The sequence below is a fragment of the Misgurnus anguillicaudatus genome, chromosome 23 (assembly GCF_027580225.2).
Source record: "Misgurnus anguillicaudatus chromosome 23, ASM2758022v2, whole genome shotgun sequence".
In the NCBI taxonomy this organism is placed as follows: Eukaryota; Metazoa; Chordata; class Actinopteri; order Cypriniformes; family Cobitidae; genus Misgurnus; species Misgurnus anguillicaudatus.
This window is the reverse complement of record NC_073359.2, coordinates 2,928,521-3,000,609: the sequence shown is the minus strand read 5'-3', so window position 1 is coordinate 3,000,609 and position 72,089 is coordinate 2,928,521. Positions and strand designations below refer to the sequence as shown.

At 37.5% G+C, this 72,089-nt stretch overlaps 2 protein-coding genes and 2 long non-coding RNA genes across 5 annotated transcripts; 2 read left to right on the top strand and 2 right to left on the bottom strand.

Annotated features, from left to right (window-relative positions):
* Positions 1–4,079: 4,079 nt before the first annotated feature.
* On the bottom strand, positions 4,080–9,290 carry LOC141359561 (uncharacterized). Its single transcript, XR_012366066.1, has 4 exons — positions 9,153–9,290; positions 8,752–8,966; positions 4,497–4,534; positions 4,080–4,406 (listed from the first exon to the last, which is right to left on the bottom strand). It is a non-coding gene; the product is annotated as an uncharacterized lncRNA (long non-coding RNA).
* Positions 9,291–28,741: 19,451 nt separating this feature from the next.
* Positions 28,742–29,481, bottom strand: LOC141359503 (polymeric immunoglobulin receptor-like). The gene is made up of 3 exons (XM_073862074.1): positions 29,451–29,481; positions 29,060–29,377; positions 28,742–28,921 (listed from the first exon to the last, which is right to left on the bottom strand). Exons 1-3 carry the CDS (start codon positions 29,461–29,463, stop codon positions 28,767–28,769), a joined length of 486 nt encoding a protein of 161 aa, XP_073718175.1. The 5' UTR covers positions 29,464–29,481; the 3' UTR covers positions 28,742–28,766.
* A 13,135-nt stretch (positions 29,482–42,616) lies between these two features.
* LOC129454184 (uncharacterized) lies at positions 42,617–44,685 on the top strand. 2 transcript variants are annotated; one of them, XR_012366110.1, is made up of 5 exons: positions 42,617–42,746; positions 42,827–43,153; positions 43,303–43,474; positions 43,562–43,658; positions 43,758–44,685. XR_012366110.1 is itself a non-coding variant. In XM_055218698.2 (5 exons), the coding sequence occupies exons 1-5, from the start codon at positions 42,692–42,694 to the stop codon at positions 43,794–43,796; spliced, it is 690 nt and encodes a 229-aa protein (XP_055074673.2). In that variant the 5' UTR covers positions 42,617–42,691; the 3' UTR covers positions 43,797–44,685. The 2 variants fall into 2 exon arrangements, 1 of the variants encoding a protein (XP_055074673.2); XM_055218698.2 differs by having other exon boundaries at positions 43,303–43,470; positions 43,558–43,658.
* Positions 44,686–60,350: 15,665 nt separating this feature from the next.
* LOC129454211 (uncharacterized) lies at positions 60,351–64,148 on the top strand. Its single transcript, XR_008647769.2, has 4 exons — positions 60,351–60,507; positions 62,386–62,438; positions 62,528–62,842; positions 63,011–64,148. It is a non-coding gene; the product is annotated as an uncharacterized lncRNA (long non-coding RNA).
* The last annotated feature ends 7,941 nt before the right edge of the window (positions 64,149–72,089 follow it).

Below are 72,089 nucleotides of genomic sequence, written 5' to 3'. Positions count from 1 at the left end.
AAAAACTTGTAAATTTGTTCACTTATTGTAAATTTGTTAAAAAGCTTGTAAATTTATTCACTCATTGTAAATTTGTTAAAAAACTTGTAAATGTGTTTTTAATCTTGTAAATAAGTAATTTACCATTGTAATTTATTTTTGCACTTCAAGGCCACCGTAATATACACTACTGCCCTGTTTTAAAACATGAGTCAGATTTGGTGAACTTTTACTTCAAAATTCTACACACAAATCCCTACATTTCTCAGTGCTTACACCATCTGGTCATATGGAAAGCACTAGCATTCAAAACTGTTCACTCAAGTCAGCACAACTTAAGCTCGATTTATAGTCGTGCGAAAGTTCTACGCCGTAGTCTGATGTGCACCTCGCAAAATTAATTTAACAGCACGTCAGTTCTACGCGGACAGCAAGCGCTGTGATTGGTCCACCAGAACCCCTCCCGTCAGGTAAAAAAAATGCATCATAGGTATTTCCGTTTGCGACGGTGAAAATAAAGACGCGGACAACGATGCAAAAGTATAAATGAAAACCAATGCAGAACCTACGCCGTCGCGGCTACGCCGTAGGACCTAAGCACAACTATAACGAGCCCTATAGGCTCAATAAGCAAACAATTACCAGGGTGGAAAAACTAAGAGTCAAAATTGAACACACATCAATCAGATCCTTCAATGGATAGATAAAAGGGCCTGAATCAGTTCACTGAGCTTTGGAACAATGGATCCACAGAGAAATGAAGGAATATGTTGAGGTGAAGGAGGTGGAAGAGGAGGCAGAGGAGGAGGGAAAGAAGGATGAGGTGGTGAAGGAGGAAGGAGAGGACATGGTGGAGGAGTAGGAAGAGGAGGAGGACGTGGTGAAAGAGGAGGAGGGAGACGAAGGGCAAGGTGACAAGCAGTCTCAGATGAAATTCAAGCCACTCTAGCTGAGCATGTCCTTGTCCATGGTATGACTATAAGGGAGGCTGAGCAACGAGTGCAGCCTAATTTGAGTCGCTTCACTGTTGCCTCCAATCTTCAGAGCCTTCAGGGAGGAGACAGATAGGTGTACTTACAGTAAGACTGCTCTGTACAGTAACTTTAGTGTGCATACACTGTTGGACTATGCTACTGGAATAAAGAAATGCATCAAATTGCCTTCCATACAGATAGACATTTCAGTAGATGAATGTCAGGGGTGAATCATGCAAGAGGATTTTACCCTTGATGTTTGGCTAGGACCAATATAGCCTGTGATGTGGATGAGATTCTCTGGCCTGATCCAGAACAAAGACGGGATGTTGAGGCGAAAAAAGTGAGTGGTTTTGTAGAGTTTCATTTTGACCTGAAAATATGATGTTTGGAGAATTGGTGAGATTATATGGATTTGTGTTAACTGTTTTGAGAATATAAGGCATCGTTTCAAGAAATGTGTTTAAGCAACCGAGAGAAACTGTAAAGATGGCATTTTTGGTATTGGAAGAGGATGAATATTTAATGAGAACATCTATACTGCCGGCAAAGTGAGAATCCATGAAGATGCTTCTATGGTATCTTGTGAAGTTAGATAAGCCAACCTCAGTCTCTGAAAAAACCTATATGGGGAGGCTGCAGACCTGGAGCCGGTAGATCTGCACCCCTGGCAGTTTTGCACCCCTGTTGTACCTCATGCGTCCAGTAGGGGGAGAGGGAAATACAACTAGGATACTAGCCTATTTAAACAACCGTTTATAAGCACTATTTATTAATATTACACATTTAAGCGAAAATTGTATAATCTTACAGTGCAGTCCGCATACGGAACCACAGACAGTAAAAAAATCCATATCTGGTCATCTTGGTTTTTATTATTGGAGCTAAAAATAAGGATCATGGGTTTAAATAGTTTTGCATTATGATACGAGTTTATATTTGCGTGTTTTCCTGTTATTACCTATGGCATTTGAAATCGATTGGACCCGAAAGCGAGGCATGATGACGTCACCCTTAACTATTTATATTTATTTATAATTTGTTTTTATATACAAGAGACTGACTGATATATGATGTTGTGAATTTATATTAAGTTACATTTATATATTAACCATATTTAGGCCATCAGACATACAGTACTGTGTAATCATATGGATCCTAAATGAAATATCTGCTGTACAATTCACAATTGGTCGTCATACAGCTACAAAACATGTCCTACAAAGCATTTTATGAAGACAAACACAATTTAACTTTTCTAAAAGTCATTTAAAAGAAAGAGAAAATATTGTGGTTGACAAAAATTTCTTTAATTGTTTTTTATCCTGCTGTCAAAGTGCTCCCGCTCACTGATAAAAATAAATAAAGCAAAGGTTGAATAGTGTTAGAAACAATGGTTACTTATAATTAATGGCAGGATGTTATGTTTCAACATTTTTTCCTTTATAAGACATCTGACTCAATCAAGTACAATACTTTGCTTCTCAAAATAAATGATTGACTCCTCTTTTGAATTGATATCGCATCAATCGTTTATAAATAATAAATGTTGCATTATTACAATCAACAACAATAACTTTAGCAGATTATTTAACATACCTCAATTCGTATCGCTACAAGATGGTCTGCTGCTATCATACGGTTCTGATATATTACTAGGCTCATATACTAATATACAGCCTCCCCCTACTGGACGCATGAGGAACAACAGGGGCGTAAAACTGCCAGGGGCGTAAAACTGCTTGGGGCGTAGATCTACTCGTTCCAGGTCTGCAGCGTCCCCCAACTCGAAAAAACGGCAAAAATTTTTTGGGGGAATTCAGATCAACAATTCAGATTATTCAGAGCTATTATTACCAATGAATTGTTTGTTGAAACTGCATTAATAAACCTTTTGTGTTTGTTTATTTATTATTGTTTCTTCTGTTGAATTGTTGAAATTATGTTGAATTATGCAGTTAGAGTTTTTTATATATATTTTTAAGATTTGAAAAATTCAAATGCAATAACCGTCAACTTCAAGCACTGACCACCATAACCTGATATAATATAGTGTGGCAATGCAGTTAAACTCAGATGATATGAGTATAAATTCATACATTTTCAAGCTGGTTATATTTATTTAAATAATTTATTACAATTAAAAGACATAATTTTATTTTGTAAATTTTGTTATTTTATTTAGAGGTGTAATTAATATTTTATGTATTAATATACAAATATAATGAATATACATGCCAAACAACATGAAAAAAAATAGCACTAGCAAATATAACAAAACCCCCCAAGAACACAGTCCGAATAATTTTCAAGACAGCCAAAGACTCGTTAGTCAAAGAGATCATTTTTGGATTAGCTGGTTCTCTTCCTCCTGGTCCCTCTGAAAAGTAAAAAAAAAAAACAAGACAGTTAAAACTAATAATTAAAATTCAATTCTACTATTATTACCATAAATATGTATATTCTTCGAATTCTTTTAAAAGGGGCCATTTTCAAGTTTTTTGTTGGGGTGCTTAAGTTTTTAATAAGGTTGCTATAAGCTTATAATTAAAAACTTAAAATGTTTGAATATACTGGTTGCATATTAATCTTATTGCAGTGAGGCAAATAGAAGACACTTAAGGGAAGTATACAGTAAGTTTATACAACTACACAAATTGTAATTCTTTTTTTTAACCAAAAAGCTCTGTTTACCCTCCCACCTGGATTGTGATCTTGCCCTTTCTCTTCTGTGCCTACTTCAGTCCCATCCATCTCCACTTCACCCACTTTTTGCAATGGCTTTTCTGATAAAAAAAAAATTACTTACAGCTCACATGACTGAAAGTCAAAAATTTCTTGCTTGAGGAAAAATAATGTCAGAATATTAATTTGCTTATCCTTTGACAAGACCACTGAGTTTTGTAAATTAAATGAAAATGTTACTGTATAATTATCATCATAGTATGAAAATCCCCTCATGGCTAATAAATGTACTGTATGAGTCATTATTTCTATTATTTTATACATCATTCACAGCAGTATACATTAATTAATGATTGATTTTTAAAGTACGCCTTCATGGGTGTGAAGTGCTACATTTAGGAAATACATTTAGTGACACCTCTGTATTTTTCTCACCTTTGATGGAAAGATTTGTAGTTTCACAATATTGTGGTATGCTGCTGGTGACAAAACACGTGTATATTTTTTCATCAGTCTTTTGAAGATGTTTCAGTTGAATGGAGAAGTTTCCGTTCTGATGTTCCTCAGGGAAACTTTTAACTCTGTCTTGGTACTTTGAACCAACTGTTTCGTTTCCCTTACTAAAGTCGTAAACCATCTTATCATTGCCGTCTCTCCAGTGAAAAGAAACATTTTGAATTGTGTCTTTCAGATCACTGAAATAACAAGTCAAGACCACAGATTCCTCAATGACTCCCTCAGCCGTGGAAGCCAGACAAGAGAAACATCCTGCAAAACATTGAAAATGAACTTGAATTGTGTCAATCTTGAATCGGTGTGTCGGTGCCATTAGTTATAAATTGTTTGTTTATTGCTCACCTTTAAAATTCAGTAGAAGCACATAAACGAGGCACAGCCTGTAAAAACAAAAGAAAGAATAAAGATATCAACAGGTCATTTTGGAGCTATAACAAGATGGTGGAGAGGAACAAATTGTCACAATTACCACAGAGCATCACTCTAAGGGCAGTCGTAGCCTAGTGCATGGGTCTTCAACATTATTCATGGAGGGCACCTGTCCTTCATATTTTAGTTTCAACTTTACATCAACACACCTGCCTCTAATTTTTAGGTAGCCATGAACAACTTGATTAGCAGGTTCAGTTGTAAATGGTGTTGAAACTGAAATTTGCATTTCTAGTGGTTAGAGCAGAGGTTCTCAATCTGGCCCTCGAGATTCATTTTCCTGCAGAGTTTAGCTCTAACCCTGATCAAACTCACCTGCCTGCAATATTTTGGCATTCCTGACGACCTTGACTAGCTTGCTCAGGTGTTTGATCAGGGCTGGAGATAAACTCTGAAGGAAAGCGTATCTCGAGGACCAGAGTTGAGAACCTCTGGGTTAGAGAGTTGGGCTTGTAATAGATGTCTTCTCGGGTCCAAAGAAATGTTCCAGACCTGAAATGACTGGAACCACTTTATACCCGAACACGTCGGGTGCATAAATAATTTTTTTTTAAAGAAAGACCCGACCCGAGACAAACGCGAGAAAAATAAACAAAAGTCCGACCCAAACTAATGCCAATTTTTTTAAACCCTAGTGGACCCGAATGTACTGTAAACGGCACTGACGTGTGTGCATTCTGCAGATAGAAAGAAACTTCTTTTACTTTGTTATCTGACGACAACACCAAGGTTATCGCTTAAATATACATTTAAAATTGACTGACATGTCTGTCTCAACGAAAATTAACCTACCGCCAGCCACACAATGTCACAAGCGCTCTTAGAAAACAGATGAGAGGTTTGAAAAGGACATTGACACACTCACGAGAGAGTTTGAGTCTTCTCGAGTCTGTTTGGCAAAAACACATTCATTTTAAATTACCAGAGACCCAATGCCGCTATTATTGTACCCGACTCATGTACAAGGCACATGTGAAACTTTTAGGTTGTTTTCACATATGTTGGTGCGCACCGTGGTGCGGCCTCGGAGTGCACCAAAATACATTGTATCATTTTTCAGTTAGTGCGGTCCGTGTTCACATATATATATATTTTTACTTTACTCGAAATGCCGCACCGTACACCATGTGACAACGGTCAGCGCTGTCATTGGTCTCTGACAGCTCTTACCGTCTCATGACCACCCCCACGTTTCCACGACAACCAGCCTGACAGGGAGAGCGCAGCTATCAAGATGTGGAGATAAACGATGCACGTCTTTGCGAAGTTTCTTTGCTTTAACGCGAAATTGCGTAGCTGTTCTATTAAAGCCTTTCTCACGGAGCCGTTTGCTAAAAAGCCCGTAAGGTCACTATTTGTGTGTGGAGGACAGCTATGCATTTATAAAATCATCAGCTCAAACGTAAAGGAGACCGCGAATCTCTATTCAACGGACCAGGATTGGCTTGTTTGTTGTTAACCCACAATATAACACCCGGATCACGTCACAACGAAAGCCCAGTGGCTCAAACATGTGGAGAACTTCCTGTATTTGGTTCGGCCCGAGGTCCAGCAGTGTTCACACCACAGGTGGGTCGCCTCAGAGTTCGGCAACAGCCGCTCCGAGACCACCTGTTTAGAGCGGTCTCGGAGCGGCCGTTTAGTGCGCACCCGAGTGCGGCTGTTGTGTTCACACTGACCCAAACGCACCGTACTCGGAGCGACACGTCATTTGGGCCGACCTATACAGTATATATGTGAAAACACCCTTAGTCCCAAATCCGATCGGGTCTCGGACCTAAGGTTTTTGGATCTAAGTGGACCCGTGAAGACCTCTAGCTTGTAACCAAAGAGTGGCCAGTTCGATTCTCATGGCTGACAGGATGCAATTGCAATGGCAGACCAAATCTAAACCCCACTAAATATCTTTTAAATGAATGTAACTGAATGTGAGCCACACCCCATCACCAAACATCAATGTCTGACATCACTTTATGGTATAATTTATTTTACAGGGACATAAAAAATCACTGTAAATGTTCCAAAATTAGACAAAAGACTGCACAGACAGAGGGCCCTATTTTAACGATCTGAAACGCAAGTGCGAAGCGCAACGCGCAAGTGAGTTTGTGGGCGGATCTTGGGCGCTGTTGCTATTTTCCCGGGGTGAGAAATAACTCTTGCGCCGGGCGCAAATCAATAAGAGGTTGGTCTGAAGTAGGTTCATTATTCATAGGTGTGGTTTGGGCGTAACTTCAAATAAACCAATCAGAACGCTATCCAACATTCCCTTTAAACGCAAGGGCGCAAGTTCCGTGGCGGGTTGCTATTATTATGACGGATTTACGTGGCGCACGCCAGGAGCGGTTCACAGCCGAGGAGACCGACGTCCTTGTACGGGGGAATCCCAAGCTTGCCAGCATAAATCGGGCACGCCGTGTAACGGGAGGTGGATCTGCCTCAGGACCTGACGCCAGCAGAGGACATCGCTGCGTCCACCCTCACCACTGAAAGGGTTTGGGGGCTTTGAAATCGGACCCAAGACACGCAAGGTCCAACCCCAAGGTAGACTAACAAATCAAGTTCATATACATTAAGGTTTCTTATGAAAACATTTAAATAATTATTTACATAAAATAAACGTAATACAGCCACACAACAAACTTATGAAAATATTTTAATCGTTATTTGCATGAGAATTTTTTAACGCAGCCACACAATAAATAAAAACTATCACCACAATGCTCCCCACAATGATTCCCCTTATCTCATGTATTAATATTTTTTAGTGTAACAATTTATGATTTGCAAAAATAACTGTTGCATCTGTGTAGATTAGATGCAAAGTGTATGCGCGTTGTGCACGCTATACATTATGGTCAAGCATGCGCCCTTAAAATAGCATAATGAACCACGCGCAACGCGCCACTGACTTTAAACTTTTTTTTTCTGGTCAGTGGCGCAATTGTTTTTTGAAACTGCAAAATACCATCAGGGATGGTTTGCGCCGGAACACGCCTCTTTTTTTGCGCTGAAACGCCCAGGGAGCGCAAGTTCATTCCTTAGTTTGTCGACGTGCGTCTGTGGAGGGAAAAACCCGCTGTGCGCCGTTGCAAAATACGAATGATACATGCGTCACTGACAAAGTCAATTGCACTGGGTGCAAGATAGGGCCCAGAATGTTAAAACTCAAAACAAAAATCTTCCTATAATGGAACATTTAAATAAAAACCCTCAAACAATTAAACTTAATTAAAACTAATAAAATAATTAAACTAGTTCAAAATAAAATATATCTTGTAAAACATAATAATAAAATATATCTAATCACTCAGAGGTTTATCATCAAAATTTGCAGCAGATGAAATTGGTGTATATCGTCAATGTCTTCACCAGCTAATGCTAAATATAAATAACCAACCAATATTCAGAGTTCTTGACCAGTTAATTTTCTAAACATTACATTCCACACTATTTCCAATAATATTATTCAGGTAAATTATAAGTTTGTTTACTTGCATTCACTTTTATGGTCACACAATTATATCTATTTAGCAAAAATAGACGACACTGTTTTCTAGCTAGCCAAAGTTTGCCACATGCCAATGTCCGATAACACTGTAACCACCTGCATTAAGTACCTTATACATACCTGTTGGCCATGTTGTTTTGTTTATAATAGAAAACAATACACCGCAAAAAACTTGGAAAAATTATTAATTTGTCAAATTGCTTATTTTTAAAAAACATGCAACGAATATGGTAGTCACGCTCTAAATAGCCACGTCATCTACATCACAGGGTGACACGATAACCCGGATGCACTGACAATATCGTGTCTATGATAAAAGTGTTAACTAAACTACATTTATTTAATACATTTAGATTTTTTCATTGACTATTGAAGTCTTTTAACCACTAAGGTAATTTTGGATAACCAATATTTTTTTCCACAACTTAATAGCATTGTTCAGGAAAACATTTTTTTATAAATAGATACCTAGATAATCATTTTGTGGAAAATTTCAACATGTCTGGATTACTACAGATTAATATATATTTTTTCATATAATGGAATGATATTTTGCAAGTTCACAGATTTAGGTTTACATTTAAATAAACTGGTGAAGTTACAGTACATTACTTCATGATTGATTGATGATGATTGATTGATTGATTGATTACTTACTTTCAAGCAGACAGCTCCTTGGAAATATTTTAGGTGGTTTCAAGTATAGTTGAATGTAGTCTATTACCCCCCCGGGAACTCAGATAAATGCTTTCGATTGTTGTTCTGCCTTTCACAAATAAGTGATAAACATGAATCCATAACTACCAAATAGTCCTTCAATAGTGACCTTGTCCATTATGAAGAGAAAAAAAGTCCTTCAACAGTGGTCTTGGCTGTAAAATAAGAGAATTAAGAACTTGAGAACACAGCTTTCAATTTATTAACCATATAAACACAAATGATGCAGTAATAACATAAGAAATAGTAAATAGTCATTGTTGTTCTATGCCACCATAATGGTAAATTATATTAAATAAGATCAAATCGATAAAGATAGGAATAATATTGAGGTAACTTACTGTTTGTTCTTTCACAAGGCAGATTTTTTGGGATTAATCTGTCTAGTAGTGTTGTAAGCAAGACCACCTGAAAGCCGAAAACCAGTAGACCATTCTTGAGTACTAGTCCGTCTTGAGTACTACACTACTGCTAGTTGCTTTTTGAAAAGCAATTTGAATGTTCAGGAACCCAAAAGCAAATTTAGCAAAGGATGCAAAGTAAAAGGAGGAGCCTGATGTTATTTTCCAGGTACTACAGTGTGTGTGTGTGTGTGTGTGTGTGTGTGTGTGTGTGTGTGTGTGTGTGTGTGTGTGTGTGTGTGTGTGTGTGCGTGCGTGCGTGCGTGCGTGCGTGCGTGCGTGCGTGCGTGCGTGCGTGCGTGCGTGTGTGGTATTCAAAATACAAAATCCAGCAGCATAAATGTCATCCCATACTAGTTTCACTTGAACATAACACTGCTTTTTAGTAATTGACCTTAACAATGGTTATGTGATTAACAAAAAATGTCCTACTAATGACCCTATGCTGCAAAATATAGATGATTATCTGTCAACATGCAGTGTGTTTTTGGCTTGGTTTAATTTCAGGTTTTAATGCATTTTTAGAATACAGGAAAAGATCTTCAAAACAATATGACAAACTAAGAGACCTTCATGTGTAAAACTCACAAGACCTACAGCTACCAACTTTGGCCTGAAACAGATAGCATGAGTCAAAGTTGAGAACCTGATTGCGTTTATTAATAAAATAATTGTCACAAAAGGTAAAACATCCACAAAAAGTGCATGATGCTTCTTAAAGAAGCATGGCATTCAAACAAGACTGAAGCAAATCAGGGTCAGGCAAATAGAAAAGACAAATAAGGGTTAGGCAAAACAGGATATGCTACAAACAATGCTTTATTTTGTCTCTTAATATACCTACAAGATTTAGTTTAATCAAACATATTAATTCTCATGGTGCACGCTAGTAATTGAGTAGGCCTAATAAAAACAAAAGCAAAGACCTTGAGATTTGGGTTTTGTATATGGTTCATGACTGCAGCATGGATCGGAGGTTGGCTGTTTTTTGTGTGGAAAGCATGGTATTGTAGGTTTCAGGTTTATTTGGTCAAAATGAGTGTTTTGTATTATATTTTGGACATTCATAATATAATTTTTCTTATTTTTATTTTTAGTATAAAATAGCATTTTGTCTTAAATCATTTATGTTTGTTTCACAAGTTCGCATTAACATGTAATCAATAGGATAATGATAAAAAGCATATTTGCCATTGTCACAGTCATCATGGCTCCCTCTTCTGGCCGTCAAAGGCTTGACATTTATATGTGCCTCTGGACTGCAATACCCATAATCCCTTGCATTAACCGGTTTAAAACTGCATTTGAATCGATCCCGCTTCTCACGTATTTGACAGGCGTGCTGTCCAAGGGGAGGGTTCTCAGATCTGACTTTTTTAGCCTGAAACCAGCCCCCCCCCCAACTGGGATAGATGAAACTATCTGAGAGCGAGGCAATGGGTTGAAGGAGGGATGCTGTAAACACTCTCATGGAACAGAAGTGAGGGACAGCTATTTATAGACACCGCTTCAAGCTGATTGGCTGAATTAAATGACCATGCTCCTCCCGAACTTAGTAATATACTTTTTAAATTAAGTTTATTTAACTGAGCTATGTGAACCCCCCCCCCCCAATTGAGTGTCTAATGGGTTCATCCTATTGCCGTAAATGGATAAATCTTTTCTGTGGTGTGTTGTGGCTGTTAGACCCTGGAAAGAACATGACCCAGGGTCTGTTTAGTGGCATTTTTTCGCTTATTTTCTTTAATTTTCATAATCAAGTTTCTTAATTAAAGACTCGTTTAACAGTGGGTTCTGTGTTTCTCTTTAGCACAAATCCTCACACAGTGTTTTGGGTCAAGAGGAAACATTACTAATTAAAGGGTCAATAAGTAGGATTTTAAGTGTTTTATAGACACTTTTAAAGACACATGTGGTGCTACAGTGATGCTGCAATAATGTATGTGATTATTCTAGCACACACCACAAACAAAATCACAACTTTCTAAAAAGTAAAATAAGACTTTAATGACAGAATACATATGCTTTTATTTCAATCATATAAAGTATAAAGTAATGCATTTTAAGATAACAAAGATGGATTTTTAAAAATGTTTTTCAATGACATCCATAGAGATCATGTGTTCACATTTGTTCTAAGTGAGTTTGCTTTCATTTGCTCTGCAAATAACCTGGTTAGTCAACCCTTTACTGCAATAGCCAATCATTGTCAAGCACACACGCAATCATCCAATCACAACTTGACAATATACTGTATATACCTACAACACTCTGTGCAGAATGTTTTCATAGCATAATAGAATTGGAAGAGGCTCTTTCTGCTATCAAGCAACTTTGAATCTGGTAGTGTAATATTAATACTTTATTCTTTAATACATTAACTGATTAACTGATAATTTGATATATTATATTATGACTTTAGTTTTACAAAAATAAATTATGTTTTTAATATGTTGATGTAATGGGTTGTGAATATATTTTGACAAGGTCATGTCTGTAGATGTTTAAATTAATTATAAAAACTATAGATTGTGTAAATTTTATCCATCAAATTACAAATTCTGTAAAGTCCATCAAGGAATTAACTAAATGCTTTAAAATAGATATAATTAATGGTATTTATTTGAATTACAACAGAGATAAAAAAAATTTTACCACAATGCGATTCAATGTAGGCTTATAATAATGTCATATTAGACAATCTGTTCTTTTTTTCTTATGTCTATTAAAGTTTGTCATGAGGGTTTGTCCTGCTAGTTATTGTTAATTTAGTTGATCTGGTTTATAAAAGTCCACCAGTACAAAAGTATTACAGAACAAACCTGTTTAGCCATTGTTAACCAGGAACTAGTGGCGTCATACATTTGACAGTAAAATGAATACGCCTTTAAAACAAATACTATGTCGTACTGTGTAGCTTTCATTTAAAAATAAAAGAAGACCTTCTCTGGAATAATTCAACAAACGTCACATAAAATGTATATTGTTCTGTTTATTAACACTGAAAAAAAGATTAAAACTACCCACACTGTATTTGGATCATCTTTATAAATATATAGTGCCCCTTTATGTGAAACAAATATTTTTCGTGATTTTTCTGTGTATTTCACAGTCTTAGACTTGACAATGAATTGACAATTGGTTAACATCTATTTTGATTTTAACTTGTAATAATAACAACACCTTTTATACGTCAAAATCACATGGCCCACGTACAGCGTCTTGACGTCTATCTTGACGTAGACAAGCATAGGCCTACTTGTTGTCTCTTGGCTGCGTGTTTGTCTGTATGATACTGTTGTTCAAAACAAGATTGATATTTGATATTAAATATCATCATTACAATATATATGAATAATATAAGGATACAATGATGATCAGGTATGTTTTTTGTATTCTGATTTAAATTCTATAGAAGGTCAAAGAAGTGCCGTACTGTAGATGTTAGCATCGGTATGCTAATTTAGATGCTTGTTTTAGATATTTTATTTATTTATTTGACCTTATTTAAATAATTGTAAGCAAAGTCACTTGAAATACAAGAAGTTTAAGCACAAGGCTGTTTGTTTTGTTGTTTAGTCATCTTTTTTTGATTGACGATAGCTTAGCCGGTTTGAAAGTTAGATGGTGACTTGTGTATAAAATATATGTGCAAGTGTGCTGTGCTGTCCATTGTGTTCTGGTTCTTTTTAACAGTTTGATGCTATTTTAACACATTACCAGAGTATTTTTAATTTTCAAAATAACAAAAAAATAATGTAGTTTCAGACTTTGGCTATTACAAAGAAAACCATCGAATTAATTTTGCAATAACACAATGTGTATTAATATTTACAATTAAGAGTTCAGGAATTAATATTTGATAGAATAGATTCCTAATATAATCCACTAATTAGGCTTCGAGTGATCTCTTATGTTTTCCAGAGCTATATGTATGTACTAACATTACATGAATAGACTTAATGTACAAAAGATGAGTTATTTTTAAATATTTTTAAAATATTGTTTTATATTAGTTTGCATATGGGGACAATTTTTAATATCACTATTGCTCCGTCTAAGGATCTTTCACCTCTTATTTGTGATCAAAAGTCTTCCTAGCTTTTTATTATATGTTTGTAGTAGAATATTTTCTTGTGTCCGAGTGAATGTGCAGCTAGTGAGGGAATCAAACTCATTACATTGGTGTTGCAAGCATCATGCAATGTTAGTTTATTTATTTTTTTCCTCTGCAGTTGCAGCTTCATCTTTTCCTGTGTATTACTGATAAACTGGACTGTTGATGCAGGTGAGAAAAAAAGAAACCCATATAATACTAAAAGTAAATCATTACCGTTTGTAAAGATGTCAGATTGTGTTTTCTCTCATTTCAGTGTCCCAGCAGGTTGTGGGTGTTATTGGAGGTTCAGTTGTTCTGCCATGTGTATTGAGTAAAAAGGAGGACAACCTTTTCGGCATTAATGTGCACTGGAGACACAATGGCCTTGAAGTGCATGACATAATTAATGGGACCAGTAAAGCCGAGCATCAGGACGAACAGTACAGGAACAGAACTGAAGATTTCTCTGATGAGTTTATAAAAGGAAATTTCTCTATCAAACTCAAAAAACTTAAGCAAAGTGATGCAGGAGATTACTATTGCAGTATCACACCCTTGTCTATAGCTTTGTCCATACAGCTGATCATTATCGGTGTGTAAAACTTATTGATACAACACAACTTAATTAAAGAAAGCTTTCTTACTAGTTTTCATAGATTTTTTACTTTACACACTGTTGTATACAGTATAACTTACATAGTAAAAACTGTTGCCTTTAAAACATGGCATTGATGTTTTTTAATTACAGCTATTTTTTGATTTGCAGAATCAACAGAAGCAGAGGAAACACCATCAACACCAGAAGATGAAAACACTGAAAGAACAGTATTATATATATTAATTCCTGTACTTGTGTTTTGTGTGTGCTGTTTTGTGCTGTGTATTTGTATCTGTAAAAAAAGAATTGGTGTTATATAACTTCCTGTTTAACCCTTGTGTGGTGTTCGGGTCTGTGGGACCCGTTTTTAATGTTTACTGTAAGAAAAATTATGTAATCAATTGTTGTTTCAACCTCAGATTCATTGGCCTTGGCTCATTTTCTATAAAGAACATAAAAATAATCAACTTTATAATTACTGTACATTGTGTACCCCCCCTACACATTTATATTACATATGTGGTGTTCGGGTCCACTGGACCCGGGGGTAATAAGAATGTGAAAATTTAACATGCTATGTAACTTTACTCTGTTTTTCTCCTATCTGGGACTCCTGTGAGTGCATGAGTGTGTTTGTATTTATGTCTGTACATATGTGATGGGTGCATGTCAGAGTTTTGTCCTTCTACTCTTGCTGTAATGCCGCAAGGATACAACATGTTATATATCATGCATGAACATTTGTTTGCCCACACTGTCCCAAAAACACTTTACCTTTTGTCTAACAGGAACCATTCTACATTTTACCATTATCTCCCTTACAAAAAATCCATAGTTTTACTGTAGTAAAAGAGTAGTAACCGTGGTTATTTGGTATATTGATGACCATTAGTAAAACCATAGGTTTACCACAAAAACTATGGTGTGTGTGTGTGTGTGTGTGTGTGTGTGTGTGTGTGTGTGTGTGTGTGTGTGTGCGCGTGCGGCCGGGTCATTATCACGTTGTGGGGACCAATTGTCCCCAAAAAGATAGAAATACCAGTATTTTAGTGATCTTGTGGGGACATTTTGATGTCCCCATGAGGAAACAAGCTTATAAATCAAACAGAATGATGTTTCTTGAAAATGTGAAGTAGCAGAAGGGTTTCTGTGATGGTTGGGGTTAGGGAATGGGGTAGGTAAGGGGAATAGAATATACAGTTTGTACAGTATAAAATGCATTACGTCTATGGAATGTCCCCACAAAACATGGAAACCAGAAACACGTGCGTGTGTGTGTGTGTGTACCTGGTATTTATCACATTGTGGGGACTAAATGTCCAACAAAGATGTGTGTGTGCATGAGTGTGTGAGAGAGAGTGAATAATGGAGAAAGTAAAATATTATCCATGAATTCTCATCATTCTAAGTTGTGTTCAATAGCAACACATTGCACAACACATGTGTGTGGACATAAGATGGACACATTATATGTGTATAAAATGCAAGAAATGCATACGCAACACAACTACACAGTAAAATTTTGCTTCTTATGTGTTGTGTTGGCTGGCAGGAACAGGTTATATGTTCAGTGTGGATAATGTCTTATGATACGGCATCTGTTCAGTTGGGGCCTGTGCTGTGTAGACTGACAAAATGTGTACAATTTCAAAAAGTTCAAAGAATATAACTTCAACAGTGATGAAAAACTTGGTTTCATTTATACTTATTTAAGATAAAATAGTTTTTCCCCCAATATCTGGATCATAATAGAATTTTCTTCTTTTATTTCATATTACCACAAAAAACGAATGGCACTTTAGTTTATAAATAGTCCTCTACAGTGGAAAATGACAAATATTAACCATGAATTCTGTCTATGTTACTTGCAATAAGGCTAAAGTAAACATCTGTTAACAATATTACATACATTTGTATGACTGCATTGATTTAAGATACTAATAATGCTCTGGGTCCACCAGACCCACAAACATCGTCTAAGTAACAAAAATATGAACACCACACAAGGGTTAAGAGGTCAGTGGTCTGGCAGAGTTTTCTTCAAACGAATATCTAACACATCTGAAACAGAAAATCAAGTTTAGTAGTAATTTCCATAGCTTTAGACTGAAGTCTTGGTTTTTACATGAGGGAATGTTGAAGTTGTTTAAGTTATAAGCTTAGGTTTTACATCATTGTGTTGTGTTAAACATTACACGAGTGTATTAGCAGCCATCCATTTATCACTATATGATTCTTCCAGCATTTCATCTACCATGAAGCGTTCATCTAGCATTTTCATCTTCTTCTAATTTATCTCATTTCAGCTAAGTCATTTGTTCACGTTTATTTCCGTTAAAACTGGATGGACCAATTAATTAAATGTATTAAATGTAACTAATTAAGCATTAAGCCATTACAGGGCATTGAAACAGTATTCTGTGTTGAATACTAATGAGTCTTACAACTTATGTCATGCTTCTCACTGGTTTGGGTTGCTCTTTAGGAAATTGACTGATGTGTGGTTGAATCTGTCTATAGGTCGACCCACCTATCTCTGCATTTGCTCAGCTCTCTTTCAGGGTGTGCAGATAATCATTTCAAACATTTATGTTTTAGTAAACTGTGTTTACCAATTTTGTGACCATTTTTGTCACAGTGTGTTACTTGAACGTAGATGTGTTTGATTGGGTTGCAGCTGAACTCCGCAGGACAGCAGACCTTTCGGAAGTATTAGACCCCCATGTTAACATGTCCATCTTAATATGATTGCCGCCCGTTGTAGTGCTAAAGATCATTAAAAATGACTAAATGCTTATTAGTAAACTGAAAGACCAAATGAAAAACTATTTAAATTAAATCCATTTCAGTTTGACAGTGTAAACATACTTTCAGGAGTTTTAAAATGCAAAAACTTGATATTCTTTGTTTGATGTGTGTTAGCTTCTTTTTAGAGTATATCTGCAGTAGAGTTCATTTTAAGTGTTGTTTAGTGACAAGCACATTATTATATTGAAGGGTTCAGATCAAAGCAATATTTATTGTTTGAGTTTGCTTTAATCTAAAGTCATTTTATACATTTGTTTACTGAATGAGCACTATGCTGCGTCCAAACTGATTGCACTATATTTTATATGCACTATTTTAATTATTTTTATTTCTCTTGATTTTATTCTTATTTTTAACGGTTTTATACTTTTATTCCCATTTTATTCTTTTTCACACATTTAAAATTTTTTTATTAAAATCACATTTATTTTCTTTTAATTGATATTTTAAATTCATGTATCTTTGTTTTTTTTTGTTTTTCTCATTTCTATGTAAAGCACTTTGAATGAACTCTATGTATGAAATGTGCTATACAAATAAACTTGCCTTGCCTTGCCTTGCCTAAGTTTGTATGCTTAGACTATTGCATATTTTATATTGCCTTCGATGTACCTGTTTGCCCTGCTGATCTACAGTTTGGCTGTTTGTCAATAAACTGCATTTTCAAACCTGCCTGAACCCTTGTTATGGTTACAAATTATATTAAAAAATAATGTTGTTCTAAATTTGGAGAAAAAAACTAATGTTTTTTGTCTTGACTAATGATGAGGTGCTGCAACTTAAAATTAAAATAGGTTAACAATGTTTACATTTATTTTATAGGTTACAGTCAAGATAAAAACAGTAAGTTTAAATGATTTGTAATTCCAAGGAATCAGTTTAGGTATAGTTCATCTATATGCCAGCTTCGAGAACATCAGCAAGTATATTGCCTGCCGAGCAATACAAACAATGGTTGCTGAATTGCAGGAATACGCTGATATATTCACACCAATGTTACATACAGTGTGAAAAAGTGTTGCCCCCCCCTCCAGATTTCTTATGTTTATCCATATTTGTCACCCATTAATGTTTCATTTCATCAAAAAAAATTAAATATTCTCAGAATCGAAATGCCCGCAGCCTATCGGTTCCTTTTTTTACATTTGGAACTGGTTCTCAATACCCAACTCTACCCGTGAACAGATTATTGCTGCCCAGAAAAATGATAAGACTATCAATAGATGTTTTTATTTGGCCCTTGAGTCACTTCTTAGTAATGAGAAAAATGTCCCTTACTTTATTAAAAACTGTCTTCTAATGAGAAAGTGGTGTAGTAATCACCTGATATTGACTATGATGCTGTGTTTCAGATTGTTGTTCCCGCAAATTATAGACAGCAAGTGATCAGTTTTGCTTACAATCATGAATTATCTGGACATTTGGGGGTAACAAAGACATATCTTCCGACATTTCTTTTGGCCCGGCCTAAAAGGAGATGTAGTTGCTTTTTTAAAAAAGTCACACTTGCCAAATTATGGGGAAGGTGAATCAGGTGATTGCACCGCTTTGCCCATTCCCGCAATTGGGGAACCGTTTGAACACTGCTACCTGTCCCTGGTCTGCTTGCTTTCTGTTCCCTATACCATATTGAAAAAGATCAGTGAAACAGATTACGTCATTAATATTTTCCATAGAAAGCGAAAGATGTATGCAAAAAGCCTATCACTCTTTAAAGGCTCTCTAAGCGAATCTGTGTGTTGATTTTTGAAATGTGTTTTCAAACAAACTGAGCATAGTTAACTCCTCCCCCTCCCTTCTGTGCTTTCATGAACGCGCCCAAACCCAACCCCCAAATCTTTCTTTGCGTTTATTGGTTAGAACACTTTGTTATGGTTTCTGGTGTAGGTTTGGCCAGTTTGTTATTATTGCAGTTTGTGAAGGCTGGGCTGTCTACAGAAATCGCGTTTTTTTACAGTTTGATCAGCGGACAGGAAGCAAGCAGATAGTGAGGAGATGTTTGCTGTATGTAACAAAAAATGTTTTATGGTCTAAAACGCGTGAATTCGCTTAGAGAACCTTTAAGCTTTGCTTCTAAACTATCAGCTCAAAGCACAAAGCCCAGTATTTCATTTGTTGTAACTTGTGATGCTACACTTCCCTCTATTGGTGACTTTGGTGCTGAGGAGGACGGCTTAACACACGCGCAGACCGCTGGTAGGCAGTATCCACGCGTGTAACCACAGTAGCAGCGCGACTGTCAGAGAAGAAAAAGCTTGGCAAGTTAACCCACAAACAAAGAAGAAACAGCAACTTGTTGTGTATGATTTGAGAAGACCAGCAATGATGGAAGTAAATAAACAGTGACTTTTGTTGCAGTTTGAGTTAAATCACTCCTCAACATGGCTCATCTTTGTTTTAACCGTCGCAATTGGAAATACCTATGACGCAGTTTTTTTACCTGACGGGAGGGGTTCTGGTGGACCAATCACAGCGCTTGCGGTCCACATAGAACTGACGCGCTGTTCAAATTTTTGCAAGGTGCACATCAGGCTACGCAGAGCTACGCACAGGCTACGGATAATTGGGCTTAAACAGCACCCGTACAGTGTCTATGCTACATAAAGGTCCCTTCTGAATGTTCAAGCAGAATATTTGATGAAAAACAGTTTAGCAAACCATAGTTGTAGTCCTTGGAGCTCACCTTGCATCTTGTTCCAAAGCCAGACGGTGCTGTACGTCTGTAATACAATGTGTTCCGTACATTTTTGTAGCTCCAGATATTCCTGCCTTCCTCAAATGCTCTAATTTTGAATAAAACTCATCAATCTGAAAAGCGCTGTGTCCCTGGTTGGCCAGCTAATCTGGGGTGCGTTTCCCAAAAGCATCGTTGCTAACTAAGTTAGCAACTTGGTTGGCAATGGGAAATGCTTTTGGGAAACGCACCCCTGTACGCTGTGATTGGTCTGAATACTTCTGACATCAACAGGAAATGTGACACTCCTTACCATGTTTGAAAGATTTGGTCACAATGCAATGCTAACAGGAGTTAACTTACAGGCTGTAAGTCTGAAGAGGGAGGAATTATGATAATGTCGGTCTTGTCTACATCATCAATCCCAGGAAGTAAACTGTTGCGTACAATCTGTGTTTTTGTTGTAGTCCAAGAAAAAAGATTTACGTTGGCGACAATAATTTGTGTCATTATTTACTTTGGGGTTTGTACCTTTTGCATATTGTTAACATGTACTAATATACACTTACACACCAAAGGAAATGTAAAAACGTGAATCAGATAGTTGGTGCTCTTTAAAACAATTTGAAGTTGCAAGTTTCTGGTTTGTGCTATGTGTTTTATTGTCACAACAATTTTATAAGACTGTGACTCAGACTGTCTACTAAACTGAGCCCTACGTACTTCTTTAGTTTTACATGTGAGGAATTCCACCCCCGTCAAAAGTAATGATATGGAACGATTATACCTCAAATGTACCATATGTTCACGAAAGACCTTTACTTCAAATCTGCTTAATCCCTGTCTGGCACCATTCAGAAATACTGCATTGTTGTCAGAATCCATTAAATGCCACTTTGACTTTGTGCCATTGACCTCTAATGCCGAGTTCAGACTGCATGATTTTCAAACTAGTCGGGTCACCTGTGGTTTCACACCGCGTGATTATCTGGGGTAGCGTTCAGTCGCTGCTGTTTCAGACTGCATGATGTTTTGGCGACAGGGGTTTTCATACTGCATGACTTTACCGTAAGAAGAATCGCCGATAACTTTGTCCCGGTCCACAAACTACGTCTCACAACCAAACGCACACGAGAAGTGACGCGAAGGAAACAACGCGAGGTCACGCATGCAAAACACCTGAGTTCTCACGGGAGACTGGGATTATTACTAAAAATGGTGGCTCGCAAGAAGCATACCATATATATTGCATGTGCGCTCATTTGCAGCAGAAAGAAGAAGAAATAAAGATTATGAAGGATGAAATGTTTTGAGAGACTCCTCCCCGAACTTCCAGCTATCTCTCTCATGATTTTGAATCGCCGACTGTTCCAGATATTTAGCATGCAAATATCTCACGGGTGTCGGCGACTCGTCTGTGATTCTCTCCGAACGCGTTTTTTATAATTCACACTGTGTGATTGTCACTCGCGTGCATGAACATCGATTTGCCTGTGATTTCGGGCATTTGTCGGCGATTTCTCAAAACCTGTCGGCGAGTCAAAATCAGGGCTAAAATCGTGCAGTCTGAACTCGGCATAAGTGCATGAAAGATGAATTAGATAAAGAATGATGTGCAAAACGGCTGTGGAACACATTCAAACTTGAGTCCCATGTGAGTACTTCCTGAATACAACCCATTTGTGGCAGTCACATGAAATGATGTTTTATTAACATAGTTCGGGAGGAGCATGTCAAATAAACCACTTAAGTACTTCCAGCTGTCTATAATCAGTAATCAACTCTAGTACCATCAGCTGTCTCCAATCAGTATATCTACCCAATTAGCACAAAGGCAAGCCATATATAAGTCACAGTTTAACTCTCCAAAGATCCTCTGCAGTCTCCAGAACAGGTTTGCTTAATAGAAAGCCATCATGTCAGAGATTGAACTTTACCCATCAGACGATGAATCTCTTTACTCACAGGATGCTTCATCTATGCCTGCAACCCCAATGAGTGCCGCTACACCAGCAGGTAGTACCACCGAGTCTCCAGCACGTGGTCGCCAGCCAATCCGAGACGACAACTCCACTCAAAAACGGAAAAGACAGCGATCACCCCCACCAATGAGAAGCAAATCTTCATCCCCGTCTGCATCATCATCATCATCATCATCCTCTTCTTACTCACTGGCCCAGCCAACCATTCCAGCAATACAGAAATGGACAGTGCAAGGTCTTAAACAAGCATTAACCAACGCGGACATCAACTACCACAGACGAATGAACAAAGCACAACTATATGATTTATACACAAACCTTCAGTCAACATGCACCCCCTTTAAAACACCATCTCCATCGAAAACCTCCAAAAAGACTACAAGCAAGACAAGTAAAGGTAAAAAACCACCTACCTCCATAATACAGGTTCCATCCACTGCAAGACCAGTCCTGCGTCGACCAAGCGGTAAGGACAATGCGCCTTCAGCAAGCCTGGGGCGGTCTCCAGGTGCCATTGCTGCTACACCACAACCTCCAGCCCATCATCATTCAGCAGGGCTTTCCAGTATTGTCTCCCACTCGGATATACCTGTCAACAGCAGCAACCGTCCCCCCTCTAGCGTGAGGATGCCTCCGCTGGCGGGGGAAACACAACCCATTAATAATATTCATCCTTCGCGGCCCGCGGCTCCTGTCGTGAGGCTGCCTCCGCCTGAGCTGCGGGCCCGGACTTTTTCCCGAAATCTTCCTACCCAAGCTATCCCTTCAGATCCACAAGCCAGCAGCGGTGACCGTCTCCCCTCTAGCGTGAGGCTGCCTCCGCTGGCAGGGGAGGCGCAACCCGTTGCTAATATTCATGGTTCGTGGCCCGCGGCTCCTGACGTGAGGCTGCCTCCGCAAGAGCCGCGAGCTCGGACAATTTTCCCTGGTCTTTCTCCTCAGCCTCCCTCTAACCCTTCTCTTCAGCAATGGCCTACAGCAAACCCTAGCACGAGGACGCCTCCTCTAGCGGCGCAGACCCAGTCGACCCATTTTCCACCTCAGCACTCTCTGTCCTTGCCGATCGCCTCCCAGGTTCCAACAGCTGTATCAGACACAAGATCACATCAGTTGTCAACACTGGATTATCTTCCCCAAAACACAATTCCCCAGGCAAAATCCCCTTTCTCCCTGTTTACAGCTACCCAGATGCCTATACCTCCAAACGCCATTGCTTCGGAACCACCCCCCGTAGCCAGCAATATCAGAGCGCAGATCTTATCAGGTGCAGATATTGATTTATCATCTCTACTTTCTCTTTTACCCCCATCTGATTCTAATCGCCAGATTGATTGCGGTGATTTTTCAGTAACTTTAAAAAAAACAAAACACCCCATCATCCCGAATTCTGTCATTCACAGAATTTAGCATAGCATTCGCTAGATACACAGAAATCATCTGCGCTGTTTTTCCCCATAGGAGGCGCGAGCTCAATGATTATCTTGCGATAGTGGCTGAGCTCGCTTTATCCTATGGGGGATCGCATTTTTACACTTATCACAAGCTGTTCGCAGCCAAATGCGCCGCCCGATTAACTCAGTGGAATCAATGCTCATATTGGGGAGCACTAGACATAGATCTACATAACAGAATTTTCTTGGGCGTTCGAAATATCTCTTGCGCAGTCTGTAGGTCAGTCGCCCATTCCACCACATCATGCCCTCAGGTAAATCCATCCATTCCACCAATTTCAGTTCCTAACCCAGATAGATCAACCAGCTACGTTCCACGACCAGCCACCGCAAACTTCAACTCCTTCGGAAGAGCCTCAGCCTTTTCCAAAAATCACCAGGTCTGCAACCACTTTAATACAGGCGGCTGCTCAAGACAACGCTGCCGATTTCTCCATATTTGCAATTACTGTGGCGGCGCTCATGCCCGCACCATATGCCCTGTAAAGAAAAGTAACAATAAAAATTCAAATAATTACTTGTCGACTCCTGTGAATATTTTACGTTTGTCATTAGAATTGTCCCAGCACCCAGACCCTGAATTTACTGAATATTTGCTGTCTGGCCTCGAGCATGGTTTCGAACCAGGTCTCGAAAGCATCCCCTCACAAAATATGATTTGTGATAATCTCCAATCTGCTCTCATAGAACCAGACACAGTAGACAACCTAATTAATAAAGAAGTTGCCTCAGGCTTCATGATCGGACCTTTCGATACCCCCCCTTTCGAACACTTTCGCATCAGCCCTATTGGAGTGGCTACAAGAAAATTTTCCGGTAAAAAACGCCTAATAATCGACCTCTCTGCCCCGCATAATTCCCCGTACCCAAGCATAAACAGCCTCATCCCGCTAGATGAATTTTCTCTTCACTACCACGACATTGACCAAGCAATTTCATTAATAAAAAACGCCGGCCGTGGCGCATGGCTCGCCAAAGTCGACATTACTTCGGCTTTTAAAGTCATGCCCATCCACCCAGATTGGTGGCATCTATTCGGCGTCCGATGGCACGAAAAATATTACTTCGCTGTCCGTTTAACCTTCGGATGCAAAAGCAGCCCCAAGATTTTCGACATGCTATCAGAAGCAATTTGCTGGATTCTCTCCAACAATTATGCAATTCCTTACCTTATTCACCTGCTCGACGACTTCTTAATCATTTCGCCTCCCGATGCTATTCCAGCAGCACATCTCATTACAGTCCAAAACGTTTTTTCCAAGCTAGGCGTTTCAATCGCCCAGGAAAAAACCAGCGGCCCAGACACGTCCATCGAATTCCTAGGCATCAATCTGGACACCATAAAATTCCAGGCTTCCCTACCCAAAGAGAAAATCGATCGAATAATTCTGGTCTCATCCACGCATTTAGACAGCCCAAATTGCTCTAAGCGAGAACTTCTTTCGCTGCTCGGCCATCTAAACTTCGCAATGCGCATAATCCCACAAGGCCGCCCTTTCATCTCACATCTGCTCTCCCTCGCCTCCTCGGTTGTCAGGTTAGAAGACCAAATATCTCTAACTAATCAATGCCGTGAGGAGCTAAAATTATGGATAACCTTCCTTAAACAATGGAACGGATTATCTTTCTTTTACAAAACTTTAGCTTCCCTTCCATCCGACATCCAACTCTACACCGACGCTGCCCCCTCTATTGGCTTTGGGGGTTTTTACCAAGGTCGTTGGTTCGCATCCACCTGGCCACCGCAGCTTCTAGACAAAACCCGTTTCTCAGCCTCTTCAGCATTGTTCGAACTCTATCCTCTCGTTGCAGCAGCATTTCTATGGGGTAAAGAATGGTCCACAAATAACATCATTGTTTACTGCGACAACGAAGCAACTGTGCATTGTATTAATAAAACCCGATCTCACGCACCCTCAATGATGCCACTATTTAGACGTCTTATTTGGATTGCAGCTTGTGACCAATTCATTATAACAGCTAAACATGTACCAGGATCAAAAAATCAAATCGCTGACTCTCTCTCACGTTTTGCCTTCCAGAAATTCAGACAGCTGGCTCCAGAAGCGGACCCCAACCCAACGCCAGTTCCTCACTATTCAGAATTAATCTTCCCATAAACCACTCCTTGAGACCATTGCTTGACGCTTCTCTCGATTCAATTTTTCAAGCCTTTTCCCCCAGAACTCTCCAATCATATTTAACAGCTTGGAGATGTTTCAAAGCCTTCCATTTAAATTACAACCTACCCTTCCCAGATTTCTCTCTGCTCACAATTACGTCGTTCGTCTCCTACCTCAACACAGCCAAAACCCTCCAAGCGGGTTCCATTAAAGGCTATTTAAGCGGAATCCAATTTTTTCACAAATTAATTTTCGGCTCTCCCTCCCCAGCTTTAACAAATTCACAGACATCACTGCTCATTAAAGGAATCCAAAAGACCCATCCCACCCGCCCAGACGCTAGACAACCCCTAACACTAGACTTACTCACCAAATGTATCCGTACCCTCCGCCTAGGCTACCATTCTATTAACACAGCTCGCACATTAGATGCAATGTTTACTTTGGCTTTTTTCGGGTTTCTTAGATCCTCTGAACTTACAATTACCTCAAACTTTAACCCAAAAATTCATCCCACAGTTTCAGACTTATCCTTAGTAGATGACGAAACTATCTCCTACTTTATCAAACAGAGTAAGACAGACCAATACAAAAAAGGCCATTTTATTTATATTTTCAACCTTCATTCACCTATCCAACCTTACCAAACCCTCCAAGCCTACCTTCATTTCAGAAAATCAACAAGTAAAGACCCTTCCGACCCACTTTTTATAAACGACGCAAACCAACCAGTCTCGCGTTTTTGGTTTCAAAAACATTTAAAATTAGCCCTGACACAATCAGGCATCCCAGCTGAACACTTTTCAGGACACTCTTTTCGCATAGGTGCCGCAACCACAGCCGCTCAAAAAGGACTCTCCCAGCAACAGATCCAAGCTCTTGGCCGATGGTCATCCGAAGCTTTTAAAAGCTACATTAGATCTAACCGTTTCCACATCAAAAAGGCGCACCAAACCCTTATCAGCTAAACCAATTCTAAGTCGTTTTTTGATTACCGAGGGGGGGCTTACTTATCTGATCGCAATGAGTATTGAACCCCGTCAGACGCCCCCCAAATAATAACCAAAACCCCACCTAACCATCAGCAGAGGCTGACCCGTCTGATCGCCGAGAGTATTGAACTCCCGTCGGACGGGTTCCGATCGCAGCGAGTATTGAACTCCCGTCGGATGCCGCAAAGCCCTCCCAAATGAATCGTCCACCTCATCGCCAACGGAGGGCTTACCCATCCGATCGCAGTGAGTATTGAACTCCCGTCGGATGGGTTCCGATCACAGTGAGTATTGAACTCCCGTCGGTTGCCGCAAAGCCTTTCAAATACAAATCGTCCAACTCATCGGCAAACAGGGTCTCACCTGTCTGATCGCAGCGAGTATTGAACTCCCGTCAGACGGGTTCCGATCGCAGCGAGTATTGAACTCCCGTCGGATGTCGCAAAGCCCTCCGGATATTAATCGCCCACCCCATCATCACCGAGGGCTTACTTGTCCGATCGCAGCGAGTATTGAACTCCCGTCGGACGGGTTCCGATCACAGTGAGTATTGAACTCCCGTCGGATGCCGCAAGACCCTCCCAATATAATTCATCCACCCTATCATCAGCGGGGAGCTTACCCGTCCGATCGCAGCGAGTATTGAACTCCCGTCGGATGGCCCCGATTTCAGCGAGTATTGAACTCCCGTCGAACTGCCCCGATTTCAGAGAGTATTGAACTCCCGTCGGACGGCCCCGATTTCAGCGAGTATTGAACTCCCGTCGAACGGCCCCGATTTCAGCGAGTATTGAACTCCCACCGGAGGCCGCAAAGAGCCCTCCAAATATAAACCGTCCACATTATTTTCAGTGGAGGCTTTCCTGTGCAGTCACAGGGAGTATTGTACTTCCTTCAGACGGTTCCGATCGCAGCGAGTATTGAACTCCCATCGGATGCATAGCAAACACAGCAAACATCAGCCTCATCATTTCTATTTTTGGGGGGGTACAGTTCCCGGCTGCTGTCCGAATAAGTTAATTTTGTTTTTGGGGGGATACTCTGCGTTCGGGCCCATTTCCGAGCTCAGAGCCCTCTCCCCGGACAGCACGCAAAATACGTTTACTAATTTAATCTATCTAACTTATTTGTAAGTGTGAACTCGTGAAATGATGTTTTATTAACATAGTTCGGGAGGAGCATGTCAAATAAACCACTTAAGTACTTCCAGCTGTCTATAATCAGTAATCAACTCTAGTACCATCAGCTGTCTCCAATCAGTAATCATCTTATCTACCCAATTAGCACAAAGGCAAGCCATATATAAGTCACAGTTTAACTCTCCAAAGATCCTCTGCAGTCTCCAGAATCCCTCCACCACCCCGTCTCCTCTCACTCACCTTTTTATTTTCTTAAACCGGGGGGGGGGATACTCTGCGTTCGGGCCTATTTCCGAGCTCAGAGCCCTCTCCCCGGACAGCACGCCAAATTAGTTTACTAATTTAATCTATCTAACTTATTTGTAAGTGTGAACTCGTGAACCACAGGGTTTTGCATCAAAAAACATTAAAATTTGTTCATTAACAATGAAATGACTAAGTTACATTTGTAAACAAATAAAGCAATTCAATTACTGTCTAAAAACTTTTTCTTTGGCATTAAAGTCAAAATATTAAACCTAAACATAAAGCCTGATAAAAATGCTCAATTACAAGAAAACATATCAGATTCACTAATGGCGCTTTTCCATTGCATAGTACCCCACGGTTTAGTTTAGTTTGGGTCGGGTCAGCTCACCTCACTTTGGCGTGGTTAGCTTTTCCATTGAGTTTAGTATCACTTCGCAGTGGGAGGGATTATAGGAGTGTCGTTATATTTGCGCTGCCTGCTGTGACATCATACAAGTGAGAGCGTCGTTGTACATTCCCATTCATTTATTAATTTATATATCAGTTGGCCACAAAATTAAAATTGACCACCACAAACAGATGTTTGCACATTGCGTTTATCACTATACCTCTGTCTCACATGACAGTTTCTGTACAAACACCCGTGGCGTCAGCCGAAGGCTCTCCTCGGAGCCTCATTTAGGTTGCATTTAAGCATATATAATGCTGACGTGCTCGTCGCAAATGTTCCGCCACAAACTGCAAGTCTGGAAAAAACTGTTATGGTGTCACTGATTCTCAACATGTGGATGTTTTTCGTCGCTAAATGGGAGTTTGTGAACTTATAGCAAAGCAGATGACAATAGGTTTGCTCGAGGCAGCGAGCATTAAGGTAAAGCTAATGTTTTACATTATAGCGATGACGTGACGATTCTCTCAGACCAATCAGTGATCTACAGTGTTTTTTCATGTCACGTTTGGTATCTGCTCGTGTCGCTTGGAACCCCAACCGAGGTGGTACGAAAAAAAGTATCGGGTACTACGTACTGCACCTAATGGAAAAGCTCCCTAGAGTAAGCCGACCCGACCCAAACTAAACCAAACCGTGGGGTACTATGCAATGGAAAAGCGCCATTAGAGGGTTTTGCAGCTGAAATCCTCTAGCACTGTCACGTCGGGCACTGGCACTGGTACTACACATTCAGCCACATGCAGCTTTACTTGTGCCTTTCCCAAAAATGATACTAATATCTTTCTATTTGTTTTGTGTATTGCCATTGTACTGTAAAATTCAAATGCAACTCAAAGGTATTGCCTTAAAAAAAATTCTCTCATAATGATAAGTTTGCTGTATTTACATAAGAAAACTTGACACATACATTACTTTTATAGAACCAATATTGTCATTGCACAAAATTCTTCCAGCTGCAAAATGTTTTGATCCAATTCTATTTTATTTTTCAACCAAAAAGCAGAACACATTCGTTCATCTCCCACATATAAAACAAAAGTAGAACACAGAAAAACACTGTCCAAATTACATTTGGAACATCATGAAACTCAGCAGCCAATGAGGTCAATTTTGGTTCCGTTGGTTCACTTTCTTCTGGCTTCTCTGATAAACAAAACCACAAATGAAAAGAAATGTATAACATTAATCATTTAGGTTTATTGATCATTTGCAACATCACAATTATAAACCATAATCAATCATCTTCTAAACTACTTGTCCTTCCTTCAGATTTTACCTCACCTCTAATAGAAAGCTTGTAGGTTTCAAAATGTTGTGAGCTGCCTGTGATGAGACAGCTGTATTCTCCAGCATCAGAGCTTTGAAGGTATTTGAGTTTGATGGAGCAGTTTCCGTTCTTATACTCATTAGGGAAACATTCAACTCTTCCCTGGTATTCTGGACCAACTATTGCTGTGCCATTATTGATGTCACACACTTTCATGCCTTTGTCATCTCTCCAGTGCACAGAGTTGCCTTTAATGCCATTGTAACAACACAGCAAGACCACAGATTCTCCAACAACACCCTCAATTCTTGACTTCAGAGGAAATGCTAAACCTGCAAAAAAGTGCAAACATAGTTTGACATTGTACTTGTGCCAAAAGTTATCTAATTTTTGTTTATTGCTCACCTTTGATAATCATAAGTGCATAGATGAAATGCCTATTTAAAGAGAAGAAAAACGTATGAAAAGAGTGAACCAAACTTCCATCACCCAAAATCAAAGTTTGATGACTGATGCTCTTGTGTCTCAAAAATTCTCACATTTTAAGTAAAAATTTACATTTTAAGTTCTTTCTTCTCACAACTAGATCTCACTCATCCAATATGTGTTCTCTTAATAAAACATTAACTGACACTTAAAAAAAAGAAAAACAGTAAAACTTTACAAAAAGGCTCTATTCATTTATATTGGTTGCATTGGCTAATATAAACTACATATAATAATGTTAATAATAATAATAATAATACGTTTTATTTATATAGCACCTATCCAGGACTCAAGGACGCTTTACAAAAAACAATTATCAAGAAGACAATAATAAGAGACATTGAAGTACAGGGAGGTATATAGAAACATATTCAAGTTCAAAAATACAAAACAGAAATGAAGGGACACAACATAACATTCAAAGAGATATTAGTAAGAAGTACAGAGTAATCAAATCAAGTTCATTAATATAAATATAATTGACCAGTGCGCTGTTGTATATTCAAGTTCGTTGAGCACTAAGTAATGTTAATTGTTTAATTTAAAGGTGTATTAGTAAATATTAAAAATGACATGAAGTAAGATTAATAAATGCCGCAAAAAAAATTTTTGTTAGTTCATTTTAGCTTTAATGTTAATGAATAAGACATCATTGTGAAGCACTAATTAAATAAATATGCATACATAAATGTAATGCTTGCTATCTTAAAACTGCACATACAGTAAATATTTTAACTTATTTCCCATTAATACAGCACAGGCAGGAACACACACTCGATTTGATCTTTTCTTATAAACCTTAGAAAAAATTAAAATACAGTTATTTGTGAAATTGCAAATCTCAATAGATACCAGGAAACTAAGAGCAAAAACAAGCAAGAAATCACTTTTACATAATGATTTTTACCAGGCCTATCGTTATCTCAGCTAATGCTAACTATAAATAACCAAACAAATATTCAAGACTTCTGATCAATAATTTTTCTGAAACACTCCAAACTACTTGCAATGAATATTAATCTAACAGTATTTACTCTTATGGTCACTTAATCCTGCCTTTTTATCGAAAGAAATACAACACATTTCTGTGTCGGTGTTACATTCAATTAAATTCATTAAAATTGCACATACCTGTTGCCCATGTTGATTCAATATATAATAGAAACTACCCAAAACAAGATACTTGGAAAGCTGTTTGAACAATTTAAACTAATTTCGGAAAAATTCTTTTTTTTTATCGACGAAGTACATTCATGACCTAGCGTATAATTACGGAAGAGCACACAGGGTGTGATGACATATTCAGGATATGACGACATACATATTCCATGATTAAAGTTCTTAAAAATGAATAAAGTGTTAATAAAGGCCATTTTGATTTTTACTTGGGTTTTAGTAAATTATTTTTCAGTCATTCTGAATAACTAGCCTACAAACTTCTCTTAAAACTCAATTAAAAGAAAACTGGAAAAACTCGAAGAACAAACAATTTAGTTTCCATTTACCTTTTTTTCTCCAGATTCTGTGCTTGGCTGATGAAGATAAAATAACTCCATTTTGATTAAGAGAAAATGTTGTTTCAGGTGTTTATATGTAGTGGAATGTAGTCCTGTGAAATACATAACAAAAGTGACACAGAAATGCAGAACTTCCAGTCCTTCAGGTGTGGCTTTCCCTTTAAAACAATGAAGAGAAAATTAAAAGACAACCAACTTTAACTTAAATACACAGAACACTGCTTATTTAAATTGTTTAACAGTACATGAGGCAGCAATACAAAAATAGTCAATTCATTGCTGTTCAATGCTCCCAAAAATTGGTTACTTACATTAAATATGATGTGAATTAGCCACAAAAATATAGTATTAAACAAATGAAAAGGTACAAATATATTGGTATTGATATAACTTACTTTAGTATTTGCCACAGTTCAGTTAGATATACCTCTGGGCCATATGCTTAAAGTTTCTTAGAATCATCTCGGAGAGCTCCTAATTAAGCTTAAAAACTTATATGTAGGAGTCTTAGATTAAGAGGGATTCAAGACCAATTTTAAAGCAACTCTTAGCAAGGAAAATACAAAAACTTTAAGGTAAGGGGGTGGGGCTGACTCCGTCTTTTGAAGACTGATTGGTGGAGTAGAAGGAGGAAAAAATAGTGCTTTTGAATATAGGGTCTATAAGCCATCAGTTTGAAATTACAGGTACATTTTTTCCTATTTTATGTAAATAAATAAATATATTCAATATATATTTTCTTTATTGTTTATATACCAAGTTGATAATGTCATACAGCGACACGAGGTTCTGTAAGTTCTTGTGATCATCAATTAGCTCATAGACCCAAGTCATTTCTGCTGAATAGTTGCATTTGTCCATTAGCCGAATCTATCAATTGCTATGACAGATTTTTCAATACTTTAAACATTTTTTCTAAACTATTAATGCACCAACACACCTATAACACACAACTGGCAAAATCGTTAATTTCATGCTTAAAATCACACATTTACATAAACTAAACTCTCACACTGTTTAACAAAAAAAAAAACTGTAAACATTTCACAGAATCAACTTGTTATGTCAAATCACCATCACAGGTTCTCTTCTAACAGAAACATTTAGTCAATCATAACACAATGTCATAAAAAAACACTCACATAAGATGGAAAAACAGAAACTGCATTATTTTATGTGTCAGTCTGTCCTTGTTAATGTTTCATGTTCATTTTACTTTGAACAAACTGTTGCCAGTAAATAACTTTAACATAACATAAATTTAAATCTACAGTAAATTACTGGCAAGCTGCCACCAATGCTGTCATTTCTACTGATTTTTTTTACAGTGCACAAAAGATAGAAGGCACAATTTAGGCTAATTGTCTGGGCATCCTGATAGTATCACCAGAGTAAACATCTCAGATACTGGCTGCATGTACAATCCTGCCCAGTGTCATCATTATCAAAAGATAAGACAACATGATAGGAGATGCTCAGAATTTTCTTTAAACCGAAACACTTGTGCAGGTCAAAAGACCAAAGAAATAATTGACCATTTAGTTGTGCCATGAAGTTCAAGCGAAGTAGTGTTAATAAATGTGTTTTTACTTGAAGCAAATCTAGCTTTTTTCTTGTCAAAGTACATCATTATGCTTTGTTTACATGTAAACAGAGCAAAAAAAATTGTATCCCAAACCCACATACAGTGATTACATTCGTAAACCCTCACATTGTCAGAACTTGAATTTGAAGGTATGCATAACATAGGACTATCTAGCTGGCTGAGTAGTAAAAGATGCAATACAACAACAATACATCATTAACCCTCTGGGGTCCGACCATTTTGGGACACTCTCAGAGGTTGTGACATGCTCTTACATTTGTTTTTTTTCAGTTGCTTTAAAACATAATAATGGCAAGTGTCTCATACCACTGCGTTCAGCACAAACTGGGCTAAAATATTATATGAGCTACATGTATTTACATGTTTGTATTTTTGAGAGAAAAATGTTTATGCGTGGTTTTTAAAAAAAGCAACATTTTTAAGTCACTGATATAAGTCCACAAAACCCATACTAAACATGTTTTAACAAGACTTTCCTAAACATAATCTAGTAGTCTAGAGTTTTTTCTTTAAAATGATGTGAAAATCACCCTGTCTACTTATTCACATAAAACAATGTATTGATTTAGAAATTGTAAGACACTTTTTGTTTAGAGGGGCTGTATGCGAGAAGGATTGATTGACAGCAAGAAAACAAAGGCTCGCATAATGAGCTGCATAATGAGCTGCATAATGAGGCAGGAATGTGAGAATGAACTACAGTGAAGAATGTGAGGACAAATGTATACATGTTTGTTTGAGGTTTATTAAGTTAACAATATAATCAAAATAAAAAATGATGGTCAGTAGGACATTTTAAGTTTATTTGGAAACAAACCCTATTCAAAAACTTTGTATAAACTAAGAAACTGATACACAACAGAGCTGTAAACTTCATGTGGCTCATGTTACCATATAACTTTATGTCCAAAAAGTGTTTTTCCACTTCATAGTTTTGTACTGATGAGAGAGATGCAGACCTCTAAGAGAGTTATAAACAGCTGTTAGCATAAATTGTCCACAGAAATACCCTTACTTATATAACTGATGGGTAAATATCACTGATACTACATTCATAAATGATCTTGTACATAAACTTAATCTCAGATAAACATCTGCAGCAATTAGTTATATAAAAAGCTGTTTTCAGATGACTGTTTTCAGATGCCCATCCCCTTATCATCTAGCTTCTGTTTTAAACGTGTTTCTGTAAGCGCATATGAACTTTAAAAACACATTGCATGTGCGCGAGCTCGCGTCTCCGTGCAGCGCTCATAAAAACGGTGTCGCGTGTCAAGCGCAGTGTTTCCGCTATATACATTCTACCGTGGCGCGCCACCACGCCTAAAACATCCCCGCCACGCCTGAGGTTGTGGATAGAAGGGATACAGCAAACGAAATCTTGCCGTATGAGCACTGTTTTATCATAATCCTTCACCCAAACCCAACTCTAAACACAAAATTCCACACGATTGTAGGATGTATTTGGATCTCATTTAGCCGGAGCCGCTGTTTTCATCCTAATAATCCTACCTCCAGGCTCCAAATCTAATCCTAAACTTTTCGGCATTTGCTGTATCCCTTCTAGACAAAGCCCACGGCGGCAGCTCGCATATTAAAGAGCCCTGCCAGACTGGCTGTCTTTAAAAATAAATACATTGCTTTCTGGATTCGCGTTGTTCACTCATTTATAAATAAATCGCCTAAATATCAATTTCCCCATGGGTTTAGTTTCATGCACACATAGATTTAAATCAACAGATGATGATTAGGCTACGTCTCTGTTTTGAGAAATAATAATAAAATAAATAAGCCTACACGAAATATGTTACACTTAAATAATTATCAGATTGACAAAATGAATAAAAAAGTATTTAAGTTTCTTTTCTTTTTTTGTGACGCGCTGTAAAACCAAAGCAGCAGAAAGCACGTCATGTTTTTAAGGATTTTAAATAAGCACAACGTTTTCTCCTTATTGTGAGTTTACACAAATAAAAATACAACATTTACAGTTTCTAATGTTGTTTTACTTTTATCTGTATGACAATAAATGTAGGGTAATTTAAGGTTCAAGTTCATCACGCGTATGCTGTTCACCGGCGCATATACACGGACGCAGCGCAGGGCTGCGAGAAAAGACATGTTTAAACTTTCGATTTAACACATTACGTTTTTTTTGGAAATTCATTTGGAATCACTGTACTCATATTATCAACTTATCGGGCCATTAGTTATTCAGAATATAAACTATAAGCGCAGCGTGCTGCTGACCGCTCAACTGTCAATCTTCTGTGCTTCAGATCGACACTCACAAAGTTTCACATTTAATGACGAGATATTTGCCCAAAAAAAGCTAAATACTGAATACTACTCATATGGGACTGTAAGACATTAATAGTCGAATCTGTTTGTAAGGAAACTTACATTATTCCCGTGGGAAGAGAAGGACGTTGGTAATTAGACGGTGAGACGGTTTCATCTGTTTTCAGACAGCAGGGTCGGGGTACCCGCGGGTGAAACGCATATATTTGATGTATATTAATGTGTATATTAAAAAAATCTATAAAAATATTTAACAATTCAAAAAGAGGGTTAAGTCGATCACAGTCCATAAAACAATGAAAAATAGTCTCACGTTCCATACAGAAGGGACATTTATCACTTACACTGGGATTTAAAATAGATACAAAAGAATTTACAGCAATAGCTCCATGTAAAATTCGCCATTGTAAATCACCAAGTTTTTTAATTAATGGTGGTTTGTACATTGCTCTCCAAACCGGCTTAGTTTCAGAATCAATTCTTAATTTTTCTCTCCATACTGTGTCTGTTTTGGTACTTAAAATATGCTGGTGAATAACTTTTACAATACATTTATACAATCTTTTCCCTTCTACTTCACAAAAATCTATATATTCATTTATTTCTGATTTTAAAAAAGGACTAGTAACATAAGACTCATCTATAACAGGAGAAATCTCAATATCTGGAAAAAGATTTCTATTACTAGGGATTAAAGCTCCTTTACCAAACTCTTCTAAAAGTTCCTTCTCTTCATCAGTTAAAACCAAAGTCAATTTATCTAAAAACTTTTTTGCATATCGTGTTGATCTAATCCCTAAAAAAGTTGCTACTTTTTCAGGTCTCTGAAGATCATATCTGGATTCAGTTATAATGTCTTTTAACTTAAAAATCTTTTTACTACATAACAAATCTGTTAGACCAGGAAGGTCTTCTCCAGAAACATCAAAACGAGCTCTAAAAATAAGTGGTTCTTCCAACAACCAATAAAGAGATGTGGCTGATTCCAACCACCGATGTTTAAAAAAACCCCACACCTTAAACAAGCTTTGATAAAAAGTAGGAATTCCAGAAAAATTCAGTCTTTTATGATCCATTAGAAACAAAGTTAAGTCCATCTTCATATCACCCACTTTTCTCAAAATTTTTAAAGCCAATGGCCTCCACACAAGTGAGTACGGTCCCATTAAAAGTTTTTGTATATATTGGAGACGGTAAGTGGCTTTTCTACATGCGAGATTTACTAATCCTTGACCCCCTTCTACAATGGGTAAAAACAGAATGCTTTGAGTAGTCCAGTGATAATTGTCCCAAAAAAAGTTCACCAGTTCTCTTTGAATATTTACAAGAAGTCCATTTGGAGGATCCAAACAAGCAAATTTATGCCACAAAGAAGATGCCACAAGATTATTAATGACAAGAATACGTCCTCTGTAAGACATCTGAGGAAGTAACCATTTCCATTTTTTTAATAGACCTTTAATTTTATCAAACATTCCTTCCCAGTTTTTCCTAATAAAGCTTTCATTCCCCAGATAAACACCTAGATATTTTAAGCCTCCTCTTTTCCAAATCAATCCTCCAGGTAAACCGGGAAGATCTCCACTCCAGTTTCCCACCAATATCGCTTCGCTTTTCCCCCAGTTGACTTTAGCAGAGGAAATAAGTTCAAAAACTTTAACAATTTTTCCCAACTTATTCACATCATCTCTTCCATTTACAAAAACAATAACATCATCAGCATAAGCAGAAAGATGTATAGACTTATTACAATCAGGGAAAACCAAACCTTTTAAATTATCTCTTAACTTTTGGAATAAAGGTTCAATGGCTAGGGAATAAAGCATGCCAGACATGGCACATCCCTGCCGAACTCCTCTCTGAACTTTAAACGGAGCACTCAAACCACCATTAATTTTAAGAACACTCTCAATGTCACTGTACATAGCTTTAATCATTGATATAAAAGAGGGATTAAAACCAAAAGCCTCTAAAGTATTCCATAAAAACAGATGTTCAACTCTATCGAAAGCTTTCTCTTGATCAAGAGAAATTAATCCAGTTTTAATTCCCAAGAGTTTTGAAGCATCTAAAACATCGAATTAAAGCAATATTGTCGAAAATAGACCTATTAGGAATGCAATAAGACTGATCAGAATTAATTAATTGGCTTAAAACTTTACTAAGTCTTATAACCAGTGTTTTGGACATAATTTTATATTCGGAACATAACAGTGAAATAGGGCGCCAATTGCTGATATACTGAAGATCACCTTTTTTAGGTAACAACGTAATAACTGCTCTTCTGCAGCTCATTGGCAGTTGACCTCTTTCCAGGCTGTCATTCAAGACTGCCAACAAATCTACTCCTATGACAGGCCATAGAGTTTTATAGAACTCCACTGTCAACCCGTCAATTCCTGGAGATTTGCCATTCTCCATGCTCATCATGGCAGTATAAAGCTCTTGCAATGACAATGCCTGTTGTAGTTCATCGTTGGACTCCTCATCCACCTTAGGCAGTCCTTTAAGAAAATCATCAGCATCTGCACCCCATTCCATCAGTTCAGATTTATAAAGGTCAGAATAAAAATCTACAGCACAGCTACGTATATCAGCAGGCTCAGTAAATTCTTGTCCTGCGGCTGACCGTAAAGAAAAAATTATTTTACTTTGACCTTTTTTCATTTCCAAATTAAAAAATAATTTAGAAGGAGCATCCATTTGAGTAACGGTTTGGAAACGTGAGCGAACTAAAGCTCCTTGGGCTCTAACTCCTAACAGGTCTATTAACATTGTTTTTTTATTTCTTAATTCATTAATATACTTTTTATTTTTGTAGATGTTATAACCTCTTGTAAGGCAGCAATTTCCATCTCTAAAATCTTCATTGACTGTGCTATATCCCGAGTAACATTAAGAGTGTACTTTTGACAAAAATCTTTTAAAAGAACTTTTCCACAATCCCACCATTGCTGCAAGGATCCATAAAAATGCTTTTGTTGCTTAAAAGTTTCCCAAAAAAATTTAAAATTATCTATAAACTTCTCATCACTTAACAATGAATTGTTAAAAGTCCAGTATGCACTCTTACACTTAACATGCTTAATAAAAAAACTGCACAAAACTAAACTGTGATCAGAAAACCCTGCTGGAATGATTTTACAGTATTTAAAAGCATTACGTTGATGCTGAACACTATAAATTCTGTCAAGACGTGCCATAGAGATAGAATGCTCAGTACTATGAGCCCCAGTGTAGGGGAGACCGGGGTTGGTTGTCACAATTTTTACTCATGCATGAATTGCTCATCTTCAAAAAAACTTTCAGCAGTAATTCCTATATGAAATGAAAGCTTGGGGTCTTGGCTTTAAATGTGTATACTTTTTACTTTTAGAATGTATTGTAACAGGAAGTAGTTAACCATCAAAGACACTTTGACACAATGTGACAACCAACCCCATCACGGGGTTGGTTGTCACAGGGTATGGGGTTGGTTGTCCCTATAGAGGTTCAATAGGATTTCAATGATAAATTGGGATCTGAAAAGATTATTTGTAACTTTTTAGTTTTTTAAGCTAGAAACTGCAAATAAGTTTTAATATGAATACCACCCCTATGATAGATAATCATCAATGCCCATTATGTTTTAACAATAGGATTAAAGTGGGTGAATAGTTACTTGAATTGTCTACTGTGTTGAGAAATATAATGAAATAATTTTTAGTGTTAAAACCTCTTTATTTAATGCTTTATTTATTTTATTTTAACAGAAAACAAAAACAAAAAAACAGACCAAGAGTCTTAAAAGGTCTACATGTCCAATATTCTTATGTGACAACCAACCCCGCAAGCTATGTGACAACCATCCCCAACTGACTTCTTGACAAACATGCTAAGCTAGCTGCCACACGGCTTTAACTTGATGACTCAAAATAAAGCTACTACTTTTGGCTTTTTAATGAGTGTTTTGTTTTTGAATGACTAATATCCTACAAGATCTCAACACAAAAACAACACCAACATGAAAATTTACTCTGACCCATAAAAATAAAAATGTCTCCTAACCTCAATGTTTTGTGTCTGCTCAGCAAAATTACAAGTGCAAATGAGTAAGCTATTAAAGGCTAACAAATTGATATCAAAATTGTACCACAGTGCCATGTAGTGTGTCTGGAATAAGCAATGTGACAACCATCCCATGAGACAACCAGCCCCGGTCTCCCCTACTGTCTGACATCTTGATTCACACTTCTCCATATATCACATAAATCGCGTGTGCACTGACGCAAAGGGAATAATGTGTTTCCATTCATTATGGGGCATACTCACCAACGCAAGTTCAACGATTTGCGCGAGTAGATTACATACAAAGTCAATGCAAAGACGCAATCAGACGCGTCCACGCACGGGGCGATGCAAATGATGCGAATTGGGCGGCGCAATTGCCGCGGAAACACGCGCTTTTCCTTTTAAACACGTCTTCGCGCAAGTTATGCAACTCGAGCGAACAAAACTCAGGAACTTCAAGAACGCGCTTTCACACAGGATAATTTGACATTGTAGAGACAAGAGAGAGAGAGAGAGAGTGAGAGAGAGAGAGAGAGAGAGAGAGAGAAAGAGAGAGAGAAAGAGAGAGAGAGGTAATAATGGTGCCCATGTCGAGGAAACTTAATAGAAGACTAGAAACGTGTTAAGGACTAAAGTATGTATGTCACTCATCTAATTACAGTATGTTAACTGGATAACACTGCATATAACTCATTGTATAGTTTAATACATTTATGTATTTTGATTACACAAATCAAACCTTACGATTGTTTTAGCTGCTGACCAGCATAGGGAATCTCTATTGCTAATTTATTAGACATGTTGATGATACAGTACTGTGTGTTGTACCTTTTCTTGTTATTTAAATCTTTTTGGGTAGCCTATCTTATAGAATTATTCAAGGAAGTTGATTCCTTTTACTTAATTTAAAGTTTGATCAATTGTGCATAATGACATGTGCAACAAATGGATATAGGGTGTCAAACTCATAGATTTGCATAATTTAAAATTCAGACGCTCTTTATGAAATATTTGTGGTCAATCTCTGGCACAGATTTAAAGTTGAAACTTATCAAATCCTATCAGAGGTCCAGAATGTCATTAAAACACACCAGTGGCTTTGCTGTCATCAGTATTAAACATGTTACCCCTTAAAGTACCCTCCCTGCAGAGCCCCCCCCACATAACAAATCCCAATTTAACCCCTGGTTGTGGTCATCAGTTTTAATGGCCTTTAATGGCCTAAGGATTACTGTAAGACTATATAACAAACAGCATTTTTCCCAGCAATTCCCCCAAACTTTGACTGCTGCAATGGTGTTGCTTTTTTGCTCTTTGTAATTTGGTTTTAAACTCCTTTAAAAAAAAACATAATATAGTGAAAGCATAATATAAGAAGCATTTACGCAGTCAGAGTAGGCAGGCAGGGCCAAGGTAGGCAGGGTTGGGAGCAAAGCAGATTGGAGCGATGTGCAGGGATAAGGCCGGGCTAGGAGTGGGGAAGTCAGGGCAGAGCATGTAAGGTTGGGTTGGTAAATAAAACAATTCTACTCAAGTTTAACATTTTAAGTTGTGCATTGGGGTTACAGTGAATCATGGAATAAAATAAGCATAATTCTTAACAAATAATCAGATTAATTAATAATTTAATTTACATTTTGATTGTGTCAAATGAATTGGATTGATTTCATCTCAAGAATCGTTTTATTGGAGAACATGTCATTATAACTACGGACCTTACATATGAATATAAGATTAATCGTGCATGTGGTCAAAACAGAAAAAGACTGTGGTTTGAGAGTTTGACTTCCTCTCAGTGGTTGACATGGAATGCCCCTTTTTTTTTGTTTAATGCTTTCCTCACCATTGACAAGCTATCTCATCAATAAAGGGACATTTTCCAGCTCCCCTAGAGTTAAACATATGAATCTTACCGATTTGGAATCCATTCATCTGATCTCCGGGTCTGGCGCTAGCACTTTTAGCATAGCTTAGCTATCCATTAAATCTGATTAGACCATAAGTGTTGTGCTAAAAATAACCAGAGTTTAGATATTTTTCCTATTTAAAACTTGACTTTTCTGCAGTTGCATTGTGTACTAAGACCAACAGAAAATTAAAGTTGTGATTTTCTAGGTCGATGTGGCTAGGAACTAAACTCTCAAACTGGCGTAATAATCAAGGACTTTGCTGATGTAACATGGCAGCAGCAGGCGTAGTGATATTACACACAGCCCGAAAATAGTCCCCTTGGTTACTTTCAATAGCAGGGGACTAATACCGGGCAGTGCGTAATATCAAAAAAGCTACTTTCACTATTAATGGGATAGAATACCCAAAAATTTTAACCCTGTCATCATTTACTAGTCTCAGACGTCACACCCACAGAATGTTGGCTAAACGTCTGATGTGTATTGTAAACTTAACTGCAAACCCTGTGAGAATGTCAAATCAATTCAATTTTATTTATATAGCTCTTTTCACAATTGTTAATTGTTGCAAAGCAGCTTTACATGAGTAGATGTAGAGGAGAACACAGAAAATCAATAGATAATATAAGATGTAGAATATAGCGGCCAAGGTTAAACCGTACAAGCAAGCGTATTAATAATGTAACGTATACAGTAAAGGGCTAAGTTAAGCCAAAGTTGGCTGACTTTCCCTGGGACGAAAAAAAACCCTAGGAGAAAACCCGGTGGGAAAAACTCCTAGAAGGACAAAAACCCTTGGGAGAAATTAATATATTTATATATATAGATACGGTAGGTATAGGAAGCAGGTAAGTGGATTAAACTGGTTCAGCCGGTGGTCGTTGGTCGCGCATCAGCTAGGCATCACGTCAAAGTCATCTTCTGATTTGTTGAAATAAACCAGAATTCCGCGAGACGCAAGTGTCGCGATTATTCTCAGTAAAACAAATCTCTGACATTCGTACGAGGAAGAGAATCAGTTATGTTTACATTAATCATGATCAGCTAAACTTTGCATTCACAAAAATATAAAAGTTCCTGGAGTAGACTTTTTAAAAGACGTCCAAGAGTTTTGCTTAGTGGAGTCACAAAGATTGCAGCTGGCGTTTCGTTCTCCAGAATTGCTTGTAAAAAGTGGAGAGATATGCTTCAAACAGGTGTTTACCGGGAACATCTCATTGTAGTGGCTGTTGATAAGGGTCTTGTGGGCGGGCATTGGCAAAAAAAAGCAGTGACAACACCAGACCTTCAGTTTTGAAGGTCTGACTACACGAGACGAATCATTTACTAACCCCTTATGTTGTTCTAGATCTGTATGAATTTCTATTTTTCTGACAAACACAAAAGAAGATATTTTGATAAATGATGGTAAGCACACAACTGCTGCTTTACTTCCATAGCAGGATAGTACATCATTTATTAAAAAACTTCAATTTATTTGTATGTTTATATATTTTTAGAAGAAAATTTTCCTGGAAGGCATTATGTGAAACTTTTGTGAATATCACAAAAAATGCTGGCGGGCAACTTTTAAAAAAAAAGGCCGGCAGGGAATAAGTTAATAACGTATATGTTCACACAGCCAATAAGAATAATGATGTTAAAACAGTTTGCACTAGTGTGTGCATGTGGTCTGAGAGTTGGACTTCCTCTCAGTGGTTTTATGCGAAATGCCCCTCTCTTTGTTTTAAAAACAATTGCATCTCAGTGCCCTTGTGACAGCAATAAGATTTAATCATGTTTACACATTTTAAACTGGAGAGAAACAAAAATATCATTCAGCTTCTAATCTGTAAGTTACTACATGCTTTTGAATGTTTTGTCACAATTTAATGGTGAACAACTTCCTTAATTTCTTTGTCTGTTTTATAGATCTACTCGCCTTTTATGAAAATGCAGAGACTTTAACAGATCAACCAACAGATTTGGGACAGCATGTGACTATCAAATGTGATCTGGATGAAGATGAGGTTTATTGGATATTACTGAATCTACCAAATCCTCCAATGACGATTTTGCGCTCATTTTCAACTTCTGAAACACCTTTCTACTACAATGAGACATTCACACACAAATATTCATTGCAATCTAAACACCTGCTTATAAAAAATGTTCATGTAGAGGAATTAGGAGTTTATTACTGTATGAGCACAGGAATATTTCCAAAATTTTGCAACGGCATCAGACTACACGTTATTGGTAAGTCCGCATTCATTGAATGAGTCATATTAATGTTCATCTGTGTGAATTCACTACATCAGGATATTAGACAAATATTTGACTTTCTAGTTGTTCTATGGAGTTGTCGTCAAGTGACATTATTTTATATGTTCATTCATTCTTTATAGAACCAACTCAGCAAACTCAGTTCACTAAGTGTCAGAATCACAGTGTAATACATTATATTCAGCAAAATTACACAGTGATGAATAGTATTGAACAGAATCGGACACATTGGAAGATTATTATTCTTATATCTGGTGTGTTGAGTGCTGTCCTGGTCTTTGTGGCCATTGGTAAGTTGTTTTTGTTGCATTAACCTGGATACAATTTGATCTTGTGGCTCTTATCATCAGAAATATAATGATGATCTTGTCTGGTAGGCAGTGTATGTCACTACACTCAAGAACATTTTAAACATCAAGATCGGGATTTACATCAAACTACATTTACATCTGTAGAACAGATAAAGAACAGTATAATGGTAAATATGCTTTTTTTTAACTTACATTACTTTATTCTGTAGACTTTAAATATAGGACCTGAATGTAACATAATACTGCTGTTTCTATTTTTCTTTTAGTATACTGAGGTGGTTTTCTCCTCAATGGGTGAAGATTGAACACTGAATCTCTGCTTTCACACCAGAACCCAAATCATAATCACACAAGTGTGCCAGATCTTAAGGTTTAATACAGTATTATTTGATAAACAAATGATCTCACAAAGTTCCCTGGGATACTCACAGATTTTTTTGTTCATTTTCCGTGTCATTCTCACGGATCTCTGCATTTTTCCGTGGCCCTGCCACAGACTTTCTTTCGGTGGCATTCTCACGGATTGGTTACTCAATTCCTTTTTCCTGTTTTCAAACCATTTTCGCTTTGGTTTAGGGTTAGATTTGGTGTTTGCATTAGTATGTCACTTTAAGTATTAGTTTATACATTTTTTTCTGCTTTATTCTTTTATATTTTCTAAACTTTAAACAATTGTCGCCTGGCTTTGGGGTTAGAGTTGGGTTTGGGTAGGGATGTCATTTTATGTAAATCTAACCCTAAACCAAAGCGACAATGGTGAGAAAGCGGGACAGAGCAGTTGAGTAACCAATCTGTGAAAATGGCACGGAAAACTGAGCAAATATTCCGTGACGGAAATTTGTGAGATCAGGTTGTTGATAAACTATCATCAGACATTGCACTGTACAACATCAAGTTTCATATAAGGTCAGAAAGGAATTCATTTCTGTTATAAGATTTACAATTACTTTCTTAGTGTGCATGTTTTGATGTTAACAGGCTTGATAAAGTAAAAAGGAAAAACAACTCACCTACTAAATTATGTTTAGCACTCATCTTCTCTATAGCTAAAACATGTTTTGTGTTTAGAACAACCCTACTGAATTTTTCCATTAGTTTTTTCACGATCAATCACATAGCCAGCTGGTTTAACCTTTAGCAACTTTAAATGTGTTTACTTTTCCCTATGATTCAGGTATCACAGCTTGCATTGTGTACAGCACAAAAATAAAAACAAAAGTTGTTTTACAGTTTAATGCTCTGAATAAAAATAATAAAATGTGACCTTTACATTACATTTGAACTCATGTTAAAGATATTGCCTTAATCTTGAAATGATGACATCTCAAGTTTGATAGATAATGATTTAAATATTATTATTGCGTAATGAATACCAGCTGGTACAAGCTGTAAAGTGTGTAATCCTCTCCCACTGACCTCAATCCCCTCTCATTGGTCCTATAGCTTTCACTGTACCCTTTTAAAAAAAGTTCATATTAGGACCTCAGAGGGGTAACCAAGGTGAAAGTAACAAAGTGATTTTCTCCGAGCCCTGATTACATTTGCATTCCAAACTATGACAACATCTTTAGCATGCATCCCTTGACAGAGCTGACAAATATTGCGTTATTTCGTCACTGTTTTGCGCATGAAGGTCCAGAAAGCCATTTCCGACAATAATAGGTAAATTCCTAAAGCGGTATTTTTTTCTTATAGCACGTTGTGTTTCTGGTTTCATGTGTTAGAACTGATTAATCTACACGTTATTTAGTGCTCTAACACATCCTGAAGTTATCAAAATAAAATAAATCGGGTTTAAATGTCAGGAGTTCCTGCCAGGACGAAAGTAACACTTGTTACTTTTATCCCGATGCTAATGCTGTTGCATTGTGTTAAAAGTTGATATTATTATAATTGATTTAAAGGGGACAGAGAATGAAAAACCATTTTTACCTTGTCTTTGTTGAATAATGGTAGTCTACCCACGTTAACGAACATACAAAAAGTGCTAGACATGCTAAACATCTTAGTCTCATACACTAGCGTAGCCAGGATTCACAATGTGGGTGGGCCCAGAGAAAATCAGGTGGGCCTTAACCGAAAATGCATCTGTTATCAAAATATACAAACACACAACTATCAGCTTCAATATATCACCGTTTAATAAGAACAAAAGCCTGTATGGGCCCTATTTTAACAATCTAAGCGCAATGTGCAATAAACCAATGAGTCCCATCCCCTTTAAAAGCCAGTTGCGCTGGCGCCATCCCGATTCCATATTTTGGCAGAATTTGTAAAGTAAAAAACTAAGCAGAGGAAGAAGACCACCAGTTTAAGATTGATATTAAAAAAATTTTTTGTTTTATTTGTAATGAAATTGTTATTTTTTTGGTATTAAAACCTTTAAAAGTCGTTTTCTTTCAGTCATGGAAGTAAAAATAGCAGGCTTTTAATTGCTGTAAATGTATTGATAGCCCAGATGATCCATGTTATCTCAAATAATATTTTACAAATATGCAAGAAAAGCTTTGTACTTTAAAAAATACTTTGAATAGTAGCCTAATTTGTTGGTATTTGAAGAGTTTTGTTGCAAAACGAGCTAACTCCATTTTTTATTCAGAAATCTCGTTTTTTGGTGGTGCATTCCAATTAATATCAATTCAACTGCAGTTGGTTTGTTTTGATTTAAACCTTCATAACTTAAAAAATACAGCTAAGTAGCACTATAAAACAAAATAATAACATGATAACATAATAATAAACATGTTTTGACAAAAATGTTAAAAACAGAGTTCTCTCATTTTGCAACGAAATTCTTCATTTAAACCTTTAAAAGTCGTTTTCTTTCAGTCATGGAAGTAAAAACAGCAGGCTTTTAATTGTTATAAATGTATGGATAGCCTACATGATCAGTGTAATCTCAAAGAATAATTAACAAATATGCAAGAAAAGGTTTGTACTTTAAAAATAATTTATTTGTTACAAACAGGAGATAAATCATTTATAAACGCGCCGTTTCAACAGCGCCGTGGTTGTTTTGAAATTTAAGCATAACATAAAAACGGTTCTCATCTCATCATACCCACAGGTACAAAGTCATCATGTCATGGTATAATTAAAGGGAGAACCCAAACGCAGACAAGATGTAGAAATAACTGAGGGTTTATTTAAATAATAAACACAAAACCCCACGAGGGGGTAAAACAGATGATAACAAAACCAGAACACGAACACAGGATACAAAATAACAGAAGACTCGGATAACAGAATTCAGTGACACGGAAGACATGAATCAACACTGAATCTGGACGAACGAACGAGCACACGACAGAGAACAAGAGGGCATAATATAGACACCACACAAATGGGGAACAGGTGAACATAATTAATTACGTAAGACACGAGTACATAAGGGAGTAGGGTAAAAGTGACAAGACACTGGGAACAAGTGACACACATACATGATGTGAAAACACGTGTCCCCACACAAAACACAATGCTACCATGACCTTGCCCTCTGAAATCAGACCTAAATCTCACACAAAGGTCTGGCAAGACCATGACAGCGACAAGACACTGGGAACACGTGGAAGTCACACACACAATATGACTCCACATATCCCCACACAGAACATAGTACTGTCATGGTCTTGCCAAACGCACTCAGACCTGAATTAGTACAAAAGGTCTGGCAAGCCCATGACACATCATATATAATAAATCTGTGGGGTAGCATTGAAAAAATTCTAAATTAATGCAATATTTGCGTTTGTTTAAAGCAAAACATTTAATTACTTACCAGGCTACAGGTGAAGCAGCTTTTTAGGGCTTCTAACGTAACGTCTCATAATCGGTCTTCATTTATGTCAAGACACTCAATAATAATCTTTTTAAACATTTTAATCCTTTGATTTTTCATATGTTAAACGTTTGTGTGCTGCTGCGCATCCATGTGTTAAGCAAATGCGCGTTTTCGTCCCGCTTATAGGCGCATATTACTAATGCGCTCATTAAATAACAAAAGCAATATTGCTCCATTGACTTTAGAGCAGGTTTTAGTTGGTCAGTGGCGTAGTCTATTTTATTTGCCTCAAAATAGCAACGCACCAACAATGCGCCTGAACACACCTCGTTTTCAGACCAGAAGGCTCATGGGCGCAAAAGGGGGCGCAAATGTTATCTGCAAAGACTTTTATTTTTTGTCTGCTGAACCAACACCTTATGTTCAGAATCCTCAACGGTGATGTTAAAGGGTGCACCATCAAGCTGTAAAGTCTTCTCACCGAAGGTCTTAGTGACCTTCATTCTAAGACAATGAAGCAGCGCAGCTCTCATTATTCCTTACGTGTCAGCCTTAAACCGGGTGTTCATTTCTGATAACTAATAGGCTAAACTGGATAGGCAGGTGGAGGGGCTAGCTGTCAGGTGGGTGGGCCTTGCTACGCGACTGGTCTCATAGAAATTCCTCTTTTAGAAATGTCAGCCAGAAAACGGCCCAATCTGAAAAACTGATGCTTATGACATCACAGGCATCTCACTGCCCCTCCACTTTAAAATAATTGGCTACATTTTTTGAGTGGCAGCAAAGTCAGCCAATCATTAAGGAGATTGCAAGTTAAGCCAGTAGGGGGAGCCAAATAGGTGCAAAACCACTTGGTTAAAATCCCCCACCCTAATAGAGCTATCTGAGAGAGGTTTTTAGGAAGCTTCTAAGGCATTACAGATCCAAACAAAACTTTTTTGTCTACATGTCACATCACAGAACAAGGATAAATACCCTGTTCAATCATTCTATGTTACCTTTAATTAAATTTTTATACTGTTCATACTGTGAGAATTTTTTTTATTCTCAATAATTCAAGTTTGTACTGTCGGGTTGCTTTGAAACATTTAATGAAACTGAAATTTAAAATGAAAAGGTAATTTCATTATTTTTTGCAAAGATAAACGACAAAATATGTTTGCAGTCTCATATTAACAAGGTCATATCATGAATATTTACTAAAAACAATTGTTATCCATGTTTTTCACATGTTCTAGGTTGATAGAAGCACCGGGGACCCAATTATAGCACTTAAACATGAAAAAGTCAGATTTTCATGATATGTCGCCTTTAAAGGCAAATGATCCCAAGTGCGTTGCTATATAATTATTACATATCAATTATCATGAAAAAATATGTGTTAAAAAAGAGGAAAGCAGGTTGTGGTCTTGAAAAACTGCAATACGCACAACCGGCGCAACGTCATAGAATGTCCCTGAACAGGTTCACGCCCACTTTTGGGGGAAATCACACTAGACGTTCCATTGGCTTCCATTCAAAATAGCGGAACAAAGCAACCTTCGTACACAGCCAGCAGGCGTAAATAACTTGTGAAATCACTCAGATTAAACATGTTGAGTAATTATCTGTCCACCCAGAGGCGCACCTTGTCAACAGGCAAGGCAGGCAACTGCTTGGAGCCCCGAGCCACTAGAGGGCCCCCGAGTTTGTTTCTCGGATGGCCAGCTACACCCGGTAGATGAAAATAGATACTCAATTATGACTGCATATCAAAATTCTGGTTGGATGGAATGTTGATTGACATTGGCTTAGCCCAGTCAAAATCCAACCCAGGTGGATAACTTGCCAGTTTTGAAAATGAACGTAGCGAATGGGTGACGTTGTATCGTTCAGTAGTGCTGTCGCAGTTGATCCGTACGGATCACGACCCATGGTTCGGCTCGCATGTGATTTCCAGATTAATACGCAAATTTAAATAGGAAAAGTTTAACATTTGCACGTGTTTCAAAGGCTTGCAAATGCTAACACTCAAGTGATTTAAAACAATTTAACCGCAAAAAGGCGCTAAAGTGAGCAGCCCTCTTACGCACATGTGGTTTAATGTGTCCGGTCCAGCTCCAGTCAGGCACGTGCCCAAGTGTAAATCTTTTGTGCCCCGGTGTAAATCTCAAGTTTAAATTTTAGCAGTTATAGTTCAATCCTTTACAAAGACGGATCTATATGCAATGTAGTTACCCAATTTATTCTTGTTAAAAGCGACGATGACGCGTGCACGCACGTATTCATGTCCGCGCGCGTCTTTGCGTTCATTCGCGCACAACCGCAATCAATAGATGCCACACGAGTGAGTTAGCTTATGAAAACATGACGAGACTAAAGGAAGTTTCTAAATAACAATGCTTATCTTATTTTGACTCGATCACTATTGGCTTCTGAAGATGGACATCAGAAATGTTTTGTGCAAAGTAGGGAAAGGGAAGAAGAACGGAGAGATGGTGAGTTTACCCTGATAGCACACAAACATCTCAAAGACGTCTATTTGATGTCTGCGTTTACATCTGCAAGACGTATTATTTAGATTGTTTGCTCATCTGCAATACGTCTCTGAGACGTTTCCTAAAAGATGTCATATAGACATATTGAAGACATCTGCAAGACGTTTTTGATTTAGAATGTATGTAAAGCAGCTCTTTCTAAGACCTTTATAAGACGTTTTTACACACCAGATGTATTCCAGATCTCCAGATCTTTACCAGACATCTTGCAGACGTACCTGTGCTATCTGGGTAAGGGAGGTAAGACAAACCACATCCTCCTCACCCTGTCAGGTCTCAAACATTATTAAACAAATCTCAGGAAAACCTTTTGTCAAGTCCATAAAATTGCATTGTTGCCGAGAAAATCAACAGATGTATGTGTTAGACTGTTCTGTATTTTCAGATATGAAATTAATATTTAGTTGACTAATATTTTACTCTGGACACTAACTTACATAACAGTTAGCAGTAACTATGATTGAGATTATTTAGTATAGCAGTAATAAAATGACTGGTTTCTTAAAATATTCTTGTAAAAATAAGTTATGAATCATTGCTATCATTGTATAATGTAGAAAATATTTATCTGCTGACATTATTTCCAAACATGTTATGCCATTTATGCATCCAAACATGTTAATAATGTTAGGTATGATGATGATTACACTTGTATATATGTATCTTTCGCATTAACTGTTGCACTGTAAAATAATGGGTTAAGCAAAGGACATTGTATAGAAGTTTTGCACACTTCTTGCACACAGGATATTTTCTGCTTGGGGCCCCCATAGACCCTAGAATCGCCTCTGTGTCCACCCTGCCTGCCATAGAGCGCGAAAGATACATTAACATATTTAATTTGGTCAATATAAAAACATGTCTCTTTCATTCTCCCAGCATCAAAATTGTGTAACAACGCTCCCTATTGGCCAGAGGTGTCTTACCCGGACATTTACTCAAGTACCTCATCGAGTCAACAGGGAAGCAAGTGAATGATTTTACTTCGTATTTGAAAGTTACTTCGTATTTATTTATTATGTCTTTATATTTAGAGTAATGAGTGCACTTTTCCGTCCAGCCATACAACTAACTGGCCTAGCGATATTTCCAGTAATCACTGGATGGCGTTGTTACACAAAATTTGACGCTGTGAGAATGAAAGGGACATGTTTTTATATTGAACAAATTAAATATGTTAATGTATCTTTCGCGCTCTATGGCAGGCAGGATGGACAGATAAATACTCGACATGTTTAATCTGAGTGATTTCATAAGTTATTTACGCCTGCCGGCTGTGTAAAAACGTTGCTTTGTTCCGCTATTTTGAATGGAAGCCAGTGGAAGCGCTGCTTTTTTATCCCCCGAAAAGGGGCGGTGAAGAAATTTACAGTCAAGTTCCCGGATGTGCCGGTAGTCCGTATACTTTTGGGCAAATCACTACCACTATCTGTCTAATGCTGGTTAATTATTTTGCTGTACATTCTGTGTTAAACATGCAACATTCAGAGTATATCTTTAATTTAGTTACAGTGTTCTTTTTTCACTCATTCAAGTCAGTGAAGCAGCGGTCCAAATGTATATGCGCTCTTTGGCGCCCCTGCAGCTGGTGGCTGTCACGGTGAAATCCGTGTCATGTTTTGTGTCTGTCCCGATTACGTCACCTGGACAATTCATTGATTCCTCATCACACCTGCACATCATTAGTCTGTCTGTATTTATACCCCTGTTTGTGTTGTACTCACTTGCCGGATGATTGTCGCTGATGTCAAGTTTGTTTCCAGTGTTCCAGTCGTTGTTGTTACCTGCCCGTGTTGTTCCCCGTGTTTGATTTCATGTTATTTATATTAAATGTTACCCTTTCGTGTGAACCCTGCATTTGTGTCCTTACTCGTGTTCCCGAACGTGACAGTGGCACCCTAGGTGATCATCTAGTTCACCTATGACTATAAAGGCCCTGGTAGAGACTGACATTAGATGTTGTAGCCTTTAGTCTCCTTGTTAGCTAGAGGAGGTCAAACAAAACCACTTTACTGGGACTGTTCCCTTTAAAATACATTTGGTACCAATATAGACATCTGAGGTACTAATGTGAACTTTTTAGTAGTAAATGTGTACTTTTATCAAAAGGGTATAGGTTTTGTACCTTTTTTTATAGTGTATATATTGATTATATTTTTTATGAGATACATTTCAAATGGAACAAGGAGCGCCACTAGCAATTTTGGGCTGTATGAAAAAATATGAAGTTGGGCCCCTTACCACACTCAATTTGCACCAAATATACAAGCCAACCTAGATATCCAAAATCTTTGGATTTTAATAATGCTGACCTATTACTTTTTGCTATTGCTTTCGACCATGAGGTATCAGTATTTAGTCAGAGACCTACATTGGCTGCAGCTAGGAGATGATTTATTGTGCAAATGTACATTTAATAGAAAAATACTGCACATTTATGGCCTGACGTTGTCATACTCAATTCTAGTCAGAATTTGAGTCTGATACCGCTCCATTGGGCTATGATTATTAGGCGTGTCTCAACCGAAAAATACCTCTGCACTCAGTTGGATAGACCTACGACCAATCAGAGCAACAGAGTGTGTGACATATGTTGAAATGACGTCTTTAGCAGCCTGACCGAACTGCTAGTTATTTCACTACAATGACACTAACATTGTGTCTGAGTTAGCGAACGTACATCAACACCAACTATGTTTACAACATTTCATTTATATCACAACATTAAGTATTTACTAAGTCATACAGTAAGACTATCTCTTACCATTTGTACATTAGTTGAACTTCATCCACGACGATAGCTACCCATTACGTTTGCTTGAAAAATATCGGAGCCTAGCATGTCCCTCCACTTATTCAGCACCCACGATTCCGGGGTTCCGAAAAGAAGCTGGCAACGACCGCTTATTATATCCATCTCGTCGTGCACGCCGAGTTGCATCGCCGTGATACCCATTTTAGTTGCTTCTTTAACTTGGTCCTGCAACCAACTTTTGCCGAATCCCGTAGAAAGGACGGCAAAAACATATTTCAGATAAACGAATGCCTTGATCGCGTTTCTCTGTTCCTCTTTTAAAATCAATGCTCTGTCGATATCTTTTAGAACAGACTCAATGTCAGAATCCACACATTTGAATTCTACAGCGGCAACCATTTCGTTGTAAACAGATTCAACACACGCGCTCTTTGGTGACGTGGTTGATTACGCTACTGTTGATCATCTGTTCATCATCGTATAAAGCCCGCCCTGATAATTTGATTGGTCGACCAGCTTTGGGTCTCGCATAGTAGCTTCTCAACGGAGAAACCCCAGACCGATCTTCCCATCTTTTTAAATGTTGTGGGCGGGGCTAAGATCGGCTGGCACCCAGGCTAGCTCATTAATCAAATATAATTGACATTATTACATTCTTAAACAAAGATTAAACATACATTATATGGTGTGTGTATAACCTCTAGCTTTATACATTTTAAATAACTGTGCACCTGCCTGTAAAAACTCAGCTAAAGTATTTATTTGTGGTTTACTACATAAAATCCTTCTATATAATGTAAAAAACATTCTGTGAAAATATAATTTTGATATCTTTAATAAAAAAAGAGTGGAAGAGAGCGAGGCTTGCATGTGTATGAGTCCGCTAGCATACATGATGGTAGTTAGCAAAAAGTCTGCTAGGCACTATATACAGTCTTGTTCAAAATAATAGCAGTACAATGTGACTAACCAGAATAATCAAGGTTTTTAGTATATTTTTTATTGCTACGTGGCAAACAAGTTACCAGTAGGTTCAGTAGATTCTCAGAAAACAAATGAGACCCAGCATTCATGATATGCACGCTCTTAAGGCTGTGCAATTGGGCAAGTAGTTGAAAGGGGTGTGTTCAAAAAAATAGCAGTGTGGCATTCAATCACTGAGGTTATCAATTTTGTGAAGAAACAGGTGTGAATCAGGTGGCCCCTATTTAAGGATGAAGCCAAATTTGTTGAACATGCATTTGAAAGCTGAGGAAAATGGATCGTTCAAGACATTGTTCAGAAGAACAGCGTACTTTGATTAAAAAGTTGATTGGAGAGGGGAAAACCTATAAAGAGGTGCAAAAAATGATAGGCTGTTCAGCTAAAATGATCTCCAATGCCTTAAAATGGAGAGCAAAACCAGAGAGACGTGGAAGAAAACGGAAGACAACCATCAAAATGGATAGAAGAATAACCAGAATGGCAAAGGCTCAGCCAATGATCACCTCCAGGATGATCAAAGACAGTCTGGAGTTACCTGTAAGTACTGTGACAGTTAGAAGACGTCTGTGTGAAGCTAATCTATTTTCAAGAATCCCCCGCAAAGTCCCTCTGTTAAAAAAAAGGCATGTGCAGAAGAGGTTACAATTTGCCAAAGAACACATCAACTGGCCTAAAGAGAAATGGAGGAACATTTTGTGGACTGATGAGAGTAAAATTGTTCTTTTTGGGTCCAAGGGCCACAGGCAGTTTGTGAGACGACCCCCAAACTCTGAATTCAAGCCACAGTACACAGTGAAGACAGTGAAGCATGGAGGTGCAAGCATCATGATATGGGCATGTTTCTCCTATTATGGTGTTGGGCCTATTTATCACATACCAGGGATCATGGATCAGTTTGCATATGTTAAAATACTTGAAGAGGTCATGTTGCCCTATGCTGAAGAGGACATGCCCTTGAAATGGTTGTTTCAACAAGACAATGACCCAAAACACACTAGTAAACGGGCAAAGTCTTGGTTCCAAACCAACAAAATTAATGTTATGGAGTGGCCAGCCCAATCTCCAGACCTTAATCCAATTGAGAACTTGTGGGGTGATATCAAAAATGCTGTAAAACCAAGAAATGTGAATGAATTGTGGAATGTTGTTAAAGAATCATGGAGTGGAATAACAGCTGAGAGGTGCCACAAGTTGGTTGACTCCATGCCACACAGATGTCAAGCAGTTTTAAAAAAACTGTGGTCATACAACTAAATATTAGTTTAGTGATTCACATGATTGCTAAATCCCAGAAAAAAAATGTCTGTACAAAATAGTTTTGAGTTTGTGCAGTCAAAGGTAGACACTACTATTTTTTTGAACACACCCCTTTCAACTAATACCCCAATTGCACAGCCTTGCATATCATGAATGCTGGGTCTTGTTTGTTTTCTGAGAATCTACTAAACCTACTGGTAACTTGTTTGCCACGTAGCAATAAAAAATATACTAAAAACCTTGATTATTCTGGTTAGTCACATTGTAGGCCTACTGCTATTATTTTGAACAAGACTGTATATATATCTGGTAGATACATTTTGGTTGATCAGATTACGAGTGGACAAGAGAGACACATTAATTTTTACACCTGATATTTTAATGTGTCTCTTCTGTCCACTTGGGGGGTGATATTTGACGAATCAATTCGCTTTCGTTTAAACTCAAGCGGGAGAAATTGACGCAAACTAATATTATGTCAGAGTCCACAGAGTTTCAGAGCTTGTGTCAAGCAAAAATGGGCTTGGCAGATGAAGCCTTGATTAGAAGAAATTAATTAGAAATCAAGTGACAATGACAAACAAAGCTGCATGCTTCACTTTTCGTGTCAGAACGTTTAAACTCCACTGTTTTTATGAGTTATTTTCTTATTTACATTTTAGTCACACATAATACTGTACAGTATATATAGTATTGTAATGTAAATATACTTGTGTGTGCATGTGTTATTATGTGTGTGTGTGTGTTATTATGTGTGTGTGTGTGTGTGTGTGTGTGTGTGTGTGTGTGTGTGTGTGTGTGTGTGTGTGTGTGTGTGTGTGTGTGTGTGTGTACATTATTTTGAAAAATACAGTATCAAATCATATATGAATATTATCTCATACTGGAACTCATTGCCACACTTTAATGGGTAAATTAATTTATTATATTGACCATTCACAGACGTTGTCTAAGCTTTATTTGTACACGAGAGATGTATTAAAAATGAAGTAATAAAGGCAGTGAATGAAGTCAAGTATCTAGGTTGATAAGAATTTAAAATTTGACTGTCACATTGAGTACAGCTGCAAGAAAGTCAAACCAAACCTAAACTGTTTTCACGTTATTAGAAGGGACTTGTCATGTCAAACTGCAAAACTGTTGTAATGATGCACCGTGAGGCTGAGGATCCATTTGCAGTCTTTATTATCTCTCAACAGAAAGCAGAACAGGTTACACACCAACAGTTCAATACAAGGGACAGGCAAACTCGTAGTCTAAATACAGGCAGGAAATCAGGGCAGGCAGCAATCACTCGTAATAATGGGATAAACAGATCAAAGTCACAAACCAGAATATGAACAGACAGGCTAAACGCTCAGAAATGACAGCCGTGGCAAATCAAGACTTCGCACTGAATGAAAGTCCTAGTGGAGTTTAAATAGGGTTCATGATGAGGTACAGGTGGAGTGTAATCAGTCCCGGTATGTGGAATCATGGGAAATGAAGTCCGAAATGAGCATTAAAACTCAGGGGATGGCTCCCTCTGGTGGCGATCGGAGGACAAGGCGGGCGCCTCGTTCATCACAACTGTACATGCATGCAATGATTTTTTCACATTTATCATATTGTGTCACATCATGGTCTCAAGTCTCTCCAAATAAATTAAAGAATATTATTTCAATATACAAACAGGCAATAAAAGTTATGGATCAGAAACCCATGAGATGGCATCATTGTGATGTTTTAAGAAAGCATAACCTTGTTAGCTTTGATAGTTTCATTGATTTTAATAATCTCAAATTGTTTTTTAAATGTCTAACGAATCATGTTCCACCACTGTTTTCTGAATTGGTCAGTAGGTGTCAGAACTCTCATAGAGCAAAGACACGAGCCACTATTATTCTTGTTTAAAGTATAAGACCTCTTTTGGCCAATCTGCTTTCTCTGGAATGGGGCCAAAACTTTGGAATGCCCTACCTACTAATTTAAAACTAGAGACTAATGGTAATGCTTTTAACAGAGGACTTAAACAATGGTAAAAAAACAAACAACGGTGCTCACATGAATCGTTTTTATATCATATTACTATTGAGATATTGATTGCTTATGTTGTCTTTGCTTTATAGCTTATGTATAAATGTATTTTTTCTTTTTCCTTTTTGTTGTATTTTTTTCTTTATTAGCACCATTATTGTTAATTTTATTGTTAACATTATTATCATTATTAGTTGTTATTATAGCATTGTTAAGTGCATGGTTTGTCAAATGTAACTGTGGTGTCCATGTTAAATAAAAAACAACAACAACATAAGTCTAAGCAAAAATGTATCAACATTTACTGTAATACTTAAGGCATAATCTGCACTCCTGCCAAAGGTTTTTCCTCCAGAAGAGATCTAAGGTTTCTCTCACCACAGATATGGCCGGCATGTTGAAAGGGGAGCTCTGTCTGATCTGTGACTCAGTTGTCTCTTAATAAACCTGGCACATGGCACATGGAGGACATCTGCTGGATCAACACATATAAATGCTTTCACTTTGAAAAGTTCTCTCTCCCTTTTTTATTTCTCTCAGAAGAGAACGTCAGTAATTATACATTTTATAATAAAAGACAGTGTGTTTTCTCAACAAAATTGTAAATTATTTTTAATTTAGTCATTTTAAACTAAATGCAAGTTATATGGATAATGGTTTATTAATCACAATAATAGTAATCATAATAATTCTATTCTTAATTTAAAATTCATGACAAACTATATATCGTTATAAAATCTCTATGACATTACAATACAAATTTGACTAGTGTTATATAAATGTATTATGTAAATAATTTATGACATAATAAAAAAGAGTCCTACTATAGTTTGATAAGTTTTACAATTGAATTCTGAAATGTAATTATGACAAACTATAAACTGTATCTCAGACTGAACAACTCAGAGGTGGTGATCAAATACTGACACAAAATCCAAACAACTAAAGGTAACGTAAACCCTCTGTCATTTAGATAAAACCCACAGAGATCACAAATAATTTTAAGATACTTAAAGCGGAAAACATGTATGTATCAGAATTTGTTGAATAAGAATGCTACTGCTAATAGACGTTTAACATTTCTGTCTGTCAGATTTGTTTACCTTTGCACTATGTAAACTGAAATTATTTGTTTAATGACGTGCTATCCAGAAACAAGACTTCAAACCAAACATGGGTGCAGAATATTCAAACACATCCTCAATTAAAATAAACTAAGGTGCAATTTGTTATATAAAATATAGTGATGCATGGAAAATTTCAGAACAACATTTATTTGTCAAATATATGGAGATAAATGGCTAACAGGCTCAGGTGAGAGTTTCTCATTTGAACACCTGTGTAGTTCGGCCAACTGAAGCTTGCCAATGTTGGCCTATCTAATGTGGTCAAGAATATTAAGAAAGATGATGATATAACAGGATTGGGCAAGTTTATTATTATGAATGGGGTGAAATGCAACCCTCAATATGGCCACTGCGGTGACAGAAGTATCACCTTTTGGTAAACCTAACCAATCATGATGAGACTTCCCTAAAGGCAGTGGCGGCTCGTAACTGCTCATCCGAGGGTCGCAAATTCTAAATATGTGTTCGGGGTGCCATGTGTGTTGCTTATGTTTTCAAAATATGTGAACCATGTGCATCACGTGTTTTGTCAAAATAAGTGCCTGCTGCACACGCATCAAAACCGTTTATGATAAAAGAGACGCTCACGTTCACAAAATACTTAACAGTAAACTTTGATTACGCATGAGATTATGCGAGTATCTGGCAAACACGAGTGTCTCTTTTATCATAAACCCTTTAGACGCGTCTCCAGCAGGCACTTATTTTGACAAGACACATGATGTACATAAGTTCACTTGACGCGCAGATACATATTTTGAAATTACAAAACACACACAAGACGTGCTACATACATGTTTGCATCGAGTGCCATCGAAAAAAGAAGTCACTGGCCATCACTGCCTAAAGGTACTTTGATATTAATCATTTATAATCATTTGTAAAATAAAAATGTTTTGATAAAGTTGAGAGAGATATGTAAGTATCTTCAGGCATATCTTTATAATTTGTTCCTGTAACTCTTTATGCTTAAAACAGCAGATCATGATTCCCAAGAAATACATTAGTTGATACAGTATGACAGTGCTAGTGGTTTTAGTTGTATGAGGCATTAATTATTTTTACCATGTCTGTTTAATCAGTTTGTTTAGATTTTATTTGAATCATATCCACCTTTTTCTTGAACGCGGAAGTAAGTGATGTGACGTATTTCCTTTCTGGTGCGAGACTTCCGGTTCAATAGCAAGCCAGTAGAAAACCGTGTATGTGGGAGCACACATAAAACATGATTTAAACAGTTAATATTTACTACACCTGCCATGTATGAACCAGTGTGAGGATGAAATTAAGAAGTGGCCTGATATATGAAGATATATTCAATCATTTTGTGTTGTTGATCGGAGGTGACGGGTCTTCAATGAGCAAATATAAAAGCACAGAGACATACCAATGGAAAAGTCAGTCGAGTGTTTGTACATAGATTTTACCAAGACTTTGTGCTTTTAACTCTTCAGGGGCTGGTTTAAAATGTCACAACTGTCCCTCTGGTGTGAGGTTTTTTAAATAGCAATTTTTAATTGACTTGTTTATGGCGACACGTCGAGCTTAACGTGGCCCGACACAGTCAGCAGTATCATTCAATACATTGTAAGTTATTTGAACAAACCATAATAAACATATTAAACTACTACATGTATTGAGTATTGTTTTCATTTTATGAAAATATTATTGCAAAAGTATGTGCAAACACATTACAAACTATTATAAACATTAACTAAGCAGATTATGTCATATATATTCTGTACTGTAATCGTATTTTTGTAATAATATACAGTTTAATAAATAAATCGGCTAAATCAGCATATTTTATCAGCATAATAATAGTTGTTTTTAAACAATTATTGTTTATTGTCAGTTTCTATGAAAGGTTTTACTGGATGGATTTGTAAATACAGATCATGAGTGCATGTGTGCCACATACACATTCAGTTCTTGTGCATGGATTATGGTTAAAACAAATATTTTGTAAAGATTTACTGCATTTGCTATTATGGCAACCCCTAACTGCACAAATTATGCCGGCCTTTATGGATTTCAAAATAGACATTAAACAGCCAGTCAAAATGGCACACTTGTGTCCTTCGCAATAAACTACCATTAGCTTTAGTGGCTCATCAGAAGTCATAAACAGGAAAGCTGAAAGATCGCGGCGCCCACAGTTACGTAAAGAAACAGGTGGATAAAAAAAGGAAAACTTGCAAGAATGCAAAGCATCTGTTTTGCATTGTTGTCTTTAGGGCGTTTGTGTTTTTTAGTGTGTACTCTCACTCTGCATGTCACCTGGTTACGTTTCTTCATTTAGCCAATCACTACACTTTGGCAACCATCCAGTTAAAAGTACAGAGTGTACACTATATATATAGATACCTGTCCTGTGCTCTTTCCTCAGAAGCAGTATTGTATTGAAATAGTAATACTGTAGGTAAGAAGCTCTTCTGTTAGGGAACAACTGGTAATATAATGACAGTCAGTATTTATAAGATATTTGAGGGTAAAGAGATGATCTGCTGCTTTATCCCTGATATTTACCACCAGCAGTGTGAAACACCTGTTTTAGAGGTATGTTGAATTGCTATATACATATAAATGTATGACTTTTATTTAATACTTACTGCAAGTGTATTGAATAAATTGTATATATCATCTAATCTAATCAATAATGGTTAGATTGATGCACTCTAGCCAGTACTTAAATAAGTGTTTATAGGTATGCCATACAGTGTTCAATATGTGTACATTTTATCTGTCAATGTCAAATTAAGTGAAGTTCATGGAATTGACTGAATGATTTGTGTCAGTTTAAAATATTTTTATTAAATTTAAATTATTAAAATATTTATTTATTCATAAATTATTTACAACAGGAATATGAATGAATGTGTCTCAGATTAATAGACCAATGGTAGAGATAGCACTGACACTCACACAAACGTCAGACTTATGTTTTAATTAAAAATGGTCAAATTTGATGTCAAATGCTTTTTGAAGTCTGTTAATGTGACCAGTTTTTCTAGTTTTAAAAGCATCCCAAACATTAAAGATATTCAGTATACAAACAGTAACCATTGTCAGGAACTGCATTACATGGTATTTAAAGACTCTCTTGAGCTGTCAATGTATAAGGAAGCGTGAGCTGTCTTATTTAAAACCATATTTTGGGTGGGACATTAGATCACGGAGCACATATTGTAACCTGATGGTGACATATTTTTAGGAATAATAACAAATGTCACATAAGAAGTTTATGAATTTTTTATTTACATTGAATTAGAAAAAATACCCACATTGTATTTGTATGATTTGCAAATATAGTAGTCATGTAATCAGATGTCCAACGTTCTATGTCACACTCGGCGTAGTTACGTTTTACATCACGTGAACATATACGTAACATGGACTAACGAGACGATTGACCGATTAGGCCTATTCTTTTGGATTTTACACAAAAAAATATTACTTAACCTTAATTTTTAAACAGATATTTATATTATATATTTATATTCCTACAAACATTAATCAAATTTGGACACCATGTTCATCAGGTATGTTTTATTGATTTTGGTTAATACACGAGTCCTTGTTGTTAGCTAGCATGTGTAGCCTAATGCTTAGGCCTACAGCATTGTTTGTCACTGAATCCACTTTTAAGTATTTAAAAGTAGATAAACATGAATTACAAGTAGTTGAGGATTAGGCTGATGGCTGTATTGTTTAGTGATTGTTTATCAGTGTTTATCAAGTATGCTTTTATTCACATTGTTAGATAGACATGTCGTGGTTATTAGCACATGTACTGCCTAGGTCTACGTTATAGTTTGTCAATTTTCATTATATTCACTTTTAAGTATTTGAAAGTAGATTAACATGAATTACAATAGAGTTGAAGTTTAGTTGTTTTAGGTTATTTTAACTGCTATTAACAGACTATTGTCAATAGATTCTCCATGAAGTTTATTTGCAGGGTAATTGACTTTGCTGTGTTTTTCTCTCAGTTTAAAATCTTGTCTAAAACAAATGTCCATCTTTTATTTGCTACAGTGCATAAACAGTTGTAGTTCTTTTGGTAAAATGTAATTAAAGACCATTTTGATTTTAATCTCTCCTAAATCAAAGAATGATGGATACATTGAAAAAATGCTGATCTATACGGACTGGTCTTAAATCAATGGACATTTATTTGCCTATTTTATGATATAGAGTAAACATCTACTAATATTTAACGATGTTGCTATTATTTTCAGATAATGCATTTAATGACTTTTAATGCTTTTTTTGTTTATTTTATTATAGTTATATGTGCTTATATGTGCTATTTGCATATGTTGTTATATTGCAAGTCTAAATAAAGCTATAGTCTTTGTAGCTTTATCTTTTGTCATGTTTCCTAGTATTGGCGATTATCCCTTACAGCAATCTTTTTTTTCTGTTTTTTTTCAGATGGTGCTTCATCTGTGCATTACTGCTGATAAAAACCTGCACTGCTCCTCCAGGTGAGCATTAAGTCACACAAACTTTAAAAGATAATACTGCAACATGCACAAACAGGAGACTGTACACTTAAAGTTTTCTTTCATTTCAGTGTATCCACATGTCACAGGTGACATTGGAGGTTCTGTTGTCTTGCCGTGTGCTTCAATTTACGTTAATGTCACGAAGTTCATTTTTACTTGGAGACAAAATGACAAACTGAAAGTGTGTGACATCGTTAAAGGCAAATATTCAGTAGAAGACCAGGATTTATCATACAAGAACAGAGTTGAAGTCTTCCCTGAAGAATATAGGAAAGGAAACTTCTCTGTCAAACTCCACAATCTTACACACATGGATGCAGGAGAATACTGGTGCTTCATCACACATTCATCTGAAATTGTGATCATACAGCTGACCGTCAATGGTGTGTAAAACCGATTGATATTGAACTCAACATTTTAAAGAAAGATTACATAACAGTTTTATTGAAGTTTAACATGCAGCGGTATAGAACTGTATACAATTTACAGAAGGGAACTGTTACTTTAAAAAAAAAATTAAGTGATTTTTTTTTATCTATTTTTTTTTTCAGAAGCTAAAGATAAGCAACCACCAGCAGAAGAAGAAAACCAGGGAGAAGAAACAAAGCAAATTGGGAGAAGGAGATTCATTCCTGTTATTGTTTTGATTCTGTTTATTCTGTGTATTTTGTGTCTATGGAGGAAAGGTGTTAATACCTCCAGTTCAGATGTCTCCACTCCCAGAGATTGCCTGTCCTGCGGAGTGTTGCTCTCACAGTTATCAAAGACATCTGAACCAGCTAATATACATCAGTAGGATTTCTCAGAGCTTCTGACTAAATCAATGGCTCTGGCATATTTTAAGGTCTGTCACTGCATGTTATTTTCAGTTAAGACATGTGTTTTAGTCTTGGATAAGTCTTAAGCAATGTCTGTGAAACGGGGGGATCATATACATATAAGGGTTAAAAAGTAGCTGCCTACCAATCTTCAGTCACAATTCTTCCAGTATGTCTTTTAACTCCTCCTGTTCCAGTTTTATTTGCATTAAGACTGTCTATTAAGAATGGTTAGGGTTAGGGTTTAAACACCAATAGGCCTATATTATTGAAGATCTTATATGGTTTGTAAAAGCACTCTTTGTCCTGTTGAAATTGATTGTGTGACCATGTCATGGTTCGTACTGGTTTGGACTGCTGTTTTTAAAAAAATGTCTAGGCTGCCTGTTTTGAACTTGCTCAGCTCCCTCGTTCTCTCTCTCTCTCTCTCTCTCTCGGGGTCTGCAGACTTTCATGACAAGTGAGGTTTAACTGACTTGAAGTGTTAAACATTTCGTAGACACAAATGCATAAGACTTGATCAATGTGCAACCTTTTGTTGCATATTCCGAACTGTTACTTGAAATGTACAGGTCATGTATGACAACAGACCTTTAGGAAAAAAACATTTAACCCTTCTTCAAACCCATTGTCTATTTTAAATATCATGCTGTAATTGTTGGCCGTTATAGGCCTAAGGATGTGATCATGCAAGCAAATACAGTATTATGACCACCTAATGTGGTCTTCAAGTGGAGTTGAAAATATTGTGTTAATGAGCAACTCAACTCAACTCATCAATAACATTTCATGGTTTAAGCAAAAATATTATTTTATTACAGTAGCTAACATAAATTATTCCAAGTTAGCTTTTTGGATAAAGATTTTCACTGCTGTTTTAATAAAAAAATGTTGCTGCTGTCTCCTGTCTCATGTGCTTTCACTTGTGTAATTTTGTAAATTCAATGTTTTTAAAGGTGTATTCATACATAGAGTCAAAAGATCATAATAAGAAGTATTATAATTTGTAACAAGGGATTGGATGAATCTTATGAATTAGCAATGTCAATAAGATGCAGTAGATGTTGAATACATGTAGCACGCAACATATGATAAAAACACAAGCAGGCTTATACATCACTCCTTTTTACATGATAATGCCTTGTTGGGCCAAAAATAGGGGACATAACCTGAAATGTGGATTTCCTCCTTTAAAAGGCCATGGGCACCATAAATAGTTTAAGGCAGAGGCGATTCTAGGGTTAGAGCTTTAGGGGTGCTGAGCACCCAATGAGCTCCGCTGCCACCACCCGCTCTTTTTTCCTACAGAAACCAATAAGATGTATATTTTAAAATAGCTTTCATTTTAACATTGGTTCAACTAACTCCAAAATAAAGATTTTTTGGAGACCTTTCAGGCATGAAAATGGGTCAGGGGTGAAAAAGATGAGAAGAATATTACCCCTAGGGTCCGGGAGCATGCTCCCCCTTAGAATTTTTTTAAAATTACATATTTTAAAGCATCAATCTGGTGAGTTTTCAGATGCATTTTTTGCCAACCTTTTTATTTCTAATTAATGGTGAGCTAGCACATTTTTGCCATTAATGCCATATTAAAGTCTCAGGACAAAAGGTGGGCTACACCAGCAGTGTGGGTATGGCTTTATGTGAATATACAGTGTATTGTTTGCCTTTGTCGAAATGACAAATCTCCTAATTTATAACTTTTATGCCTACAACATATGGTAGGTTTATTAATAGTTTGTTAATTTGCAGCTTTTCTTTTAACAGTCCTTTAATTGAACCATTACCTTTACTATATGTCTAAAACAAAACACTTGTGACTCCTGCACTAAGGGTTAAAGACGTTATCACCTTCATATTAGTCTACATGTGACAAACTAAAAAAAATATTTATTGTCTAGTTTGATAGTCAGACAGTTAGTGATTTCACACATAACTTACCGGTAGCCTACTGGTGGTATACAGTGATATGTAGTTTGTTTTCACTCTGTTCCAAACGCCATGTTTTCATGACGACTGACCAGAAAAGACGCACGTGATGTCATGTTTACATGACTCCCGATTGTTAAAATAAGTCTCAAATTAACGATAAATCATACAATAAACTTTAACAACGGAGACACACGTATGCAACTCCCCACTGAGACGCACTGCATGCGTCTTGCGGAAGAACATTGTAACCGGCGCTACTTCTCTCCGTTTAAGTCTATGGACGAGTCACCCAGGTACTGTGCTACTCCGCAGCGCGCGGGTACCCGCCGGACTTAAATAATCCGAAAATAAACACTTATTATACGTGTACCATGGTGATTCATTATAAGACAAAAACACGACTTGAAAGATTGATTCGTGATGTACTCGCTCATTATAAACATAACGTAAACATTTTGTAAGATTTGAACAAAAAAGTTGCATCACAACACTATCTGATTCTCACTCTGCGTGTGTTTCACGCTGAATGACGGACGGGCTAAGCGATGCAGGTACAGAGAAGTAGAACAGGATGACACCATTTGCTAAGCGGGGAGGTTTTCATTTTCTACCTTATTATATATTTTAAACCACAAACTACGGAGTATGTTTTGGACATAATTTAACCTGGTCAAAGACGAACGAACATTTTAGAATAATTAAATTTCTTGCCCCAAGTTTTAGGGGTGCTGAGCTCCTTTTTAGGGGTGCTGAAGCACCCCTAAAAAGGGGCTAGCCTCGCCCATGGTTTAAGGGGAGTATCCAAAACAGATTTTTGGCAATTTGTTTAATTATCAGATAACGTTAAATTAACATAAAGCTTAAAGAACATAAGTTGGATTTTGACATTGGTGAAAGGGGACAATCTGTAAAAATGGTCTACAGAGTCGCATTTTATTGGCGTTATTTTTTGTGTCATAACTTTATTTATTAAGGTTACACAAGTCAAAAACAACAAACATACAAATATATGTGTGATATATTTTATTACTTTTTTCGATGTAAGTACACATTTTCAGTAAAAATTCAGGGCAAGTAAAAAACTAAACCAGCAGATTTCCTCCAAATCAAACAAGAGTATTCCTATACTGTAAGAGTAACACAACATCTCATCATACATCTGATGAAATTATATAAGAGATCGTTTCAGTCCTTGATGCTGATTGGTTTATTCTTAGCTATGACATCATCACTGAGCTACTGTCACTGTGCAGCATTCATAGCTGATCATTAATATTGTAGCAGTTATAGTTTATATGTCAAACACTTCAGTATATCTCATAATGAAAGAAACATTTTTGTCATTATTTTTTTTCATTTTATAGTAAATGTTTTATTAAAAAAAAGATTACACACATTTGTCTCTGTGCCAGTTAATGTCCTCCTGAGACCCAGCCTATTGACTTGTGTCCTTTGTTGTAGTTGTAGACATGAGTTTCAGACCTCTAAGTCAAGCACAACTTGTTCAATCCATTTGAACCCTACTGTCCTGTCAAGAGGATATCCAGGGCTTTCTAGTAATAATATATTTGTGGGGATGGGCCTAACAGAGCACACAAACTGTCTTTTCAAAATAATGAGATTTGCAATGTTCACATTTTATGGCAAGGAGGAATTTAAGTAATACTTTATTTGCAGATTATGTTTCTTGATAATCATCGATTGTTTTTTTTTAACATTAATGCACTTAAGACCTAAAATTAAACAGTATTCCAGAAATCTACAATAATTTTGACCCTTTCGAAATGTCACAGGAGTGACGATCTTTTGGGCGGAACCAAAAGTTGGGAAAGTTTGGTTCCGCCCGGATGTTTCCGCCCGGACCGGGAAGAGAAAACACCGGACATCCGGTAGCATCGCGAGGGCTGTAATCAGCCAAACTACGTACAGCTGGGAGTTATTAAGAGGAGCGCCGGGTGATTGGACGATGGCAACACCCAGCAGAGTATTTAAGAACAGTTTAAACCACAGTCTGGGGTCTTGTTATCCCTGTTGGTGGTGTGTATCGTAGCGCTAAGTTGGGCTCGCCTGGTACGCTGTTTGGATTGCTGTACTTGCTCTCTCTCTCGTTTGGATCGTAGACTTACATTGATGAAGATATCGAAGACCTTATAGGTTGAATAGTAGACGGATACTGATGCTGGATGAGAGAAACGAAAGAAGAGGAAACTTACCATTGTGAGTATACATCTGTGGAAAAGTGGTGTTGGTGGCTGGAAAACGCCCTGTCTATGCATCTGGAGTCATTACAGTGTGAAGTCAACCTAGGACGAAGAAAGTACAGTAATTGTGAGTAACAAAATCCCTTGATGGAAGTGTTTTGCATGTACTTGACCTGTATATCGTTTTGAGTGTTTCCAAGAGAGAGTGAGTGGCCCTACCCCTGAGCCAGCGTGGTGGGTGAGCCGAAGGGTCCTTGTGTTGAAACAGCTTCAGTGACGAAAAATAAACACTAGGCCGTGGTACCATCTCCATATTCTTGCCCAGAGCGAAGTGAAGGAAGACGGGTGTCTATTGTGTGCACTGAGCGTGGTGGGTGAGTCTTTGGATGTAGAAATTTTCACTTGAAGTGGTGCTGTGTAATGCTGTGTATTGCAGTGAGATTGCTGTGTCTTGTCAGACGTAACCCCGCCTCCAGTCACTCGTCCCGGGACGACGAAGAGGAAAGCGGCCCTAGAATAAAACCTGTATATGATTATGCTGTGAGTGTGTTTCAGTCTTAAAAATCACGGAGTGGCATCTCGAAGCATTTCTCGCAGCTAACGCTTGGCGGACTTGTGTTTAGGAGTGGCGGTGAAGAACTGTGCGATTGGCGGTGTGTGAGTATCACATAATATTGTTACCTTACCTGTGTCTTTTCATCATCACAGAGCTAGAGGCGAAAGAGATCCGCCGCCCCGAGGTCTCGACGAAAGGGCGCCCCGGTCCAGTTTTCGATTGACCAACGGGTCTCGAGGAAAGGGCAGCGCTCGACCCGGTGTGCCGGCGTGACGTTCTCGCCCCTCTGTAAGCCAACGAGCTCGCCGAGAGGGTCTTTGGTCCCCGGCGTCCCATTGAAACCACTGTCCAGTCGACGCATTGCGTAGCCAGCCAGCGTAAGTCCGCCACCCAGTAAAATACCACATAACCTGTTAAGTCTGCTGATTAACAAGGAAGAGGAGTGTGTCGTGAGAGCTGTGCAGAGAGCCATACCTACCCAGAAGCTGTAAGCAGCGCAGAGGTGAGAGAAACCATTGAAAACGATTCCCTGTGTCCCAGCAGTCATCTGTGGAGAGAAAGAGAGCTAGCGTGAACGCTGAGATACTGAGCTGTGAAGAGAGCCATACCTACCCAGAAGCTGTAACCAGCGCAGAGGTGAGAGAAAACATTTGAAACGATTCACTGTGTCCCTGTGTCCCAGCAGTCGTCTGTGGAGAGAAAGAGAGCTAGCGTGAACGCTGAGATACCGAGCTGTGAAGAGAGCCATACCTACCCAGAAGCTGTAACCAGCGGCGAGGTGAGAGAACCATTGAAAGTCGATTCACTGTGCCTTTTGTGTCCCAGGTGTCACCTGTGAAGGAATAGAGAGAACAAGTGTGAGTGTTAAAGGAACGAGCTAGGAAGGAGAACCATACTTACCAAGAAGCTGCAGTCGGTGAAGAGGTGAGCGAACCCTTTGAGACCGATCCACCGTGTCCTCGTGTCCCAGCTGTAGTCTGTGGAGAGAGAGAGAACAGGGAAGGAGAGTGAGTCGACAAGCAAGGAGCTGTGTGAGATAGGCGGTGAACCGCCGGGAGCTACAGACAGGTACACGGACAGGAGAAGTTTACACCAACACTGATTTTGATTTATTCTGCCTCCAGGAAGGAAGAGGAGCGCGCCACGGGCAGAGGGAACCAGAGGCGGGAGCCTGTTCCTCGACGAAACCCCCCACCCTCTGTCATTCATTCGGCCGTGGCCCCCTGGAGGGCAGAGCCTGATTTTAGTTTTAATTTCCCCTTCCCCAAGTCCCAGTACATTTTAAATATTTAAATAAATAAAGAATATTTTTTTTATACTTATCTGTCCTTGTTGTTGTCTGGTCATTGGGTTGGTTTTGGGGACCTCCTCGAGGTGGAAATTGAGAAGGGGCGTGGCTTAACCACTAGCAGCCAGCCCCTGGCTTGTGACAGAAACACGACTTTGATGTCCTTTGAAGTGCCGAGTTGGCAACCCTAGTCATGAATGAATCATTAAATGTAATCTTTCAAGGTGATTACTCAATACATAAGATCAGGCTACCTGGTCACACGGCAACTGCAAGACGAGAAGTGCATATTTTGTAGTTTTAAAAAACTTTTTTTTTTCTTGACTGAACAAAGAAAGACATAAAAGTTTTGGATGACATAGGGGTGAGTAAACTATCGAGATTTTTGTTTTATGAAAGAGGAATAATCCTTTAGTTGAAACCACTTTTGCAACTTTATCAGCCATTTCTTATAATCCCACACTCTAAAAATGTTGGGGTTGTTTTATTCCACTGATGTAACATATTTTCTGAAGACCATGAGTGACTGTAAAACACATTAACTAGCAGATAAATCACCAGGATTAACCTTAACCTGGTTATTAGTTTGCTCTGAAGTAAATCTCTATAATAACTCAATGTAGATTAATTTAGCCGGCCTTCATGCAACTAAATCAGGACTAAATTCAGCCAGGATAACTGGAAAATCTCATCTTAATCTCTTAACTTGCTTTCATGAAATACCCCTCTTAGCTGAAGTTTGGGTGCATGTTGCCGATTTGCTGTTGCCTACAAACACACAGGGAAAATATGAGCATAGTACATTTATACCGCACATAAATCAGTGCAATCTGGATCTGCAGATCATCATCTTTTAAAGATGCCACACAGTTTAGTATTATAAGTGTTCACAATATGTCAGCGTTTATATGCAAGATCAACTTTGAATGGTTATTTATGATTATAAAAACACTACAACTGTGAGACTTAAGGGCTGCTAATTAAGATGTGTTTTAGTCGGTCAAATCACAAGTGGACGAGAGAGATGCATTGATGTGATGTTTTAAATCATCTCTTTTTTCCTCTTCCTACGGCTTCTGTCCTGATTACTTTGAGAGGATGGTCTATGAGTGAGTCCCTCTGCTTTCCTTTATATGTGAGGGGAGAAATGATGCGTTTGAAAGATGTACACTAATATTAGGTCAGAGTCCGCTGCTCGTGTTGTTAATAAACATGCTGCACAGTGTTTTGTACATATATGTTTGGTGCTTTCTCTGATATTTCAGAGCCATTGATGAAATAAGCTAGCACAACTTTGAACACTTTGTAAATAAATGAAATACAGCATTTAAACACCATAATAATAAATAAAATACCAAACACCAAAAAAAATTAAAAACAACATTCCTGCAGTAAACTATTTCGTATTTTATATACAAGTTTTGTTTTGCATCATCCCAATAATACTGTGAAAGTATTTGACTCCTCATTTTGGCCAGTGGGTGCTCTAGTTCCAAAATATTTCAGAAATGCCCCTGAATTTACAATTAAGATACAATATGTAAGTAAGATACCTACATCACACATGCATCTGTTAATCAATTAAAATGACCATAATACACATTTTATTCACATTTGTGACCAGTCACGGAAAGTAGTGACACAAGTCGATCTGGGTCATTTTGTGTTATTCACATATTCTGAGAGTGCAGTTTCAAAGCTTTCCAACGATGTGTAACACATGGAAATCTGATAAGATTTGGAGAAGTTGTGGCCATTTGAATGTAACACATTCAAGAAAGAGAATGCTGAGAAATTTGAGAAAGAAGAGTTAACACTTTTCCCTGGCTGGAGAGACAATAGGGCTCATTTACATCTCATTTAGCTAAGCCATACCCTCAGTAAAGCCGTTTTAAGTTACAGATGTTCTAGCACAGGGGTTTTCAAACTTTTTGTGTGTGTGGACCACTATTTGTAATCAAGAATATTCGCAGACCACCTCATAATACTCATAATAAAATATGTCTACACAAAGTGCTGAATTTATCTGCACCTCTAAATAAGCTTACTAGCACTAAAACTATAACTGGTCATCACATCAGTACAACATATTCTTAAAACATATTCTTAAAAAATGTATTATTTTATATTTTATTTTGCCTTTATACAGACCACCTGCAGTACTCTCACGGACCACTAGTGGTCCACAGACCACAGTTTGGGAATGGCCGTTCTAGCATCATGACAGAAGTCCGGATGAAAAATAAACAGAACTTTTTACCTTTGTTTTGATCACAAGTCGAATCCAGTGTGTTTCAAATGTGTGAATAATCCAATGACCATTTTTGTCCACAAATGTGTATAATCCGTGAAATATAGATATATAGTTTATTGTTTACATCGGATTTTTCGCGTGACCATCTGGTAATAGAATATAATATAATATCTGAGGACTATTTACATCGTAACATGTAAGGGTATATGAGATCAAAACAGCGTCGTCGAAAACGTGACGTCCTTGTGTTACCAATCGCTCACTCGTTCCTCCATCAGCCAATGACTTAATGGAAAATATTGATAGACAAAACATGTAGCCAATTGTATAAAGAATTCAACAATCTCTGTTTAAATTATGTGTTTGACTTCATGCTGCGCTGCAAGAACTGACAGACAGATGACAACAAAGTACCGCGAGAGCGAGTCGAAATTAAACTACTCAGTAAGATTTCTTGAAGAGCTCTCGCGGTACTTTGTCGTCATCCGACTGCTGCGCCGCATAAAGTCAGTGACGCGGCTGACGTACGGTGCGGCTGACTGTCATCTGTTCCGCCCCCCAGCTTCTTTTATTTTTCC

Bases quoted from the DNA above. Each gene is read 5' to 3' on its own strand.
- LOC141359503 (XM_073862074.1), bottom strand. The intron at 28,922-29,059 runs GTGAGGTAAAAT...TTTGTTTATCAG, and splicing joins CTACAAGCTTTCTATTAGAG to AGAAGCCAGAAGAAAGTGAA.
- LOC129454184 (XM_055218698.2), top strand. From the start codon at position 42,692: ATGTTTACACATTTTAAACTGGAGAGAAACAAAAATATCATTCAGCTT. The intron at 43,154-43,302 runs GTAAGTCCGCAT...CATTCTTTATAG, and splicing joins CATCAGACTACACGTTATTG to AACCAACTCAGCAAACTCAG. The intron at 43,659-43,757 runs GTAAATATGCTT...TTTTTCTTTTAG, and splicing joins AGATAAAGAACAGTATAATG to TATACTGAGGTGGTTTTCTC.